This window comes from Salvia miltiorrhiza, chromosome 5 (assembly GCF_028751815.1).
Source record: "Salvia miltiorrhiza cultivar Shanhuang (shh) chromosome 5, IMPLAD_Smil_shh, whole genome shotgun sequence".
NCBI classification, from domain to species: domain Eukaryota; kingdom Viridiplantae; phylum Streptophyta; class Magnoliopsida; order Lamiales; family Lamiaceae; genus Salvia; species Salvia miltiorrhiza.
Genome location: NC_080391.1, coordinates 1,438,234 through 1,508,687, shown reverse-complemented (window position 1 = coordinate 1,508,687; position 70,454 = coordinate 1,438,234). Strand labels below are relative to the sequence as shown.

Below are 70,454 nucleotides of genomic sequence, written 5' to 3'. Positions count from 1 at the left end.
CTTCGGATGTCTGTTCATAAGTTACACTATTCACCAGCTTCAACTTTTCCAGTTGATGAAGGTTTTCTAGGAACTTATTTTCAAAAACAATGGCCACTTTACCAGAAATCCCCAAGGCCTTGAGGTTTTTAGCCCTTTTGGAGACGGCCTCCGTGCAACATTCGGGTGCCAATCTATTCAACGTATGAAGGTTCTGCCCTGCATCACCTTTCCATTTATTGTCGAGGACAATGGCTGCTCTTGTCTTGAGATACCTCAACCGCACCATTCTCCACATATTTGCTTTCATTGTAATGGAACGAGACTTGGTCTCGACTACAAGAGATTGTAGGTTCCATAGCTGGGTGATTGGTTCTGGAAGAATTTTCAGAGATTCAATATATAGGGTGAGGTACCTAAGATGAATTAGTTTGGTAATCTTTGCTGGAAATTGGTTGAATATGATGCACTTGGACTCCAGAATCCTAAGCTTTCTGAAGCCATCTGGTATAACTGTTATGTATTGTGGCTCCAACTCCACAGGCCGCTCGTAGAAACACAAAAATGAACGAACGTGTGGACCACGCGGGCTTTCCTGCAGGAACTTTGAGAGATTGGAGCGGAAACAAAGACGATGAGAGTCTTTTACCTCAGAAACTGGAGGTTCAAGTGCGCCTGTCTTGGATATTTTAATCTCGTGACATAAATTCTCGTCCTTGGATATTTTTATGCAGAACGCACGTATCATATCATGAACCTGGCACGTTTTAACTTTGCCCATGTGATTAGTTTTCTCGACCTTTAACAAGTTCCTGCAAATGAGATCATTCATATTATCTTCAGCGCTTTCCTCCAAGCTTTTCCCGTTTCTCGGAAGTACATACCCTTCTGAAATCCACAGACCGCACAACATCTTAGCTGGAATCTCATAATCTTCTGGAAATACACCCAAGAAAACAAAACATTCTCTCAAGTCATCTGGCAACCTTTGGTAGCTCAACTCTACAGCTTCTGTTATGCGCTGCGTTTTGTCATCTTGTAGGGCACCACTCACATTTGTAGACACCGTCTCCCATTCACTCGCAGCCGTGGATCGAGATTTCGTGAGTTGGTCGAAGAGGATACCTCCGATCACAACTATAGTCAGTGGCACTCCATCACACTTCTTGGCTATAACGTAACCAACGGTGCTCAGTTCTGGCGGGCAGTCTTCCAAACCAAACACCTCGTATTGGAGGAGCTCCCAACTTTCATCATCATCTAGGAACTTTAGATTGTGGGGAGCTTTGTAGACTCTGGATTTCTCTCCCACGTCTGTTTCTCGGGTGGTGATGAGGACTTTAGCCTCCCCATTGTCTACTGGAAGCACCTCCTTGATCTTGTCCCACGCAACGACACTCCACACGTCGTCTAAGACTAACAAGAATTTCTCTTTCTCCAAACACGCGCGAACTGTTTGAGCCAAGTCGTTGAAATTGAGACTGGACGTGTCTTGGCTGGGGAAGAATCTTTTCAGGATTTCGAGGAACACATCCCTGCTGTTGAACACTTGAGAGATGTTAACCCAAATACGAATGGGGAAATGATAACCGATTTGATCGCTCTGATAAATCTTCCATGCCAATGTTGTCTTCCCCTGTCCAGGTATGCCCACGATCGAGATAACATCGAGCTTATCTGTTTTTTCCTTGAGATAGGCACTTATGGTAGCTTCTTCCTTGTCAAATCCTACTACTCTGTTTTGTCTGATTGGTGTATCCTGTGTGAATGTTACAGAAAGTAAGAATGGCCGCCAACACCAATTTAAACAAGGGAGGATAAGGTGTATGATGTCAAGTTGAATCCTCCGTCATAAGACTTTGTGCATGCATAGAAAATATTTTTCATAAGCAAAGTTTGTACAACCTATTTATTTTCAAAAAACAAAGATCAAATATAGGCTATATAGCCAGCAAACTAAAAATGATGTAGTAATAGAAAGTGTGTTGGGACCACACGAAAAGAAATACGACTCAACTTTGTTGAGATGAAGAGAGTAATAGAATCCATTCAATTTTATTTACATTTAAAATGAGTCTTACATCACTAAAAAAAACTTTACTTACATTTTTATTAAAATTTATGCAGTGTATAATGTGTCAATTTTGTTTGTGGACACAGGGAGTCATTCTCAACTTCTCATCGTTGCTCCATATTAATTTTAGAATTAAAATGATAATCTATACCTATTATAAAAGAGCCTTTTTTTACAAAATTTGATTTGTCTATTATGTCCCTCATATATATACTTAATGTAATGTCAATTGTGTAATTTAATATATTACACATATAATATATCTATAAATATATTATGGTTTATCCTTTATATTTTAATAATTATTTAAGTAGTAGCATCCATTAGGACTCTTCATCATATAAGTTACTAGTATTTTTTATTATATAATTTTAATAATTTAGAATTAATAAATACAAAGAATTATAATTTTAATTTTGCTAGAATCTTTGGAATTAAAATTAATGATGTAAAGATGAAACCTATAAAATAAATACGAAGACAAAATTAGGTGATGTTTATTTAAATAAAATTAATTTCTTTATTTTATTTTATGAGTTCAATAACATTATACTTTTAAAATATTAATCAATAATTGGGTCAAAAAATACATCAAAACGATAAATATTGCTATAAAATGAAATAAAATATAAATTTACACTCATAAAAATTTATTCATTAAAATAATTCTTTTTTACGAGCGAACGCACGTAATCTCTGCTAGTAAAAAGAAAATGGAAATAGGATGAGAATGAGTATGTACCCCTTTTGACACAGTCAATGAATCTTGGACGCCTGCAGATTTGAAATCGAATGTAGCAAACTTGTCAAGCAATGGTTTGACTTTGTCTTCTCTAATAGATCTCACCTCCTTGGCGAGGCTCACATTTTTCAAACCCACAGAGCGGTGGAAGGATTTCTTGGCGATGGCGTTGGTGAAGCATTTGTCTATGGTGTCCTCGACCGCGTACACCGCATCCCTCGTCTGCCTCTCCAGTATCCTCAACGGATCTTCCTTCTTCTTCTTCTCCGCCATCTGCTTGAGGAAACCTTTGAGTAAAGCCAGGTCGCTCTTCAGCTGCTCCAACTCATTCTCCGCTCCGAAGATCAGATCGGCGTAACCTATCACCACCTCCTTCACTTGCTCCAGCAAGAATGCCACTGCAGCCTCCCCCATCTCAATTCTCAAAGGGAGAGAGAGTGTGTGTGTGTGTGAGAGAGAGAGAGAGAGTGGTTATTGTAGTTGAAAGTTCAAACTATGGCCTTATTGTGGGGCTGAGCATTCGGGCAGTTTGGGTTGAAAACGAACCGTAGTGGAAAAATCTGAACCCAAACCGCCCCTAAATTTTTAAACCGAACCAAACCGTTTCAATTGCTCAAACCGATTCAAAGGGAGAGTGTGTGGGTGTGAGAGAGGTTATTCTAGTAGGGAATATAGTAGGAATGAGCAACGAAGATAACTCACGTTCCACAAAAAAGTCCAATAATTGAGGAGAGAGAAAAAAAACATTTGCGCAAACTTGCACTGATATTGATATCGAGGTCAATTGTTTCACACTCTACGGATAAATTTCTTTGGCATTTTCTTGGGCGGAGGATGTTCGGCACTGGTATCTTTGCACAGAGTCTCGTGGGCGTTACATTACAGACTATCCATTCACAGCACGTTGATGCTCGATTTGAAGAGCAGCAGCAGCTTCAAGAGGAGCGTGAACATAAACTCCGATTGGAGGAATCACTTCGAGTAACTAATGAGATGTTTCAGCAGTTCATGAGGTCCCAGCAGGCAGCAGTCGAGGAATAGTGGCCCAGGAGGTTCAGACTTACCAGAAGACAATCCTTAGCCTTGATGTAGTTTATTTAGTACCTTTTTGATACATTATTATGATATTTAGCTTTGATGTAGTTTATTTCGTAACTTTTGATACATTATTATAATATTTACATATGGACATATTGTTGGACATTGAACAATGTTGAATGAAATTAAAAATTTAAAATTATGTTTAGATTATGAAAAGATGTTATTGTGGTTGGATTTATTGATAAAAAGATTGTCGTCACTAGGTACGTCAAAAATAAAAATTAAATATTAATAAAAAATAAAAAATTACCGAGGGATTACCGAGGGAAATCTCCCTCGATATTTTAATAAAAAGTGTCCGAAAATTACCGAGGAAAATGTTCCTCGGTGAATTTAGAAAAATTACCGAGTGATTTTCCCTCGGTAAAATTAATACTCAGCCGATACTTGACCCGACGTAAAAGTTAGCAAGGGATAATTCCCTCGGTAAAAAATTAATTTTTTGTTGTGATTTTACATAAGAAATTTTCCTATAGAAATTTTATACGTTGACTTTTTTATGAGTTCGTGCAAAAGTTGTTTCCATTGGTTGTCATTAAATAAAAAGTAATGTTAATTGTCGATAAGGCACTCTCTTTTGTTTTCATCTTTGTATGATGTAGAATTGTGAATTGCTTATTTAATTATATATTAGATACCTTTTGTAATTCTAAAAAAGTACTACTCCCTCTGTCCACAATTTAAAGCCCCACTTTGGTGTGGGTACGGAGACTAAGAAAACTGAAAAAGATTATGCAGATGAAATATAAGGATAGTTGACTAAAATGATAAAGGTAGTTGACTAAAGTGATAAAGGTGTTGTGAGTGGGTCCACTAGTGATAAAGTGTAGTAAATATAGAATATCAAAATGATAAATGTGTTTTAAGGTGAGTCCATTAGTGGCAAATGGTAGTAAATATAAGAAAAGAAGAGGAGTAAAAAAGTACAAAAGTCATAATAGGGCTTTAAATTGTGGACAAAAATTTAAGAGCAAGTAGGGCTTTAAATTGTGGACGGAGGGAGTATCATCTTTACAATCCAACTTTTAAAAAAAAAAAGTAATGTTATTGTAATTAAAAAAAAATATTACGAACGACAATGATGGAATTGTTTTTTTTTTTTTTGCAATTTTATTTTATTTTATTTAAATTATTGTAATTTTTTAAATTCATATATGGTTAATTTTTTTATTTTAATTAAAATTTTATTGTTAAAATTAAATACATACACACATGGAATTGATAAGCTTGGGCTAGGACCCAATATAATTATATATAGGATATTTTATTATTAGCTTTATTGGCGTGCGTTTTCTTTTACGAAAACTAGTGGAAGCCATGTGTTTTCACACTTCTTTCATAATTTTCAAGTGGTTGATTGCTCATTCTTAATAATTACAATCTTCGGTTGCTTTGTTTCTTGCTACAATTCTTCCACACAATTGCATTCAAAATCATCAATAGATCGATTTTACCATTACATTATACACATCTTTTCAAATCATTTACTAAAATTCTTGAATGTGGTTTTGAATGTTTATGAAATTGTATCAAAACCAGCTGCCGCCGCCTTCGAGAGGTAAGCAGAGAACTGAGATCTATCATTTATTTCGTCTGCGTTTGCTTATTATAATTCCTTCTTCTTCTTCTTCGTTTCTTTCTTAGGCGACTGAATTTTATTCTGGGCTGATTGCAGTTTAGTTCAAGCTTCATTTTGGAGGAAAATTGCAGAGCTAAGCAATTTCATTTCAACAATATATCGTATCTCAGCTGATAATTTGGGTATGGCGGCTTTTGGTGCGGCGGCTTCTCTCAAGAATACGATTCTGCGTATTCTACACTCGTCTCGCATTTCTCTCGTTTCCCACTCTCCACTAATCTTACAGCCTGTCTACGACGAGATGGATCGCTTGCAGAAAGTTCTGCTAAAATTGGACGAGACCAGCTGCAGCAAGATCAGGACAGAGGTGAATGCTTTGGATGAACTCATAAAAGAGGCAGTTTGGGAATTCGAAGATTTACTCGAATCCCATGTCTTACCTCAGATTCTTCCACAACTCCAAAGCGAGAGACACAACTTGTCATTCTCTGTAGATCTGCAAAGTCTGCAACACCATGTTGATTGCTTCGTCGAGATGGTGAAGATGATGGAGGAAGAGTACACTAATGAAATGGAGAATATGGCTGAAGAAGAAGGCGAGCCTATTTCCTCAAGAATCGATTTTGGTGGAATCAAGTCAAAGATGGTTGGAAGATCTTATGTATTTCAAAGAGCCAGAGATAATCTTCTTGAAGAAAAACACTATTCGATTATTGGGATGGCGGGCATTGGAAAGACAACTATTGCTAAACATATATTTGAAGATCCATCAATTCGGAGCCATTTTGAGTTTCGAGCATGGGTCAAAGTGGGTAGAATATGCGAACCCAATGAATTATTACGCTGCGTTCTAGCTCAAGTGGATCCCAACGCTTACCGAATGCTTGCCCAAGGAGACGATGATGGTGAGGAATTAGTTGGTCTATTGAAAGAAAAATTGCAGGGTAAGAAATGTCTCATCGTGTTGGATGATGTTTGGGAGACACAAGCAATACGTCGCATGATAAATTGCTTGAAAGAAGGGAATATTCGTGGAGGGATTGGATACTTGCTTACAAGTAGACAACAAATAACACACCCGCAGCTTACGGGCATAAGACTGAGATTGTTGAATGAAGAAGACAATAAGAAATTACTTGGTGAGAAGGTGTTCAGTGAAGACGGTTTCCCTCGCCAACTTAAGGAACTAGGAGAGAAGATTGCAAATAAATGTGAAGGCCTTCCTCTTATGACAGTCACGGTTGCAGAGCTTCTATTAAAAGCCGACAAGACCCCAGAATACTGGACTGAGGTAGCCTGCAAACAACACAACTCACTTTTTGAGGATGCATATAATCAAATATCAGAGGTACTTTTCCCAAGTTATGACTACTTACCCCAACATTTAAAAATGTTTTTCCTCTATATGGGAGCTTTCCCTCCATATGCTGATCAGAATTCAGGCTTTATCAATTCTCTGTTGAGTGTCGAGGGCTTTCTTGAATTGAATGTTGAAAAGAGTTTTCAAGGTTTTTGGGAAAAGCTTTCTAAGTCGTATCATCTTGTTCTCGACACAGAAAATTCTTGGTATTTGGAGAGACGGTATCGCGTGCATTCTTGTTGGCAGCACTTATGTAAGGTAGAAGCTAGTAGGATCAAGTTTCTACATGTCTTACGAGATTGTGATGATGTGACAAACGACCAGCGTCGCTTGTGTGCCCATTACAACAATTTATTTGCCTTCCAACAAGTGTATGATTCGATAAAAAGTGATTGTGCATCCATTGTCCGTTCTCTCCTATGTCATGGTCCTTATCACCCGTATCCAATCCCAATACATGCCATGGGTTTCAAGTTGCTTAGAGTACTATGTGCTCTTAGAGTTCGATTTTACCATATCCCAACTGAAATTTTGAAACTTGTTTGTCTGCGGTACCTTGCCCTAACTTGCAACGGGGAGCTCTCTCCTTCCATATCCAACCTTTTTCACCTTCAATTCTTGATTATCAGGCCACATATGTACATTAAAAAGCGTGGAGTTCAGTTTTATATGCCTGTGCAAATTTGGGACATGCAAGAACTAGAGCATCTTGAGATAATTGGAAGGGACCTACCAACCCCTAATACTGATGATGCTACCTTGAACAAACTCAGCGGACTTTATGGTGTGAGTGCAAACAGTTGTACAATGGAAGTTCTCAAAAGAATTCATAATTTAAAGGAATTAAGGATTGTAGTGGAGTTGAAGCCTTATGATGATGATGATGATGAAAGAAACCCATCGAGTTGCTTGGGTTATATCTCCCAACTCCAGAATTTGGTCTCACTTGAATATTGGGTTAGGAATCCCGAGATAAAGTATGAGTGTAATACGATTCCTCTTTCAATGTTTCCATCAAGTCTCAAGGTGTTATGGTTGTTTGGGTTAGGGGGATATCCTTGGAATTACATGAATGACATTGGTTCGCTGCTACCAAATCTCGAGATTCTCATATTAAAACACTATGCATTTCGAGGCCCCGAGTGGGACATAACACCAGGGAGTTTTTTGAAACTTATTGAACTTCGAATTGAAGACACCGATTTGGTGCGATGGAGACCTCAACGTGGAAGCTTCCCGATGCTTCGTAGACTAAGCATGTGGGATTGCTACAAATTACAACAGCTCGATTGGCCGTATGATCACTCTTGGATAGAGATCATGGGTTTAGTCAACTGCAATCCTTTAGTTGTCGCTTGTGCCAATGAATTAAAAGACAAGTATTCCTTTCAACTTGGAGTCAAATCTTCATTTTGAGGTCAAGTGAGTATGCAACTTGCCAAACTGCAGGTTAGTGTTACTACTTTGCAATATTACGTCTTAATGTTTCTATTATAGTCACAGTGTTTGAGATTGTCATCTATCGATTTTCAGGCAAATGAAAGAGCCGATGGAAGGATTTTGTCGATGGTTATGAAAACCTGAGTGCTGGATTGTGTTTGTAACCAATACTGTTTGAAAGTTGGATTAGTGTGAAAACATTAGTCCCTTGTTCAAGGATTTATGTGAAAACATGTTTTACAAGTGAAGGTACGTCGTCGTTTTGCAATTCAGAGTTGCTTCCCCTGTTGCCGGTGAGTCTCTACGTTGGATTTTTTAAGGCACAGAGTTGCTTCCCCTGCTTATTGTCATCTTATTTTTGAGAACACATGTTGTTATTGTTGTCTTCTTTCTTATTTTTATTTCTTTGAGGTTTAGTTTACATTTTCTTTGAAATTTAAAAGTTGTTGGCTGAAAAGCCATGATTTGGTGGGAGTTTGTATTAACAAAATTATTGTGGTAATTAAGTTTGTTCTTCTCTATTGTAAATAAATAACTGCAGAGATGTTGTTGATTTAGCTATGAAGAGAATCTGATTAAGAGCTCTTGTTGTCAAAGAAGAAAATAATTCATTAATTATCATTCATAAAATTTCTAAAGCATTTATCAGCTAACCTATTACCTATCAATTAACATAGACCAATTGGGCTTCTCGATATAGTAAGCAAAATTTCGGCCCAAAGCAAAATCAAGGCCCAACTCCATCATTTATCATTTAAATTCTGTCTCACTATAAATTAGGCATCAAATTCAACTCAATTTCTTTAAAAGACATTCAAAATCCATGGCACTTTAGATATTCCACCGGTTATCTTGTTATATGAAAAGTGATATATATTTTAACATAATATGGAATTTTAACTAAGAGAACGTGTGTGGAAAAAGGGGGGAAAAATATATGTATTTCATCATTTTCCATCAAAGAGAATGCATCTTAAGACTTTATTAAATTGGTTCAAAACGAGACAGATATAATACCGAGACACAAAAAAATTATAGAACGATCGACATCGTCTGAAACGCCATCACTATTCCCACATGCTTTGCATCGAGATCTGGCATTGAGAGCTGTTGGCTTTTGATCCCATTTGCCCAATTCCAACATTAATTTTCTCATATCCCATAATTGCAAACTATTATTTATTCCACCCATTCCCTCATGTTTTCTTACTACATATTACTCCCTCCGTTTATGATTTATGAAAACTATGATGATTTAGTTTGACATAAGTTTTAATGTAATATTTGATAAATTTTATGTAGTGAAAAGAAGAGTATATATATATTTTTAAAAAATGATTTTTAGTGATAAATATTAATTCTAATTTATTATAATATAACAATATTTTTATTTTTATAATAAATAGTTATAAACTAATAAATTTGATAATAAGACACAATGAGATAGAATAAAATGTGAGATAAAGGATCACATCAGAAAAATGAGAATTTATTAGTTACTAGAAGTTAGGGCATTGAAGTCTTGATATTTATCCATAGGAGGATAGGATTATATATATTTAGTTTACTATACCTGAATATTTTCCTAGTCATCTTGAATATAAGGATTAGAAATTTCACACTATTGACATTTTTGCCTTACTCAACCTATTGGGAGGGTTGGAAGTCTTCGCTTGAATCATGATATAACCTAAAGTTAGGATGTTATATTTATAAAATTGTTTTTAGCATGAAATTCAATAATTATGGACAAATTAAAATACATTGGTAGGTATAATTTTATATAATTACTCAAAAAATTAATTTTCATCTATTTTATCATCAGTCCTAATCAATTCGATCATTTATTGCTAAAACTAAGGCCATATTCGGAATAGCCATTTCTTGAGCTTAATTCAAAATCATCAAACTAATTTCACAATCTGACACATAAAAGTTCGCTTCGAATAGTTGACGATACCCTAATTCTGTAAATGTCAAATCGATGGCGTATTGGAAAGTACTCTCTCCGTCCCAAACGAAATATCCTATTTTTTTCGATACGGAGATTAAGAAATGTGTATAAAGTAGATAAAGTGGGTTGATGTAAATTATCTAAATATTAAGTATAGAGAGAGTGTGTATTGCCAAAAAATGAAACATGACATTTCGTTTGGAACAGCCCAAAAAGGAAAACAAGACATTTCGTTTGGAACGGAGGGAGTAATATTTTGGAGGTTCTATAGTTCAAATCATGGGAATTCTGATTGTGGTCTCTATCGATGATCAAATCGGCCTAACTTGACGCAACAATAAAATTAAGTTAATTTTTTTATCTGTTAAATTAAATTGTTAACAACAATAATATTTTATTTTGTACTAATTGAACACACTTGTAAAAATATTCAATAGAGTGTAAAATGCTATTTTGTCAAATACATTCCTATTGTTTAAAGGTTATAGAAAAGGATAATATTTTAGGAACAAAATGGGTTTTGTCCATTTCTAGCATACCTATACTATCTTTAAAATAAATGGTAGCAAATACATACAACAAACACCCCATCTTTTTTAAAATAAAATAAAAATATATGCATCTCATAATTATACACCTAACACCTTATACTCATACTTTTTTTTATAGAAAAATTAATTCAATTGATAAAACATCACTTTACTCGTTAAATCAAGGCTTCGAATAATCACTTTTAAAAAATGGAAAAAAATGATTATATAAATAAAAAATAAAAATAAAGAGTCAAGTCTCCTATTCAAGAATAAACAACCATGCTTATATTCATCTGAAAATCCCCAAATCCACAGTCAAAACATTACGATTTCGCACACGGCGACGGCGGCTCCTTGTTTTTGAAACAATTGACCAAAAACACTGAATCAAATCAAGAAAAGAAAAGTCAAATTGTTATCTTTTCTTTTCCATTTCTTTTTTCGCCCAAGAAAAGTAGGTTTGGGATGGAATCAATACCCAATGGTTGGTGACGCAGTATAAATCACCCGCCGCACCTCACCCAAATTACTGAAATTGCCTGAATCCAGCTCCTCTTCCTCAACTTGATTCGATAAATAACCAGAAAAATTTGCCTTCAGAAGGTGAAAACATTCAGAGCTGTTTAATTCTTCGGATTCATCAACTTTCTTCACAACCCTAGACGAAAACGATGGCTTCCATGAATTTTTCTTGCCCATCGACTTCGCTTTCTCGCTCTGGGTTAGTGTTTCTCTCTATTCTGATGCAGTATCTGCTGTTATTCTTTCTGGGCTCGTCTCGCTTCTGCTTCTTCTTTGGCTGCGTGATTGAAAGTTTCAATCTTTCTTGTTTTTGATTCATCCAATTGAACGCGTTTTCTTCGTTGTGTTTAGGGAAAAACCTTGGCTTTCTATTATGAGTGATATAAGTTGTTTTTTGTGGATGGCTTCTTAGTTAGTATTTTTTTTTACTATTCCTGTCTGTTATATTGTCTTCGTTTAGAGCTTTTTCTTATTTTGGACCTATTTTTTTTTTTTCTCAGCTTCATTATGATTTATCTATCCCATTGGAAATAATTTTTTCAGGGTGTTTACGTTTCATGATTGATGAGATATGATTTCTCTAATCCTATAAATTGTAGAAATTATCAAGGGCTTTGAGATATACCAAGTTCCAATCCATCTTATTGATTATACTACACTTCTTTTTAAAAAAATCTATAAAGGCTAATCCTCAATAGTAAATACCCCGTTAGGGGTTAATCGAGCTCAAAAAGCATCTTTAGTTGATCTTGAATGTTTGCAGTGTTTGGGTCCATTCTAATAACTGAAAATGGAATGTGACTATTGTTGTTGCTTTCCATTTGCAGAAGTAGTATAGGTTTATTGTCTCAAGTTGATAATTGTATGAATTGTTCATTTGCGTATCCGTATTGGTGGAATTGCATATTTTTAGGAATAATGTGAGGTTGGAATGGTAGATCGTCCTATTTGACAGAGCCAGAGTCATATCTTGCCTTTCTTTGCTGTGAGAGAAGATGTGCATCTGTCCAAGTTCTTTTCCCTGCTACGAATTTCTAGGCTAACTTTTATGTTCTGGGGTGTTCAGCAGTTCCAGACTGTACAGCGGTCTGCTATGCGGAAATATTCAGTATGCGAATGGTGTAGAAGTCTTCAAACGGCCCAGTGCCAAACTCGGTTTGAGTATCAAGGCCAGTGGGAAGATTAAGTCAGCCCTGTTCTCAGCAGAAAATGGCTCTCTTCCACATTCTGCGGGTTCTGATGTTGCAAGTAACGCTCTCGTCAGTGATATATCTGGTGGAGTGGAGGTACAGTCCGATGCCGTAGTATTAGGAGCACTTGCAGCTGATATGGCTCCCACAGCTAGTGGGTTCCCTCTTGAAAGCGATGAGTTTGACTTGGACGTGCCGTCAGAAGGTTTCTCGAGTATTCCTGAGGCCATTAAAGACATCCGCGAAGGAAAGGTTAGATCTTCGCATGGATTCTGTTATCAGTGGATTTAATTGAATAGTTTCTTACAGATTCTTTGGACCGACAATGCAGATGGTCGTGGTTGTAGATGATGAGGATAGAGAGAATGAAGGAGATCTCATAATGGCTGCATCGAAAGTCACCCCAGAGGCTATGGCATTCTTTGTGAAGTACGGAACTGGAATAGTTTGCGTGAGCATGAAGGACGAAGACTTGGAGAGGCTGAAGCTCCCCTTGATGGTAAATCATAAGGAAAACGAGGAGAAGCTCTCTACTGCATTCACTGTTTCGGTGGTAAGATTTTTCTCTGCGATAATGTGATTGTTTGCAACTGTATTTTGTCCCTATTCACTTGCTTTAGCTTAGTATGTGATTCTTTCTAATATAAGTTTTTGGAGGAGAGTAGATAGCATAACTAACGACACTTTTGTAGGATGCGAAACATGGTACAACTACGGGTGTCTCAGCACGCGACCGCGCGACCACAATATTGGCTCTTGCATCAAAAGATTCAAAGCCTGAGGATTTCAATCGGCCAGGACACATATTCCCACTGAAGTACAGGGAGGGCGGTGTCCTAAAAAGAGCGGGGCACACAGAAGCAGCTGTGGACCTTGCCATGCTAGCTGGATCCGAACCTGCTGGAGTTTTATGTGAGATTGTAGACGATGATGGCTCCATGGCTCGATTACCTAGGCTGAGGGAATTCGTCAAGCAAGAAAACCTGAAAATCATATCTATCGCTGATTTAATAAGGTACTTGACGAGCTTCTTTTCGTAAATTTCGTGGTTCCTTTCTTTCTAAATGATGATGATGTTGTAGATATCTTTATTCTATTATGGCATTATCTCTACTGCATTCCCTCTTATTTCCATCATCGACTTATCTGAGTGGATAATTATGTTCAGAAACTTTATTAAGAAGTCCTGACACTCCGTACTTTTCAGGTATCGGAGAAAGAGGGATAGGTTAGTGGAGCACGCTTCCGCTGCTCGTATACCAACTATGTGGGGTCCATTTACCGCCCATTGTTACAGGTCGATTATAGATGGGATTGAACACATTGCAATGGTTAAGGTGAGTAATATGCGATAATGCATATTTTTCAGTCGCAGCACCCTGCTTTGAGCTTTAATAATTTAGAATGTTGCAATCTCACAACGTGATGATTTCAACAGGGTGAAATTGGTGACGGACAAGATATTCTTGTTAGAGTACACTCAGAATGTCTCACCGGTGACATATTTGGTTCAGCCAGATGTGATTGTGGAAGCCAGCTGTCACTTGCGATGCAACAGATTGAGGCAGCCGGCAGGGGTGTTCTAGTCTACCTCCGTGGTCATGAGGGGAGGGGAATCGGTTTAGGCCACAAACTCCGAGCTTACAATTTGCAAGATGCTGGGCGTGACACTGTGGAGGCAAATGAGGAGTTGGGTTTGCCCGTTGATTCAAGGGAGTACGGAATTGGTGCGCAGGTAATGTGTTATCGAAAATCATGCAGTACCTCTTAAATTACATGTGCTTAGTTCTGTCATTGGAAATGATTGATTTGTTCATGTCGGGTTCATGGATTTCATTGATTTGTTCATGTGGTTATTCATTCGTTACATTGTTTTACAGCGAATGCATAACATTTCATAACAAATTCATAGTGGACTCGTTTTATACGATAAATCTAGTTTGTATAATAACCGCTCCTTGTATATATACACACACTTTGAGATAAAAAAAAGTAACAAGTAACAACAAATACATACACACATATGTGTATGATATTAGTATTATTGTGTCATTGACAATTTGGGTTTGAGAGTTTAGGGTTTCACCGTCCCCTTACTTATGGTCGTGTAATTTTGTGCAGATACTGAGAGATCTCGGGGTCAGAACTATGAAGTTGATGACGAACAATCCTGCAAAGTACATCGGGCTCAAGGGCTATGGTTTGGCCGTTGCAGGCAGGGTGCCCCTCGTGACCCCAATCACCAAGGATAACATGAGATATCTAGAGACGAAACGTGCCAAAATGGGCCATGTTTATGGTTTAGACGGCAATGGTAATCCAGCGCTCATCACCAACAAGAACGGACGAGCAAGTGGTGAAACCCCAGCTACATCAGACTCATGAGTGCTCCACTTGAAGAGAAGGAATCGGAATCTGGTGCTTCTCGTTGCACCATTTGATGTGCGTACGAGAATAACAAGGTAATGACGCAGTTTCTGTTGATCGTTTTTTTTCACTCCCCGGAAGAGAAATTCTTGGCCATCATTCATTTATATCATTCTTATTCTTTTTGCTTCGTTGTACCACTACCTTATAAGTGGATCATAAGCTGTAATAGAAATTAGCAAATGTAATATATGCACCTAATAATCACTAGCTTCGATTTAGCAAGCTTCTTGTTTTGTTGTCTAACTTTGATTCACTCTAACATCACTCAAAAGAGTAGAGATTCTTATGGAATATATGGAATCTTGGGTAAGTTGCTATGTGATTTTGTTGGTGTTTTGATATATTTCTTCTACATGTGATGGTTGGCCTTCTTAGTTCTACAAAGTTGAAACTTGTCTAAAGATAACATCTACTATTACTTTTGTGAATCGATGTGTTATGACATGTCCCACATCGGATAGGAATCTCATGAACACTTACTTTTCAAATATGTATCCCAACAATGCTCCTTTCTTTTTTTTCTTTTTTTTTTCTCTTTTTTTTTGCTTTTTCTTTTTCTTTTTCTTTGTTAGGGTGATAAAACGACATGGTCTCCTGTGCGGGAGTTCGCCCCGTGCGAGCCGAGGCTCTTTGTGTCGCCTCGAGCCACCTCACCCCACCCCATCCTATCTAATTATATTACGTAAATGATACTTTTATCAATAATAAATGAAATTATACATATAAAGCATGATGTAGAATACTTTCTTCGTACATAAAGAACTTCATAATTTTCATTTTTGGGACGTCTACAAAAAGATTTCCTACATATTTTTAGACTGTATCCAACTACTTATAATACTTTATTTACTGCTTATTTTTTATCACTCTCAAATAAACTTAATAATATTTTCTTAAAACTCGTGTCACTTTCTCCTAGAAAATCCTTTCACTGACGAAAAAAAATAATACTTCCTCCGTCCGTGTTATCGTTTCCACATTTGTCATTCCGGTCCGTTCGTGATATCGTTTCCACTTCCATTTATAGAAGTAGGGTCCATAAACTTCCACTCATAGTAATAGTGAGACCCAAGCTCCAGTGACTACTATAAAATGATATTGTTGACTTATTACAAATAGTATCTTATTAAAAAATGTATTGAGTGATTTGAAATTTACAACTTTTTAGAGAATATTTGGAAACAAGTATATGGTGGTGGTTGGGTAGAATTTACTTTGCTTAGTGGGTTTCATGTTGGTTAGCAAGTCAGAAAGAGAGGAAGCCACTGCCATGACACCGCGTCGCCACTACTTTACTTTTTTTGGTCAATCCTATTCTTCAATAACAAATAAACCCATTCTTCCATTTCAATAAATAAAAAATATCCAAACATATTATTTTACAGCTTTCTCTTATTCAGAAAAATATATTTGTAAAAGTTGTACCTCATGTCCCATTTGAAACGTCATACTTATTAATTTAAAATGTCTCATTTCATTTTGAGATATTTAATACAAAACAAAATACCTATACAACATGTCACAAAAAATTCACTCTTTATATTCTCTTTTACCTAATTTGATAGAAATACACGGAAAGAGAATCCATTTTCACTTTTCAATTTATTATGAATAACCCATTTTATATTTAAATAACCTATATTTTAATACACTTGTATAAAAGAAATGAGATATTTCAAATGAGACTGAAGTAAGTACTTCATTCGTCTCACTTGTCTTGACACAATTTCCATTTTAATTTATCTCATATATAATGGCGTTTTTCAAAAATAATATATGGTATCTACCTTTTTTACACACATTAAATAAATGGTTCCTACCTACTTTACACTATTAGTACCTTATTCTTAATCTCCGTGACTAAAGTAAATGTTCTAAGATAAGTGGGACAAATGGAGTATTACTTAGGTGGTGTTCGATTTGATGGGCAAGATAAGTTTAATCTCATAATATGTTATGATATGTCGTTTGGTCAGATGGATACGGTACATGACTTAATCTCAGAACAATACTACATAGAAATAGTCATGACTCATGAGGGTGCTCTGCTTCGTAAACAAGACTCATTTCATACTTAACTTGAATAATTCTAAGCTTATTTAATTTTTAATAATTTCGGGCTAAACGTAATTGTATGCATCTTTATTTGAAGTACTAGCTTTGATAGATAAAAATTATAAGACTAATCTCTTATTTATTTTGATAAATTGAAACTTTGAAATATCTCAATGTCATATCAAGCTAGTTTTACTTGATTTTTATCTCATTAAATTAATGAAATTAAAGAAAAAAAATCTATTTTTAAAGATATAAATATTCAATTATACATTTTATCAATAATATTGAAGGCTCGCTTACTTAGTGTAGAAGCAAATTTACCCGATAAAGTGTATAAACACGTAACTTTCCTTTCCCACTTGAATATACAAACGCGTTTTCCCATCTGTAAAATACATTTAACCGCGTCCTTCAATTTAGGAAAACTCGCGGTAATTGTTAAAATTTCCCAAACAGAGCAAAACGAGTCAAATCCAGTCAACCATGAGCTGTCAGCTCCGATCCAACGGTCACTGCCATCAGCGGGCCCCACAGCCACGCCTCCTCCCTATAAATACCAAAGCCCTACCTCGTTTACCCTTCACATCCAAAAATCTCATTCCTCTCGAAATCTTCACAAATTCACCTTTTCTCTCTCTCTCTACCTTCTTCGAAAAATCTCGAGAGCAGCAATGGCGACTTCCAAAGTTTTCTCCGCACTGCTGATGTCTGCTCTGCTGCTAGCCTTCGCCGCGGCGCAGTCGCCTTCCGGCGCACCGTCGCCGTCGCCAGTCGTTAAATCACCGGCGCCTTCTCCGCTGGCGCAGCCGCCGAGTCACGCGAGCCCTAGCCCGGCCCCTACGACGGTCACCGCTCCTTCTCCTGCGTCCGCGTCGTCTTCTCCTTCTCCTACGGCGTTCTTCTCGCCGCCAGCTCCTCCTCCGTCGACTACCTCTCCCTCGCCGTCCGTCTCCGCGCCTCCGACCGCCGGTGGCGCTCCGTTGCCTTCAGCAAACGGCGCGGTAATCAATGGAGCAGGACTCGCTGCCGCCGCGGTCGGTTTCTTCGCCGTTATTTTGGTTGCTTGAACGCTCGGATTTATCTACCCTTCTATATGAGTATTTAATTTTTTTTTAGGTTTTTAAATTCTTTTGTTCGTTTTATGCCATTCGATATACTTATTGATTGTACGATACTAGTTATTGGCTGATCTATTGATTAATATTCATTTATTTACTATTTATTTTCACCTCTTCTATTTTTTTGTGAACTGTTTATCTTTGACATGCAAATACATATCATAACAGTCTACTAAGAGTTAGACTATAATCAAATAAATAAATAAACTTTAATAAATATATTCACAAGGTACTTTAAATTTAGAAATGGTCTAAAATAGGTTTGCAAATTAACTTTTAAACAAGGAGATTATGCTTTTAACAAGTACGAGATATCTCCCAATTAAGATTTCATGCTAGCTTTATACATGATTCGAATCTTATGTTAAATTTGCTTTTTGGCGGTGTAAATTTGAAATATTTGAGGCGCACAACCTTACCCTAATTTGACCAATTTATTTTTATGTGAGAATTGTCACTTTTAATCATTGTAACAAATTATAATTAAAAGTTCAAATGAATTTAGGTAATTAACGAGTATGAGTCATATATATTTAAGATTGATACGCGAGTATATATTTTAGATGGGTCAAGGTGGTGGATAAACAATATTAGCCTCATCCTTTTGGTCATTTTGGTTAATCATCGTATATCATCACGATCAACGATTTTAAATGGCTAAACTCTACGCAAGTATGATGTTATTTTTTTGTTTCTAATTATAAATTTACAATGTAAACTTTTTTCTGTTGGAATTCGACAGGATATACACTAGTTCTACTAAGGGTTAATTGCTCATAAAATACCAAACTTTTGTCTAATTCTGGTTTTGCATATAAACTTTAAATTGTGGTGTGATAATTACTAAACTTTTGATTTTATCTGATTTTGCTACTAATCTAAATTCCGGTCAAATTTCATCCAAATTCCGTGTCAATATTTGACGTGTCGTATTTATTCTTGCGTGCCACGTAGTTTGACTCATTTGCTTTCTTTAAATATTTAATTGCAAATAACATGTACAAATCAAATTAGTTGAATATTGGCACGAAATTTGGACGAAATTTGGTCGGAATTTAGATTAGTAGCAAAATCAGATAAAATCAAAAGTTTAGTAATTATGACGCTACAGTTTAAAGTTTGTATGCAAAATCAGAATTAGACAAAAGTTTGGTATTTTATGGGCAATTAACCCTTCTACTAAATACATATGTTAAAACGTCGTGGTTTAGTTGCACGTGACGTTCTATGTGTCAAATTATTATTGTTTCATTAAATGGAGAGTGTCACGTTGAATTTTGGCAATCGAAATAAAATTGAAGACATCTAATTTACTACAAATACAAAGGTAATGTCTTATTCGCAGCGATCCAAAAATTTAAATTGCAAATTAGGTGAAAGATAGTGTGATATTTGGCAATTAACCCTAATATTATATATCCAACAAAAAAAAAAGCCCTTAATATTAGTATATAGGTAAGAAATGGCCCAAATGATAGTATAATTTAATTTTCTAAAGGCCTCTGGGCTTTTATTCATTTACTGGATATAACGGCCCACAAAATTTTAGTTTCTGGCAGTTGAGGAATATTTTGTATATCAATTTTGCAGCACATTTTGTGCATTTATGATTCAATTATTACTCACAATTTTGATGTCCTATTAATGTTTCACTTTCAAATATTTCATTTTTTCCCCTTCAATTTCAATTTGTATCCTTTATTATTATAGGTTTAATTTTGTAACTATTATGATTCATTTCATTCAATTAAGGCATTTAATCATTTGATTTTACTTTTATAATTAGTTAAATAGTTCATTATTAGGGTATACATTTTTTTTAACTTTTTGTTTGAAATAAAAGTTAAGTATAATTCATAATATTATAAAAAACTTATTTGCATAAAAACATTATTAAAATAATAGATAAAATATAATAACGAAATGTAGTAACACGCTAGAAATTATGGGACGTTGAATCCCATCCAGTAACATCTACATGATTCTATCGCATCGGGTCTTCCAAGTTTTATTTCAATTTTGGCACCCTAAAAATAAAAACAGAAAAAAGGCTGTAAAATTTACAATTTTGATTTTTGTTCTTGACTAACTCTTTGTGTGCTTCCCATGCATAATCTTGTCAACAATTGGTTCAACAATGCTCTCCAACTCTTCTATATCTTGCTTCACATCACTAGCCTGTCTCAAATTAATACCAAACATATACTTGAGAAATAGTTAAGTTCAAATAAAATTGAGCATAACAAAAACTCCAAAAAAAAAACCTTGTTGATTAAATTTTCAATTAGTTGAGCATCCTTGGCAGCTACACTAGAGACATGTTCCAATGCTTGAGCTGCTTCCTTGAGCTTACTGTTGTCTGGGAGCTGATTCACCACCTCCTCCAGCGCCTTATCGGCGGCCGTCGCCACCTTTTCCACCACCTCCGCCACCACCTCCACCTCTCCCACGACTTTCGCCGCCTCTCCTGATCATAAATTTAAAATAAATTAAATAATAAAAAATAATTATATACTCTAATCGAATAGAATGAACCCTAGTTAATAATAATAAACTTGATTAAATTAAATCATAAAAAAATGAAATTGGAGAAAAAAAAATATACAAAAAAATTAAATTGAAAAGTGGGACACCAGATATGGTACACTGAACTTAAATGCTCAATTGACTAATACCCAAATTAACTGGAATTTTTGTTTCAATTATTAATCATATCCTTCTAATCTAATTAGTATTTGAATTTAATTCTTAATTATTATATGTAAATATAGTAGTTACATAGAGAAATTCATGGCATGTTATGCTACCTTCCAATGTCAGCAAATTGTCCCATTTATTCTTCCAAAATGGTAGCAGAAATGTTACTACATATCCCAGAAGCCATTTCACCCTGCAAAAGGTTCACCTCAACTTTGATCCAAATTAATTTAAAATAATACTTTTTCTTTGTTTTTGGACAAATTTTGAGATGTATTGATTTCATAAAATGGAAAATCAATATTTGCTTGATTTTGAAAGAAATTGTTACCAATTTGAAACACCAAACTTGGGCGGAGCTGGCAATTCCCGTTTCTCTTCACTTTGATTCCTCTCCCTTTAAGGAAATTAATTAATGCAAATTTATTAAACAATAAGCCATGAATAAAGCAATATAAATCCGAATTTATAAATATTACAAATATAGTCTGTATTTATTTATGTTTTTCAGTTTATAGTCCAAGTCAAAATTTCAGTCTCGTGGAAAGCTGATTGGAAAATTAAAAAAATAAAAATTAAATCAACATTTCACTCTCCACATCAGCTATCGTAATTCTGACTTAGTAGTTATTTTAATTGCCAAATCAGATTCCATGATACACGCCACCCTCAGTTGGTGGGAATTTTGACTCGAGCTATAAATTGAACAACGAAGACAAGTAGGGATTATGGTTCTAATATTTATAAATTGGAGATAAAAAGTTAACATGATAATACAACACAGTAATTTTAATTATAATTCAAGAATGAACTAACGTTGTTCTCAACTTGGAGCTGTCGCTTAGCAACCTGAGCCCAACACCTCCCACCTTATAAGGCGGCGGATCGCGGCGGCCAAACGGGTTGCTCCGCCACGAACCACCGGATACGGCTCCGTGCCGGCGGAGAAAAGTGGCCAAAGCCTGGAGTTTGTGAGAGGATGATGGGATTCTTGCAGCCATGCTTAAACAAGACTAAAAACTATACAAATTACTAAAATAAGAAAGCATTTGTAGGAAACTTAATAACATGTAATAAGAAATTTGATAAGCAAGATCAAGTAAACACTTTCCAATTACGCGCCAAGCAAAAATAAAAAAAAGTTGGCATTGCTAGGGAAAAAAAATGAAAAAGCTAAAGGAAAATATTCTTATACACCAAGAAATTACGTGGCGGAATTCGAATGGCTATTCTTTAAGCCAAATATTTGTTTTAATTATAACAAAAGGGCAAAATTGTCTTAGAAATTGGCAAACTTTTCGTCCAATTCTGATTTTGCGAACAAATTTTAATATTTAGTGTACGTGATCATTATCGAAATATTGATTTAATTTTATTTTACTTCCAATTAAAATTCCAGTCAAATTAATTGCTGACATGATCAGATAATTAATATAACATAATCGTTCTCGCTCGGTAGTCGATTGGCATAAACAACACGAGTTATTTAGTTATTTAACTAATCATGTCAATAATAAGTTCAATTGAAATTTTAAATAGTAGTAAAATCATATTAAATCAATACTTTGGTTTGTATCATGCCAAACTTTTGAAGTTGGCGTGCATAATTAGATTAAATTAAGAGTTCAATAATTTCCACCCCAAAAAAAGAAAGAATTTTTTGTGAATTAAAAAAAAGAAAAGAAAGAAAGAAAGTATGCTAAGACAAGCCACATGTTCCTTGCAAGTTTAAACTGCAAAAATTTCGCGTTTCTGACTTTTTCCTAAATTTAACGTGAATTTCATGCTTTGATTTATTTGTGAAATGGTTTGGGAAATAAAAAAGCAACCCAAACTCAAACTATTTTTAATTATTCTTTAATTAGGCTACCTAATTTTGATTTGTCGAAGCTAGCTTTTTCTTGTGGTGTGAGTGAGATGCTCCAAGAGTATTATGGCTAAAATATGTATAATAATATGATTATGATCCTAATACAATCTCATTTATTTCATGCTTTTTGTATTTTTGGTAAATAGGTTTGAGTTAAAATGTAATTGAATAATCCAATTCCCACTAGTATTTAATAATTAGTTTTGTATGGAATTTACGTATTGTAATAAATTATTACATTAGCTTATTTTTTTTGGTGACCAACTACACCTGCTTTCATGAGCCACACCTAATAGATAAACATAAAAAATGACATTTTTTTGCGGTTTAGTATATTTCATTATTTCTTCCAAATTTCTTTCTATTCGGATTTCCTTTTTTTATTTAATTAGAAATACTAATTTAAAAAAACCATTGACTCAATAAGTCAATATATATATATACATCCGAGTCAATATAGCTTAATATATATACACAATTTATAAAATATTGGGTTAACGATGTTTTATTTTCCGAAGTTTCAGCGTTTTCCATAAAATGTCTTGAACTTTTATTTTTCCCAAAAAAGTCCCATACTTTTATTTTTTTCATAAAATATCCCGCTATGTGTTTATTTAATTTAATAAATTATCTATGCTATCATATGATTTTAAGAGACACTTGGTCTTTGCTATGCAAAAAACAAGAATACTTTGCGAAATTCCATCTAAAGAAAATATACAAATTTCTCAGACATGTCTAATTCCGTGGGCACCAATCCATTAGGGAGCTCCCAATCAAAGCAATGAACCAATTGCGCCACCATCAATTGAACCACGGTTAACCCTAATTGCAACCCGGGGCAGCCCCGTCTACCCGATCCGAAGGGTATGAGTTGAAAATCTCGACCCCGGAGATCCACTTTGCTCCCGAGAAATCTCTCGGGAGCAAATGTCTCGGGGTCAGTCCAGGCATCGGGGTCCCTCCCGATGGCCCAGACATTCACGAGAACTCGGGATTTGTTCGGTATGTGGAAGCCGTGGACCTCGCAGTCCTCCGTGGCCTGGTGGATGAGCAACGGGCCGACGGGGTGGAGCCTCATTGATTCTTTGATCACACAATCAAGGTATTTTAGGCTGGGGAGATGAGATTCATCCACCATTTGGTTTGGCCCCACGATTTCTTCTAGATCTTTCTGGAGTTTCTTCATTTCTGTTGGATGTCTGATTAGGTCAGAGAGTGTCCATTCTACAGCTGCTGACGAAGTGTCTATTCCCGCAATCAGCATATCCTATACCACAACATTTGATAGGGGGAAGAATTTAAAGTTTTAATTGGAGTTGAGTCATAGTTAGAGAGACAAAATCGAAAAGATATGAAATTAGAATGATATATGATGAAAATAAAAAATCATACTCCCTCTGTCCGTGATATCGTTTTTACATTGTGGACAGCGCGGGTTTTAAGAAAAGTGGTGGATAGTAGTGGATATGTAGTAAGTGGAGTTTGGGTCCCACTATTATTGTGAGTGGAAGTTTGTGGACCCTGCTTCTATAAATGAAAGTGGAAACGATATCGCGGACGGAGGACCGGAGTATATAGTTGAGTTACTTTTGTAAAATTAATATTGCTTATAAGATAATGAGAAAATAAGTTGGAGTAAATGAACTTATTTGAGTACATGAACTTATTTTTTGGGGAGATTATAAACTTTTAGAGCTTATTTTTTACAACTTATAAGCTCTTTAGTAGCTTATTTTGTCAAATACTTTTAAGGAGCTTATAAGTTCCTAAACAACTTATAAGCTCTTTTAAAGCCAAACACCCTCTAAGTGTTCTATTAGTGTGTATTCTCTTTAGTTGTAAGTTTAACATTAGAAAAGAAGAAGAAGAAAAAAATTTATCATATTTTAATGGTCCCCACACTTTTTAACTAATGTTCTCTTTGGTGAAAAAATTATTTACTTTCTTAAAATGTGTGTTTTGAAGGCATGCGACATTTTTTAAAATGGAGGGAGTATGCCATAATATAACAGTGGTGGATCGAATTCGATCCTCAATTACAACAAAAGTTTTTATTAGTGACATAAGGCTTTATACCTATTATGCGTGTCACAAAAATTAGTGATATTTAATGATGTAGCTAGTCACTAATAGTTACACTTTTAAATATCATTAATTCTTATGACACGAATATTAGTTACCAAGTCATTAATGGAAACTTTTGTTATAGTGAACATGAGTAGTAATTGTCGAATTTGTGCAAGTAGTTTATACATTCTATGCAAATATTCTCGCGTTATTGTGATAAGAAGGTTTTTATTTGAATTCCTTTATATATATATATATATATATATATAGAATATATACTCCCTCTATCTAGAAATTTATGCCACATTGTTTTTGGCACGATTTTTTAATAACATGTGAGTAAGTTGGTAGTGGAGTAAGGGTCCCACTGAATGGAGTGATATGGACCACATTATTAAAAATGGATATGGCATATTTTTTATGCACGGACGGAAAAAGAAATTGTGGCATAAATTTCGTGGACGAAGGGAGTAATATCTAACGGTGAACTGGAAATTAAGAGGTTAAATCAAATTACCAGCAACACGGCCTTGACATGCCGGCGGTCGAACTCGAACCCGGCCTTGCCGGAGTCGTGAATCGCCATGATCGTATCGACAAAATCGAGGCTCCTCTCCTCCTTCCGCTCGTGATCGTCGATGATCCTCTCGAGGAACGCATCGAAGATAGCGCTCAGCTTCTTCAGCCGCCGCGCCGAGCCCTGAAGATCCATCCACCTCAGCGACGGGAAGTAGTTGCCGAGGTTGAATGCCGCGCCCTCCGCCACCGCCACCGTCATCACCTCCTTAAACCTCGCGCCGTCCAATTCCCACTCCGCGAACCTGCCCCCGAACACCATCAAGCTGATCAAATCAGCGCTCGCCGACGCGATCCTGACGCCCATATCCACAGCCTCACGCGCCGCCGCCGCCTCCCTCAGCGAGGCCACCAGGATCCCGAGCTCCGTCGTCCTCACCAGCGCGAACTGCGCGATCTTAAGGGCGCTGAGGAGCTCGAGCGTGCAGAGCTTGCGCATGTTGCGCCAGTAGGGACCGTAGCCCGAAGACAATGTTGCGCTGCTCGTAGCCGAGGTAGTAGGCGGCCTCGTGGTGCGGGCGGTCGGCGAAGACGAGGTCGTGGGTCTTCAAGAAGAGCTCGGCGGCGGCGGGGAACGTGACGATGATGGTCGGGATGGAGCCGAAGCGCGTGTACATGATCGGGCCGTGCTTGCGGGCTAGACGGTGAAGATCTTGGTGAGGATTGCTGCTTAGTAGGTTGAAATGGCCGATGATTGGAAGGCCTTTCGGGCCGGGAGGGAGCTTCTTCTTCTTGTTCGAGAGGTTCCGCCATAGATGAAGGAGGTTGAGGAATAATGGGATCGCTGCTGCTGCTGCTGCCGCCGCCGCCGCCCAAATCCAGCTCATTTTCAATCCAAAGTTAAACAGTTAGTTAGAAATCAGGGTGATTTTTATCATCGACTGATGATTGGTACTTGTTCGTTGAAATGCACAAGTGAGGATTATTTTAATTCCCCAGATTTTGAGAGGTTTTTATTTTTTTTAAATTCAATTATGTGTATGGCGCCAATGTTCATGGCGGGTGACTAAGAGCATCCACAATGGTGAGCCAAGGTGGGTGCACAATTGTGGTCCCCACTTCTATTGCACCCACTCTCCACAATGGGAGAGCCCACCATTGACTCTCTAAATTTAATTTTTATTTTCTATTTACTTTTATTCTTGTTTTTAATTAAAAAATCGACAACTTTTAAATTTAATAACTTAAATTTCATTAATATTAAAAACCTAAACATTACAAATTTAAAAAAATGAAAAATATTAAAATATTACTCCCTCCGTCTCACAAAAACATGAACAAAGAGAAATGCATGGGTTTTAAGAAATGTTAGTTGAGAGTTAAACTAAGTGGAAAATGGGTCACACTTTAAAAGGTGTTGTGAGAGTAATGAATTAATTAAGGAAAAGTAGTTGTGGGCCATGATGTACTAAAATGGAAATGTTCATGTTTTTGTGAGACACCCCAAAATGAAAAAACGTTCATGTTTTTGTGAGACGAAGGGAGTACATTATTTTCGAAATAATTAAATCTACGAGCAAAATAATCACGATGGAGGCGCTCGGCTCCACCTTCACGATCACGGACAACAACTCTCCGCTTCTTCTTCGGTAGCGGAGGAGGCTCGAAACGATAAGAACTCGCCACTTGCATGAAATTCACAGCACATCTCATAAAAAATAAATCGGGATGTAGGGTCGGGAAGAGGAGGAAGTTGTGCAGGATCGACATGAATTTCTTCGTCTGATGAAGAATTTGAGGAATATTGATTTGAAGAATTAGTGGATGATGACATTTTTTTGAAGAAAAAGGGGAAGGAAAAGAGTGAATTGAGTAGGATATATGAATGAAGAATGAATTGGGGTTGGGGTATATATAGATGAATATTGAATTAAAAATAAAATAAAGGGGAGACAGCCGTTGAGCAACGGCTGTCCCCCAACGGCTCTCAAATTTTTAATTTTGCAAATTTTTTTTTTTACAGGCGTGAAGACACGCGCGGCATTGGGGAGGGGTGCAATAAATGGGGGCTCGCACCGTCTATTGAGCCCCCATTGTGGGTGCTCTAACTAACATTTTATATATATTATAATAGGCAAAATATAGCCGCCGGGCAAATATATTTTGATTAATTACTCTCTTTGTCTCATTATTATTGTCTCACTTATCATTTTGCGTTGTCTCATTTTCATAAAAGATACTTCTCCCGTCCCGCCAAGTTTGAGCAATTTCTTTTCGACACGAATTTTAAGGAATTAGTATTTTGTGTGTTAAGTGTGGTAGGTGAAAAAGTGAAAAAATGAATTATAAAAAAAATTATCATATAAGAAAAGTGCTCAAGCTTCACGAGACAACTCGAGAAGGAATACTGCTCAAGCTTCTCGGGATAGAGGAAGTAATAATTAATCATTTAAAAGGCGCGAATCCTATCACTTTTCCCCAATTTCCATTTTCTTCTTAATTGTCGTGCCTAAAAGTTTTGGAAACTGATGAGGAGTGAATCCTGCATCAGCCCGTCCTCTCCAAATCCTTAATATCTAATCTAACCTCATATGGGTTTTATGGTGCCAGAGAAGAAATATCAGGTTTAGGCGCTCTTGGCCTCATTACAGAAAAGAAGTGGAAAAAGATAAAAGGATATCTTATTGAACTTGAGGAGCAAAAACAGGTCATGAGACTTGCCACGGTGGCAAGATACCATAACTTTAAGGAAAGTAACAAACTTACAAGACCTGGACCACGGTGGTAACATTGATCTAGTGCCACGATGGCACTCTTATTTAAAAACCTTGAGAACGTCCGCTAAATGAAATAGGAGAATGGTCTAGGTGCCATGGTGGCACCCCGAGAGAATCCTGAATCAGAAGAGAGGACGGTTTTACCAAATGCCATAGTGGCACTTAAGTCCGAAAATTGAGAGGACCTACTCGGTCTCGGTCTCATAATGCTGCGGTCACATTCCAAATCTTATATATATTCTATCAAGATTTATATTGTTCTTCCACATGATACGAGGTCGTTGACTCGCTTCTCAGCCAAGACCACTAGAGGACCAGGAACAAGTTGATGTTATGCTTTGGGGCTTGTAGAATCAGTTGGAGGAGAAATGTGAAGGCCGATTAGAGTGCGGAAGCCAGGAATACATGCGGAGTGTGTGAAGATAGATTTTACTTTTATACCCTCCTTGTAATTTATCCTTATATATAGAGGAATCATCGTCATTTGTAACACATTATCTTTATCTGAAAAATCAATACAAGTTCAATTCTGGCTTTTCTGCTTTGTGATACTCAGGTCTTAGCTCCATTCTTCTTCTTCTTCATATCTTTTCTTTGATGTGTTGAGAGTTTACTCATCAGAAACAACAATAGTGGGACGGAGGGAATATCTCTTAAGTATAGCACTTTTTCATTTTTTTCGTGGACGGAGGACTAATAATTGAGATATTAATTAGGAGTAATTTAATTAATTCAAACATATAATGCATATATTATATTATATTATACTCTCTCCTATTCAAAATATAAGTCTTTCTAAGCTTTGACACACATATTAATAAATAAAAAAATTACCTAATTTAACCCTAATTAATAACAGCTAATTAAGGTTAAATACATCTCACGAGAAAACAAACGGTGGAATTTAAAATGGATGCACTTATTATTGACTTGTATCTTTCTATATCCAATTAATATCTACTTAATAAGCGAGGTTAATTGTGGTATATTATAACAAAACGACTTATATTATAAAATTAATGTAAATCACCAAAACGACATATAATTAGAATAGGAGGGAGTATATATTAAATTTATTTTTAAAAACACTAACTCAATAAATATTAAATTGTTTTTAAAATTATAAATTACGATTCATGTACGCATACTTTGTCAAACTATCATCCAAGTAATTTATTATTATAAATCTTTCTTAATTTTTTTTAGGCGTAAATCTTTCTTAAAATTGTAAAAAATTGTGCACACGTACATTTTCGATATTCTCATCCAAGTAATTGAGTACTAAATTTCTACATAATAATAGAAAAGTTTATATATTTTTTTAAAATATGGATGATATTATAAAAATCTACTAACATACTTCCTACGTCCAGATATCGTTTCCATTTTTATCATTTTAATCTGTCCACAATATCATTTCCATTTTTATTTATTGCTGTATGGTCCTTATAACACTTTATTTCCCTCCACACATTTATATGAGACCCAAACTCCAACTCATACAATATATACTATTATCTATTCCATCTGTCCCACGAATCTTGACACGTTTGGTTTCGGCACGGAAATTAAAAAGTTGTTGATTAGTGTTTTAAATGTGTAGTTATAATAAAATATAAAAGTGATAAAGTAAGAGAGAGAAGATAATAAAAGTGATAAAATAGGAGAGAGAAGATAATAATTATTAGCTTATTTAGAAATGTGTCAAGATTCGTGGGACGGCTTAAAAAGGAATACGTGTCAAGATTCGTGGGACGGATGGAGTATTATTAAAAAATAATTAAGCTGTCGGTCTTGGACAATCTGGAATAACTCATTACAAATCGAACGAAAGAGTATTTTTTTTCTTCTTAATTTTTGATAGTATTTTGTAGTTATTGAAATTATATATATAGGGAGAAGATTCATGGAGAATGACATCTTTTTTTAGAATAGAGAATAAATTCTAACCCTTAGATCTTAATAATCCTACGGTTCATACATAATTTGATTTTTAATTACTATAATTTCGAAAAGGTTAATTAGGTAAATCATCTTTTTATGTAACCGTTTATTAGTGTTTGGGTTTGACCGAATCTTTTTTAATTTTGGATAGTTTTAATCATATCTTTGTTATACCTTGTTTAAGTATTATATCTCGATTTGTTTTTTGTATGTACGTTTCTTAGAATGACAGAAAATTAATTCTTTAATTACTCTGCAATCGTTGGTATATGTGAAGATGGATAAAGGTAATTATTATTTTTATATAGTTTTAACATTTTTATTGTATTTTTTTATTATGCTTTTTTCTATTCATAATTATGTTTTTGTTATTGAAATATGTAGTTTTCTGAAACATTAATGTTCTTCGTTTTATATGTTTTTATTTTTTATGATTTTAATAAGCCTTGTTATTTATTTCATTTATTGTAAGTAAAATATATTATTTAAGTATCAAATTTTGTAGAATTTAGAAAAATTGTTCTCTTTTTTACGCTTATTTAAAATATTTTATGTCAATAAGAAAAATTCGAATATTTTGTTTAGATGTTCCTAATTTTGTTACGCTTATTCAAAAAGTTCTATATTTAATATTTTTTGTGAGAAAAAAAATCAAAAATTTTATTTAGATGTTCGGTATTTTTTTTTGCGTTTGTTGAAAATATTTTATGTTAAATATTTAACGTAAGCAAGTAAAATTCAAACATTTTATTTAGATATTCGTAACATTTTGCACGCTTGTTCGAAATGTTGTACGTTAAGTATTTTTACAATTCTCAATCAGATATTAATAAATTCAAATATTTTATTTAGATGTTCATAATTTTGTTAAGCTTATTCGAAAAGTTTTACATTAAATATAGGAAATTTTCAATCAAATATAATGAACAAAACATTATCAAGTAATATTTTATGTTATATAACTTGTAATTTTGGAACCCAGGTCATTTAACTCGTAAATAAATATATTATATATTCATCATAGTTTATTTTTTTAATTGTATGCATCATAGTTTATTTATTGTAATTTTTTTAGATACAAGAAATAAGTATATTATATCATGAAGTTGAATATATATTGCAATAAAATAAGCAAACCATTTATTGTAAAATTAAAATTAATGTAGTCATCCTGCTTTCTACAAATTAACTCAAAACTGATTTCAAAGAATTGGGCCGACGAAACCCCATTTCACTACCATTCCAAAGGTTTTGTGGGAACAGTGGAAGCGTCAAAGTCGAAGATGAAAGATGTTTTCAGATTTACCGTATTTACTAATGTATGTTAAATTCCCAATTACCCCCTATGATCTGTAAATTCTCGCTCTATTTAATCTTCACGCGTTTTGACAGTTTTATTTTTTAATTGTTTCGAATTACTTTGAGCCGTTTGATTTGTTTGATCTAACAGTAGAGATTAATTCTCTATTCTTTATTAACGTGGGATTCTCGATCGATCCCACATTAATAAAATCAGAGTAGTTTAGTTAGCTTTTTAGATAGTTGGAATATTTATTGTAATTAGGGGTTTTGGTAAATAAAATCATGAACTATTTCCGCACTTTTTTAATGTGATTTTTGAAGTGTAGCCAATTAAATCACTATCTTTTTAATTTTTGCAATTTCGTACCTCCCAATTATTCTTGATTGCCGGATTGTTGAATTGGAGCCTTACGTCACTACAGGAATTTTGCTAATTAATAGATGACGGGTCAAAACCGTCATCTATTAAAAAACCGCATGTCATAAAGAAATGTGTAGGGCGTTGATAGACGACGGTCGGGTTGATCGTCCTCTATACGCTGATAGACGAGAGACGCTCAACCGTCTTCTCTTCGCTGCAGTGGTGGAGCCAGGATTTTTTTTGGGGGGGGGCTGAACTGTTACGGGGGTTCGGGGGCGGTAGCCCCCGAAAATTTTTTTTTGGGGGCATTCAATACATTTTAGACATTTTTTACTAAAATACAAATATAATAATAATAATAACAACATTTTCATAGATAATATAGTTCAAAACATTTACTAAAAATTTTTTTGGGGGCATTCAATACATTTTAGACATTTTTTTACTAAAATACAAATATAATAATAATAATAATAACAACATTTTCATAGATAATATAGTTCAAAACATTTACTAAAATTTTTTTTGGGGGCATTCAATACATTTTAGACATTTTTTACTAAAATACAAATATAATAATAATAATAACAACATTTTCATAGATAATATAGTTCAACATTTACTAAAAAAAATTTTGGGGGCATTCAATACATTTTAGACATTTTTTACTAAAATACAAATATAATAATAATAATAATAATAACAACATTTTTAGACATATTATAATTTTTTTTTTTTTTTTTCAAAATTTGGGGGGGGGCTCTAGCCCCCCTAGCCCCCCCTGGCTCCGCCCCTGCTTCGCTGTATATTTCAAATATTATGGTTAAGGGAATTAATATTTGAATTGTGGCATGCAGTTTGTTAGTGTTTATTATTTATAGTGTTTTGCTCTTTCTTCACATTGTTTTTGTAGGTGTTTGACCTAGTCAAGACTTGAAATTTGAAGCTGCAAACAAGGTATTAAGTAGAAGAGTTTCGGTTGCTAAAAAGGAGGAAGTGGAGATAAAGAGAGAGAGAGAAAAGATAGGAGCTTGTTGGCAGCTCCTAAAATCAAGGGAGAAGTGGACTAAATCCAACAACTATCAAACGGCCACTTCATCCATGATCAAAGCCACGACTTCAAGCCTTGGGAAGCAAGATTGAGATGCCTATATATACCAAGGAGAAGTCTCAGTTCAGATCACGAAGTCTGAAGATCAAAATCGAGTCATTTGAGTGATCTGTGTACGAATGCTGTTTAGAGTGTTAGGATAACATTGTCTATAGCATTCATTGATTTCGTCGGATTTCGGAGTATAGCTCTTGAACCGAGTTTTGTTTTTTAATGAGAGTGTCTAGTGTTCAAATACCTAGAGTCTTGTAAAGGTATTGAACGTGAGTGTTCATTCTCCATTTAGTCTTTTTGCCATAAGGCGTCTTCAAGTTATAAATTATAACTTGAAGAATTTTTCCATCTATTTGTGTCTTCCATTTTTATTTCCGCTGCAATATTTCTCTGTGTGCACTGGTGTGTTGCCCTAACACAGTGCTTAACATCAAAGTATGAAGGAAGCAACACTTTCAATTGGCATCAGAGCCAACACTCGATACACTGAGTGTGATCCTCGTTGTTGTTGCAACAGTCACCGCAACAGTTGCTTCCACATGGAGCCTGGCAATCTGGGTTTTATGCGATCACCAATTCTTGATAATGAAGAGGACCCTATTTCCAACAGGTATGGTTCAGATTATTATTCAAATTTTATGTGTTTTAATGCATGTGTAGGTGACACTGAAGAAAGCACCGAAGAGGCCATACATGTCGTCATAGAGCTAAAAAAGCTTTACGATAAGCTTCTTGGAAAGTGGAAAAAGCAAGGGCAGGAGCTTGAAAGTACAAGGGACGAGAACACCAAGCTAAAAGCATCTTTGGCAAAGCTTGAAGCATTGGTTACTCAAAAGGAAGTCAAGCTCGAGCATATCACCAACCAGCTGGACGAAGCTCAAGCTACCATCGATAAATGGAGTTCGAGCCGACATAGGTATGATGATTTTGTGTCTGTAGGAAGCATGGAGACTACTGGATTAGGATTCAATGCTGTGCCCGCAGCCGCGCCCGCTGTTAACCCCACACCTGGGAAAACAAAAGTGAAATCAACCCGTGGGAAGAAGTTTGTGGTTGAAGGAACTCCCATAGAGCAGAAACAAAAACGGAGAAAAAGGTATGTATGCCATTATTGCTTTGAAATTGGTCACATACAACCGTTTTGTTTTAGGAAATTCAACGACGAGAAGAGGATCTTTGTTAACGCAAAGAAATCTAAAGCTGAGATGAAGAAAAAATCACAGAAGGTAAGGAGGAATGTGATGAGATGGGTAAGGAAGGATGAGATGAAATGTAATGTTGTGTTTACTGCTTTTAAGACTAACATTTCAGGCTCGTGGTACTTCGATAGCGGATGTTCCCGTCACATGACAGGTGATAATGCGTTCTTGAGTAAATATCAGGTATGTGACGGAGGATATGTCTCTTTTGGTGGAGGATCGAAAGGTAAGATCATCGGTAAAGGTATTTTAAATGTGCCTGGACTACCTACTCTCAAGAATGTGTTTCATGTTAAAGGGCTTATGGCAAATCTCATTAGTATAAGCCAATTATGTGATGATAATTTGCATGTTAAGTTCAACAAAGATTCTTGTGAAGTGTATGATAGTCAAAATTGTTGTATTATGAAGGGTCAAAGGTCAGTTGATAATTGTTATTTAGCTGATGAACCAAAATGCAACAAGGCACAAGTAGACGATATCATGTTGTGGCATCAACGATTAGGACATACTAACTTTAAAAATCTTGACAGGCTATCGAAGATAGAGGCAGTTCATGGACTTCCCAAAATCACACAAAAGGGAAAAATTATGTGTGAGAGCTGCCAAAAAGAAAAGCAAGTTCATGCTACTCACAGTGTGATCCAACATACCGAGCAACACTTCGGCACAACAAGGTGCTTCGAACTAATCCACATGGATCTTGTAGGTCCTGTAGAGGTAAAAAGCATAGGAGGGAAGAGGTATGTCTGTGTTATGGTAGATGACTACTCAAGGTACACTTGGACATTCTTTTTGCGTGAAAAATCCGAAGCTTTTAATGTGTTTAAGACCTTGTTTGCTCGTACGGTTAACTCGTTTGGTGTGAGTATATCAAGAATCAGGTCCGATCATGGACGTGAATTTGAGAATGCATCATTCTCAAAGTTTTGTGAAAAGAAGGGGATCTTCCAAGAGTTCTCAGCCCCCAAGAGACCACAACAAAACGGAGTGGTCGAGAGAAAGAATCGAACTCTGGTGGAAATGGCAAGAGTGATGTTAGCCTCGAAAAACTTAGCAAAACGCTTCTGGGCAGAGGCTGTGAACACGGCATGTCACATTAACAATCGGGTTAACATTCGACCAGGTACGTTCAAAACTCCGTATGAGATACTGCGAGGTAAGAAACCAAATCTCAAATACTTCCATGTTTTTGGTTGTGTATGTTACATACTGAATGACAGAAAATACCTTACAAAATTTGATGAAAAATGTGATAAAGGTATCTTTTTGGGGTATTCCTTGAATAGTCAAGCTTATCGAGTCTATAACTTGAGAAGCCAAACGATTCAAGAATCTGTCAATGTGGTATTTGAAGATTTGAGTAGTGTTACAGATGAGAAGGACATGGAATATCAGGTGGTAGAAGCACTAGTCCCTTCGACAGATGCAACAGAAGATGCTGAGGCAACAGAAACCACCACATCAAGGAATGCAACAGAAAATGCTGAGACAACAGAAGCCACCACATCACAGATCCCTGAAGATCAAAGTGACAACGAAAAAGATATGGTAGCAGATGTTCAAAAAGAGAGTGAGAAATATGAGCCTTCTCGAAGAATACGCAAAAATCATCCAGTCTCTCAAGTGATAGGTAATGTGAGTGATGGTGTGAAGACACGAGGTAGAGCACCATTAGATTACCGAAAAATGATTTGCTTATCTTCTATTTGCACGTCTTTGCTTGGTTTTATGTGTTTTGTCTCAAAACTTGAACCTAAAAATGTTAAAGAGGCTTTACGTGATGAGTTTTGGGTATTTTCCATGCAAGATGAGTTAAATCAATTTGTTCGGAGTGATGTTGGGTATTTGGTTCGTAGACCTACTGACAGGAATGTGATCGACACAAAGTGGATATTCAAGAACAAATTCAATGAATGTGGAACGATCGTGAGGAACAAAGCCCGATTGGTTGCTCAGGGCTATACTCAAGTTGAATGGGTGGATTTCGATGATACGTTCGCACCCGTGGCACGGATTGAGTCGATTAGATTGTTGTCGAATTATGGTGTGATGTGCGATGAGATGATGGTGTATTGTGATATCATCAGTGCAACTAATATCTTGAAAAATCTGGTTCAACACTCAAGAACCAAACACATTGAAATCCGACATCACTTTATTCACGATTTGGTGGAACAAGAGGTAATCAAGCTAGACTTTGTTCAAATCAAAAATCAAATTGTGGATATTTTTATAAAACCCTTGGATTTTGAGAGATTTACCACATTAAGAAGGTCTCTTGGCCTTTGCTTTCGTGATTAAATAAAGAGGGTTTATTTGTTGCATTCTGTGTAAAGTGACTATTCTTTTGGATGCAACGTGTTTTTGCCTGTGTGATGATCTCTGTTACTATAACATGTTCCTCTACACTAACTCAGTATATGTGTGTGTATAATTTATTTAAAGCACAGAAAAAACCAAAGTAGTTTGGGGGGCACGGCGTTCGCTGCGACGATGCTACCTTACAAAATGGTCATCCTCGATTGCTTTCACAAGTTTAGACTAGGGGCACGGCGTTCGCTGCGACGATGCACTCTATGTCACTACAAATGAGTGAATTTTACTTGGTACTGTGCTTGTATGTGTGAATTATGAAAAGCTGAGATTTGTGTTAGTGGATGTTATGGTAACATGGTAAATCACATTAGGCGTAAAATCTGTAACGTTTGGAAAGTTACCAGTGTTCGATTTTTGTGGGATCTCTCTCTCTATCCACGGTTTTTTGTGAATCTTGAAGCTTTCCATGATTTTTGATTTGTGCCTATCTCTATCTTGGTTTCCTTAAGTTCTAACCCTAAATTTCGAAATTGTGATGAAGATATATTTCAACGATTTTGTTTTTTGAGTGTTTGGATCTGTTTTTTCTCTATATTTATTGCCATGCAATCACATCATCTTCATCACTCTTCATCATCATCTTTGGTTGACGTAGAGAACCTTTGAACTTCTCAAGTTGTTTTTAGTGTTGCGGAAGATGCTATGGTCACAGTACCAGTGGCAGATCTTCGATCGATCTTGCAACGCGTCAACGATATGGAACTCTATCATTTGAAAGCAAAGAAAAACTTTGTCGAGTTTCTTTCTTCCCAAAAAGGGGGAGTAGATGATGCTGCAGCAGATGCAGAGGAAGCAAGAGAACAGGCAAAATGACCAAATCAAGAGATCTTTAGAGGAGACAGGGGGAGTTTATTGGCAGTTGGTTTTTGATGAACCTTCTGTTTGTTTTTGGTGACTTGATGTTGTTTTCTGAACTCTCTAATCGGTTTTGTCTTGTGTTCCCTGCATGTTTAGACAACTGCTGTGTTAATAATTGCTTGTGCAGGGGGAGCTCGAAGAAAGGGGGAGATCTTGTTTGGTTTTGTGAAGAAAGGCAAAAAGGGGGAGTTTGTTAGTGTGCGTTAACGTGTGTGTTATGCTCACATGTACTCCAACATTATCGTTTTTGTTTTGCGCTTTCTTCACCGTTGTTTTGCAGAGAGTATGTATGCAGGGGGAGTTTACAGCAAGGGGGAGCAGTGTGTTGTTTTGGTTTTGTGAAGAAAGGCAAAAAGGGGGAGTTTGTTAGTGTTTATTATTTATAGTGTTTTGCTCTTTCTTCACATTGTTTTTGTAGGTGTTTGACCTAGTCAAGACTTGAAATTTGAAGCTGCAAACAAGGTATTAAGTAGAAGAGTTTCGGTTGCTAAAAAGGAGGAAGTGGAGATAAAGAGAGAGAGAGAAAAGATAGGAGCTTGTTGGCAGCTCCTAAAATCAAGGGAGAAGTGGACTAAATCCAACAACTATCAAACGGCCACTTCATCCATGATCAAAGCCACGACTTCAAGCCTTGGGAAGCAAGATTGAGATGCCTATATATACCAAGGAGAAGTCTCAGTTCAGATCACGAAGTCTGAAGATCAAAATCGAGTCATTTGAGTGATCTGTGTACGAATGCTGTTTAGAGTGTTAGGATAACATTGTCTATAGCATTCATTGATTTCGTCGGATTTCGGAGTATAGCTCTTGAACCGAGTTTTGTTTTTTAATGAGAGTGTCTAGTGTTCAAATACCTAGAGTCTTGTAAAGGTATTGAACGTGAGTGTTCATTCTCCATTTAGTCTTTTTGCCATAAGGCGTCTTCAAGTTATAAATTATAACTTGAAGAATTTTTCCATCTATTTGTGTCTTCCATTTTTATTTCCGCTGCAATATTTCTCTGTGTGCACTGGTGTGTTGCCCTAACACAGTGCTTAACATCAAAGTATGAAGGAAGCAACACTTTCACAGTTGATGGAGTGGAGTATGCATTTGGAGCTCATGAATATCCGACAACTGGGCTATACCAATATGCTGATGGAGGATTTCTCTTCCAAATACAAAGGAAATGCATACAATCTCATCACCAAAAATTGCAACCATTTTTGCAACGACGCTTGTCTTAGGCTCACCGGCAGGGGCGGAGCCAGGATTTTTTGGGGGGGGGGGCTGAACTGTTACGGGGTTCGGGGGCGGTAGCCCCCGGTAAATTTTTTTTGGGGGCATTCAATATATTTTAGACATTTTTTTACTAAAATACAAATATAATAATAATAATAACAACATTTTCATAGATAATATAGTTCAAAACATTTACTAAATTTTTTTTGGGGGGCATTCAATACATTTTTTTACTAAAATACAGATATAATAATAATAATAACAACATTTTCATAGATCAAATAGTTCAAAACATTTACTAAATTTTTTTTGGGGGCATTCAATACATTTTAGACATTTTTTTACTAAAATACAAATATAATAATAATAATAACAACATTTTCATAGATCAAATAGTTCAAAACATTTACTAAAATTTTTTTGGGGGGCATTCAATACATTTTAGACATTTTTTACTAAAATACAAATATAATAATAATAATAATAATAATAATAATAATAATAACAACATTTTCATAGATAATATAGTTCAAAACATTTACTAAAATTTTTTTTGGGGGCATTCAATACATTTTAGACATTTTTTACTAAAATACAAATACTATAATAATAGTAATAACAACATTTTCATAGATAATATAGTTCAACATTTACTAAAAATATTTTTGGGGGCATTTAATACATTTTAGACATTTTTTTTACTAAAATACAAATATAATAATAATAACATTTTTAGACATATTAAAAAAAAAAAATTTCAAAATTTGGGGGGGGGGCTCTAGCCCCCCCTGGCTCCGCCCCTGCTCACCGGCTCGCCCATCCCCAGCTGGGTCAATCGCCTCGCCCGCATAGGTACGTAATTCATTCTCAAATTAATTCATGATTTTTGTAAATAAAAAATTAATTAATTACTTGTTTAGGTTCGCTTTGTCATTGCATCCGTTTCAAAAAAGTGTGCATTTATCATTTTTACACACCATCTCATCACTAACTCCATCACTTTCTCCACTCCTAAGACACTCATCTAACATTTTATTAAACATGTGCCACCAAAGGTGATGTACACTCTTGTGGGACGGAATGAGTATTATATAGTACCTCAAGTCTGAGATAATTAATACTCAATATTATTCGTTAATATTATAAAAAAATTTATTATTCATTAATATTGTTTATTCAATGATTTTCTTTTTTTTTTACGCTTTTTTATGTTTTAATTTATTTTAATAGTAAGAAGGGCACAAAAGTGTTTTTAATATTTAGGGTGTATTCACTATGGTTGAAATTTTATCATAAAAAAATGAGAAATAAGAAAATATGGATAAATTTTATAATACCTATCTTTTCTCACATGTTCTCTAAGATGGAAAATATGGGATATAGTATCATATCAAAATAATAAAAGTATATTCTCAAAAAAAAAAATAATAATAATAAAAGTATATGTTTTTCACTCATTTCATCGAAGAAAATGTACCTTTAAATACAAAAATGCACACTATTAAACATAAAATGCATAGTTTTAAACACAAAAATGTATTACTTAAATTCAAAAAATTTATAATTTTCTGATATTGATATCTTCCTATTTTTACCAGTTCATCGTACAATCAAAGTATATCATATGATTAATGTTAAGCACAATAATTACAAGTAAATTAAAAGATCTTACATTAAGAGTTTATGCATATTCTGCCTTTTTTTTCTTCATTTTTTAAAATTGGATGAGGTATTTATCGTAAAAAGGCATACTTTGTAAATTTACTTTATACTCCACTCCCTCCGTCTATGAAAGAACTTCCTAGGAGAGAGTGGCATGGGTTTTAAGAAAAAAAAAATTGTTGAGTGTATTGAGAGTGGATAAAAAGTAGTTGAGTGTATTGAGAGTGGTGAAAAGGTGTTATAATTAATATTGGGAGTTGTGAAAAGTGAAAAGTAAGAGGATTATAAGTGGTGAGGTATAGTCTAAAAATAGGTAGGAAGTTCTTTTGTGGACGTCCCAAAAAGAAAATATAGGAAGTTCTTTCGTGGACGGAGGGAGTATATTTTTGTGTTCAATATTAATCAATTTCCCGTTTGACATTCAAAATATAGATAAATACTATAGTTGCATGATGGAATCTCATTAAAATAAGAAGAAATGATGTGATAATATTATCCCTCATTTGTAGTGTAAATGAGGAATGAGTAAGGGACAAGTAGGAAATGTGGGAAAATAAATGAAGGATTTGAAGGGTGAAATTTTGTTTATCCTTCTTTTTCCAATGATAAATTTGCAATCAAAGAGAACGCACCCTCATTAGACTTAAAATTGTAAATCAAATTTTGAAAACTTTGTCGGATATAATTGGGAAAACATTTTAAAAAAAAAACATATACTAATAGTTTAATGTTTTTGCAACTATAAATAATTTTCTCTACATAATTTATATGTAATTTTATACTCCTAATTTTGCAACTATTTATTAAACTATCACCTAATTTTAATGATTTTCGTGCATATCAATTAGCACAGATGAGTGTAATAATAGATTACAGGAACGATCACATGCCCACCGTGGGCAAGCATAACGTGTCCACCAGTGATGTGGCAATTATAATTAGGAAAGAGAATTAACAAATCTTACTTTAATTACAATTGCCACATCACTGGTGGGCACGTTATGCTTGCCCACGGTGGGCATGTGATCGTTTCTGTAATTTTTTAATCTCTGTGCTGAAAAGAATGTGGCCAACAATAGCGGGACGGAGGGAGTATTAAAAAGATACCGTACAACTACCACAATAAATGTTGCATAATTTCACTACAACTGAGTTTTTCATATAACAGAGCAGCACATAACCTAACTGATAAAAAATTGAATGAATAAACAAAACTTTCTCAATCAGTCGACACACGTATAACTAATCAATCTAAATTAAATTGCAATAGAAGAACGAGAAAAAAAAAAAAAAGACTAGCTTCGATCAAAAGGTTCTTAGCTTCTTCTAACATGAAATGATGCTAATAAACAATTATGTGCAACAATTTCTCCATCTTCCAAACCCTCAATTTTATGACTTCTACAATGACAAGGCATCAGGGCATTTGTTACAGATACCAAAAAGAAACGACACTTTTTGTTATCTATTTCTTCTGAATATAAGTTTTCATGTTTTCCATCCAGCGTATGTACTCATTTTTATCCTTGTACCTCATATAGGCATGCAAAAACTCGGCCAGCTCGTTGTCTACACCCCTTGCCTCTAAGAAATCATAGAGAGAATCCTGAAGCTCATCGTCCAATTCCCTGCACATCGAAACTAAAAGGTTAAGAAACATGCTCACCACATTTTTATGGAACGTGATATATGGCTGAACGACATACTTGAATTGGGGACCCATGTACGGCCGACCTTTTAATCTGCCTAGCCCACGGGTAAATACATTACGTATCTCTATACCATCTGGCCACCCAGAGCAAACAAACTCTAATATGTCCCCGTCTTTCCCCTTCATGACATCAACTATCAAAGTAACATGAAGCTTCACATCCTCCTTATCATCATGCATTTTCATGGGAACAGATCCATCAAACATAGTCACCTCTATTTTTATCTCCTCATCCTCTACAAATTTCCTGCTTAGTCGAATCCACTGCTCCCCTTGTAGTTCATCAACTTTGAATGAATTGAATTCTGATATAGGCTGTATGCATGAAGATTGTCAGGGAATTCAATGCATTTTCTTAAATCTTTATTTTTTATTGGTACTAATATACCTATCATCCTCATTCAAGAAAAACAAGCTAGATGCTTCTAGAATTGTTCAAACAAGATGAAAAAAAGTAGATACTCCATAAATCACAATGAAATACATAGTCATTTTAAATAAGATGGAGACAAGACTTTTGTGATTATTATTGACATCCAAGGTAATAATACCATGAAGAAAGAATAATTTCATCAGCAAATGTTAGATAATTCACACAACATGAAGAATTTGATTATAGCATGAGACTAAAGCAAAAATGGCAATGCATAAATGCTTTTCCCAGTTTGAGAAGAAGACTAGCAAACCTTCGAATATGTAAATTTCATGCATAAATGCCTTTTAGCAATAATGTTCACTATATCCGAGTTAAGTGCACCTTTGATACATTGTACTCAAGATTTACGCTACTCCCAAATATTTGCATGACCATTGTAGCCAAAACTATCAGTAAATTAAAGCAAAAACATGACAAGTATAAAGAATACCTATGAACGGCCAAGGAATGATGAGGACAATGGAATTGGGATAGAGTTTTCCTTGAACAACCATTTGTAATAATTCACATGCAATGGTTTTAATCATTTTCCCATTTCTTTTACCTTCACGAATATTAATTAAGTTTTAGCCTCACAAGATAGGAAACACTAAGCTATGGGCATATGCTAACAGTCAAACCAATTCATGAGGGAACTTCATGAATTATCTTATGAGTCCATCTACTAGATTTCTGCCTGAGACAAGGTTTTGCCATACAAGAGAAAAGACAAGAACAAAAGAGAGAAAACTTTGAAGAAGAGAAAAAAATATATCCCAAGAAAATGTAAGAAATCATTTTCTCCAATTGAATGTGTCAAGATACACCTTTACATCACATCATATTATGTTATTAACATGCCGATGAAGAATAAAATGCTAACGCCTCAAACAATGGAAGTTTTGTCCCTTCTTGTGATTATAGTGTAGGATATTATATGTTTAACATAACAACTTCATAACAAAAACAACATAAAATGTAATAGACAGTTTTTAACATAACAAAGACAACTTAAATCATTCATCGACCCAAAGCAAGTTTATTCCATAAAGAATAACAAGATTGCCCGTATTAGAGCCAAAAAAATCCAAAAAATCAAACTTCCAAAACACCCAAATACTCATCATCATCAAAACATCACGCATCAGATAATTAATTCATATGAATAAAAAGTGTCTGTCGATGAAAATAAAACAAAGACAGTAATTTAATACCACAAACGGCGGGGAATGGTCGAGCTCGTACTGGATTTCGCTCCGAATGAGGCGAGCAATGTTGCCCTCGAAGGCTGTTTTTCGCATATCGTTGACGTAATTTCTAGTTTGAGTCAGAAACTGGGTGAGGGGTTTTGGGGGTTGGTGGAAGACAAGAGTTCTTGCGGCCCCTCGTAATCCTCGAACAAGACGATGAGCCATTTTCGTGTAGATTGATGCAGCAGATGTGATCTGCAACGTCTTCACAAAACCAAAAAATTCGACTATTTTTTAATTGGTGTAACTGTAATTATTTGTTTGAAATACATTTGTAAATTGTAATTCCATCCTTTCAACGAACAACAACGTTAATAAACAAAACAAAAACAAACAAGAGAAGTTGCGAGTGAATAAATGAAAAATGCACCTGCGGCATCAAGCGTTGAGCAGCAAACGTGAGTGAGGGCTGCTGAAACGATATTTATAGAGAGAGGGTAAAAAGAAGAAAACCCCAAAATCCTAGCTTCTATCGTTTTGTGGACTTAACCAATTTTAGTTCAGCCCAATATGCTTGGGCCTCCATGAGCTGCTATCAATTGAGTATTTCTTTGTTTGTTATTTCAAACAGTTTTTCGTAATTTGAATACTTTTTTTTTTCTAGAAAAAAATATTAATTCTATACTATATATTTAATATAATTTTAAATAAAAATTGTAATGTTAATTTTTTAAGAGATAATTTCCGCAATTAATATTAGTTAATTTAAAATGAACAAGTTATAGTCATTTAAAATAGTGAAAACAAATTTTATATTTTTTCACAAATGCATTGTTTCAGCAATTCTAGAAAATGCCCAACAGCTGAAACAGCTTCTTGGTATTTCAGCATTATGAAACAATGCAGTATCACATATTTCGACTGCATCTCTCATCAACTCAGATTACCAGCCTCAGAAAGAAAAAAAAAAAAAAAAGTGAAAAATGAATATCTTAAAATTTGGGTTTTGTTTCCCAGTTTCAAATCATCACGAATTGAGATCTTGTTAATTTCTCTTGCGCTTGAGCGTCTTCAATTGACTGAAAATGTACCCATTCTTTTTATCCCTATATTAACACGGCTGCTGCTCAGCATATCAGTTAAACCCTGAAAATCGATAAGAGAAAAATGCGTAAACTATGAGAGTAAAAAACCAGTTCCTTGAAACAGAGCCCAAAAGAGAAAGGTTATCTTTGCTGAGCATCAGCAGATCTTCAAAAGAGAATCTGTGACAATCTTTCTTTACTGCTTTAGCATTTTCTTGGAAGTTCTACTCTTCTGGATGATTATAAGTTTATCAACTTGGGGCAGCATATTAGTCACTACACTGAAAATGTCTAATCAGACATCATAAATTTCATACCGCAATTAGTTCCTTGCGAGCCTCTTGCAGCTCGTCATTGCTTTGGCGCTCTTTAGCAAGTAATTGCTGGTTTAGATCTTCTAGACCATCCAAATTCTCTTTCATCTCCTGCAGATGCTCATTCATCTGATTTATCTTCTGCTGAACAGCTGCATCGTCATCACCTCCCATGTGTTTCATTACCTCCAACTTTCCTTTGAGTTCTTCAATTTCCATTTCAAGCTTCTGCTTCTCGTCCAAATTTCTTTCTAACTCAACAACTTTTTTCAGTGCCTCTTCCTTCTCTCTCTGCCCATTGCAATAGATGTCATGAATATGATATACGAGAAGCAATAGAAACATTAACATAGAGTTTTCATGTGACTGTTATATAAGGAGGAGCAGTGATATCAAAAGTCATACTTTTTGTTCTTCAACCAGCCTCAGCACATTCTCGTCAGATTTCCTTTGCTCCTCAGAAGCCAATTGAAGTGCACTGTTTCTCATGTCATTCTGCCATAAAATATAAAAGCAGTACACCACCAATTTAGTTTCACTATAACACTGTAATCAAAGATGATCTGTACACATTACCACCAATTTAGTTTTTCATATCATTCTGACAGAAAATATGAAAGCAGTACATTACCACCAATTTAGTTTTGCTCCAACGTTATAATCAAAGATGAGTACTACTATAAGCAGAAGATTAGGAGGATTATAATTTGAGTTACAAAGTATGTCAGCAGGAAAAAGAAACACACACACACACACACTCCAGATAAGTGGAAAAAGAGTAGAAGCTGAAAATTCAACTGTAACATGAAGGGCATAAGAACTTATGCATAAATCATGACAAATTCATAGACCAGCGTGCATACCAATTAGCAAATTATATAGAATATGCTAAAATAATAGATTCTAGTTGGCTTTTAGAATGACACAAAATCTGTCAAATTAGTATCACCCATGGAAGGTCATGCTTAGACCTAAGAAGTCAAGGCAGAATTGCAACTTCATATTTGGGTATGCATTCATATAGACTGATACGTAGTATGGAAAAAGACTTGCCTTTTTCTTCTCTTCTTCAAGTTTTTGTCTCTCACGCTCAGTTAATGTCTCACGGCTTTTCAGCTCTTTGCTCCAGGAATCAAGCCTTTTCTTTTTACTCTCCAATTCTATGTTCAGCATTTCTTGTTCATCCAAAACCCTCTTTATGTGTTCACGAGCAATGCGTTGAAGTTTTCTAGTTTCTGAAAACGAACAAGAGTCAGCAAAATCATGCATATTCAGAGAGTTTCATGAGAAAAGATTTTTCTAAATGAACCCATAGAATATAATCATTTATATACTGCCACGATATATTGTAAACTAATCTTAGAGAGATCCAACTAAAGTTGTGAAGTCAAATCATGTTATGGAGTTGAATATCATAGCAAGAGCACGAGCAAGGTTTGGCAGGAAAGAAACTTTTGGAGCAGTGAGGTTTTGAACACAAGATTAAAACAAGTTCATAAGATTAGTTGATAAGAGACATGCATACAGACACTCATTAAGCAATCAGAACCTGGCACAATGACAATGTCTTCTCGTTAAAGTGCATCCAAGACAGCATACCTTCATAGAAGGATCGGTGAAGTTCATCTTTCTCTTCAAGCATCCTACTCAATGACAATGTCTTCTCATTGTACTCGGTCTGTAACTGATTCAAATTTTCATTCTTTAAATCGATTTCATTGACCAAATTCCCAACAATCGTGTCCCTATCCTGGGTTGCTTCTTGCACAAGGTCAGCAATCGTCTTCAGCTCCCCTTTCCTCCGAAGATAGTTTCCCACAGGTGGTCCTGAATTATAATCATCTTCACGAGCAAACCAGCCATACAGATCCCGGAGAAGTTCTCCGTTCATCCCATCCTTTCTTGCTTTGACCATCAGCTTCAAAGGACTTCTCAAACTCCATTGCATTCTTGAACCCAAACCAATCATGATCAAATCTTAGAACGGCTTGTGCATTGGGCTGATGGTCATCCCAGAACATCTCAATTTTGATAGGCTTATATCTGGAGAATTTCTTTAACCAGTAAGCATCATGATCAGCTGAACCACTACTCTTTGGCTCATCTTGTATATTAGCAACTATCCCCACCCAAGGCCAACAATACAGCTCACTCTTCTCAGGTTTAGGATCGGGTATAGAAATTGAAGGTTGGGGCATTGGTTCGGCCTCACTAGCCATGTCTTTTTCTAAGAAAGTAGCTAGCGCTAGGTGGTTAGCTTTCTGTTTTGCACTTCGGCTGGCAGCACCCTTAGCTACTCCAATGGCATGCTGAAGAAGATGGTTATACTGATAATCTTGTTTCTTCTTACCAGCACAGAAAGGACACCTAAGAGAACCTTCCCCCTTTACTTTGTAAGTACCCGCCTTAAGTAACTCGTAAGGTTTCTCTTTATATTCATTTATTTCTGAGTCACTGAAATCTGACTCTTCGCCACGGGTTTTAAGAAAGCTGAAAAAGGTGGTGTAAAGGTGGTGTAAAAGACTAAAAGGGTAGTGTTAATGTATTGTGGTTACTTTTGCTAATCTTGCACTAACTATTTGGCATTATTTTATTAGGTGAATTAAATGAAAGCATTTAAATGAGAAAACATTAAACAAAAGTGCCGATTCAATAAATACATAAACTTGAAATTCAGAAAATAAATACATAAATAAACTGGAAAATAAATAAATTAGAAATAAATTTTTCAAAAAATAATTAAACGTGAAATTCAGAAAATAAATAAATAAATAACCTGAAAATTCAGAAAATAAATAAATAAATACATAAATAAACTGGAAAATAAATAAATTAGAAATAAATTTTTCAAAAAATAAATAAACTGAAAATTCGAAAATAAATAAACTGAAAATTGAGAAAATAAATAAATAAACTAGAAATAAATAAATAAATAAATAAGTAAATAATTAAATTGGAAATAAATAAACTGAAAATTCAAAAATAAATAAATTTGAAATTCAGAAAATAAATAAATAAATAAACTGAAAATTCAGAAAATAAATAAATAAATAAACAGGAAATAAATTTTTCAGAAAATAAATAAACTGAAAATTCGAAAATAAATAAATAAATAAATAAACTGAAAATTCAGAAAATAAATAAATAAATAAACTGAAAAATAAATAAACTGGAAATAAATTTTTCAGAAAATAAATAAACTGAAAATTCGAAAATAAATAAATAAATAGACTGAAAATTCAGAAAATAAATAAATTAACTGGAAATAATTAAATAAATAAATAAATAAACTGGAAATAAATAGACTGAAAATTCAAAAATAAATAAATAAATAAACCGAAAAATAAATAAACTGGAAATAAATTTTTCAGAAAATAAATAAACTGAAAATTTGAAAATAAATAAATAAATAAACTGAAAATTCAGAAAATAAATAAATTAACTGGAAATAATTAAATAAATAAATTTACTGGAAATAATTAAATAAATAAATAAACTGGAAATAAATAGACTGGAAATAAATAAACTGAAAATTCAAAAATAAATAAATAAATAAACTTGAAATCCGGAAAATAAATAAATAAATAAACAAACTGGAAATAAATAAACTGAAAATACAAAAACAAATAAATAAATAAATAAACTTGAAATTCAGAAAATAAATAAATAAATAAAATATATAAACTGGAAAATAATTAAACTGAAAATTCGAAAATAAATAAATAAATAAACTGGAAAAAAATAAATAAATAAACTGGAAATAAAAATTTCAGAAAATAAATAAATTGAAAATTCAGAAAATAAATAAATAAACTGAAAAATTCGAAATATCCTACTTCATTGTACTCAAGATTAATGCTACTCCCAAATATTTGCATAACCATTGTAGCCAAAACTATCAGTAAGTTAAAGCAAAAACATGACAAGTATAAAGAATACCTATGAACGGCCAGGGAATGATGAGGACAATGGAATTGGGATAAAGTTTTCCTTGAACAATCATTTGCATGTAATTATTCATATGTAATGGTTTTAATCATTTTCCCATTTCTTTTACTTTCACGAATATCAATTGAGTTTTAGCCTCACAAGATAGAAAACACTAAGCTATGGGCATATGCTAACAGTCAAACCAATTCATGAGGAAACTTCATGAATTATCTCCATCTACCATATTTCTACCTGAGACAAGGTTTTGCCATATAAGAGAAAAGACGAGCACAAAAGAGAGAAACCTTTGAAGAAGATAAAAAAATATATCCCAAGAAAATGTAAGAAATCATTTTCTCCAATTGAACGTGTCACCTTTACCTCACATCATATTACGTTATTAACATGTCGATGAAGAATAAGATGCTAACGCCTAAAACAATGGAAGTTTTGTCCCTTCTTGTGATTACAGTGTAGAATATTATACGTTGATCTGCTTACACAAAATGCTATAGTGTCCTAAGTGGTATAAGGAATTAAATTAGTCAATAGAATAGTACAACAATTAGAAAGACTATTGGCATAAACTTTGGGTGCCTGATTAGCAAGATGATTTTCCTACCTAATTTACATTTATGTAAGTACCTATAAATCACACCTCTGCATGCAAAAATGGTAGCAATTTATAGCAGTATGGCTATCATCTTAGGCTGAGGGACAAAATTAGCATCTTGTTCGAATCATTCATGGATTTTGTACAACTCTCAAACTATTAAAAATAGCTCTATCAACCTATACCTACTTACAGATAAACAAGATTGAAAACGCGACTAGAGGCAGTAAAGAAGAGCCATCAAATCATGATAGGAGAATCAATGTATTGCAAAACAACATGCCCATAGTCAAATTAAGTAAAATGTTGACCATCTCACAACAGAGGAAACAATCATAGACAAGGCAAGTATTGGTTTCACAAAGGCAGACGTAGTCAAAACAAAAAAATACTAGTCAGCTACGACTTTTCCAACCCTCCCACAATGTCAATGGATAAAAAAAATAAAATTAACGAAATAAATAAAAAAACAAAACATTCTAGCTTTCATGGCACTCATGCCATCACAAGGCTTGCAAGGGCTGAGCATTTTTTCGCTACATAGAGACCATAGGAACATCTAAAGTACCAACATCCTTCACTACCATAGACAGAGCTTCTCCTGGTTGGTTCATTGGACAACTTAGCTAACAAAGAAATACAACTATGGAAGTCCCTTATAGTGCATCAGACTTTAGTGGAGTGGTGAGGACACCCAAATGAGATAATTGCTAGGGTTAGATTTTTCAAACTTCGAATGTCAATTTCATATTTTCTAGCCTTGTGGAAGCTAGTTTTCTGGTAGCTCACAAAGATAAAGGTACACAAGGCACCAAAAACCGACCAGTCTACTCATGCAGGAAGAATAAACTAAGGGGCATAAATGTATGATAAATACAATTAATAATTAGAAAATATTATTAGCACGATATTTGAATCTTTGATTAGCATAATATTTAGATATGTTTTTTTAAAGGTGAATATTTATATGTTCTAATTAGCAAGAATCATGGATCTATGATAAGGAAGATTATTTTCTATAGTTATTAACATATATGTACTTAACTATAAAATCACACCTTAATGCCCAAGGTGGCAGAGAGTTATTTGCATCTCTATGGTTATTAGCTTAGCCTGAGGGGCAAGAGTTACATCTTAGTGGAGAGTTTTATTCACGGCTCTAATTCAACTCCTTCAAATTAATACTCCCTCCGTCCCATTATTTAAGACATAGGTCTTTTGGGCACGGAGATTAAGGAGAGGTAGTTTAGCATCATTAGTGTATTTGATTAAGAAATTGATAAGGGCTTTTATTAACTTTCAATTCTCTCATCTTCTCTGATCACCACCGCCGACCACCGTCGCTGCCGACCACCACCGCCGATTCTCTCTGCTATGCCGCCGAAAAATCAAACCCAGAAAATTAAATGCACGCCTATTTCAACCGCCGACCACCACCGCCGATTCCCTCTGCTCTGCTACGCCACCCAATCACCACCTCCAACAACCACCACCGCCGCCTCCGACAACCACCATCGCCACCTCAGAAATTCAACCCCCAATTCATACCCAAAATCGACACCTCCGCCTACGACAACCACCACCACCTCAGAAATTCAACCCCCAAATCAAACCCAGAAATCAAACCCAAAATCAAACCCAAAATCGAACCTGCAAAATCGAACCCAAAAATCGAATCGCGGCAAACCCTAGCCCCTAACCCAAAAATCGAATCGCGGCAGACACAGTCTAGGGAGAGAGAGATGAGGGAGAACCGAGAGGGGAAGAGAGAGGAGTCGGACAGAGAGAGATGCGAGAGGAAGAAGAAAGGCGGTCGCGGCGCGGCCCCAGAGCCGCCGTCGGTCGGAGAAGGAGAAGCAGGCGGCGGTGGAGAAGGAGAAGAGAGGGGGAGGGGCGCCGCGCTGTTCAGCGGGGCTAGGGCTAGGTCTCGGCCCTCTGCCCCCGTCAGTGGTCGGAGAGGCGAGGGGTGCTCGGCGGTGGTCGGAGGCTCGCCGGAGAAGCTAGATTGAGAGAGAGAGAGAGAGACGAGAGAGTGCAAGAGGCGGAGAGGCGGATTGAGAGAGAGAGAGAGACGAGAGAGTGAGTCTTTATTAGTGTAATTAATTAGTGTATCTTATGCCCTAATTATTTCCTTTTTTGGAAGTGAGTCTTTATTATTGGGACACCCCAATAAGGAAAGTGGGTCTTCAATAATGGGACGGAGGGAGTATTATCTTTTTTCATTTACTCCATCTTGGCTCTTAACTCTACCAGCAGTAACACAATACCACTAACAAACCAAGTTAGCAGTCATTCTTTGTCATGTACACTTAAACATTAGACCCAAGTCCCACCAGATAATTACAGTAAACATTTTATGTCCATTTACAACAATACAGTGTTTCACAAAACGAAACACCAACTGTTACAGAACAAGAAATTCCAGACTTGTAAGAAGATGGAAATGAAGAAAATGCAGTGATGAATCCTCAACTTGGAAATGAATACACTTTTTTACTATTAATTCATGAAGGAATCGTAAACGAGAAGGCATTTCTAAACACTCCAACTCTCAAGGTGCAATTCACAAAAACAGATGAGTTATCACATAGAATCATATATCTGCTTTTTTTATTCGCCACAACCATGAAGCTACGAATAAAAAAGTTACAAACAGCTGAAATCATTGCCGCTCCACAAATTCATAGCCAAAAACAACATAAAATATGATGGACAGTCATTAATATAACAAAGTCAACTTAAATCATTCATCGATCCAAGGCAAGTTTATTCCAGAAAGAGTAACAAGATTGTCCATATCAGAGCAAAAAAAAAAACAAATCCAAAAAATCAAACTTCCAAAACACCCAAATACTCATCATCATCAAAACATCACGCATCAGTTAGTTAATTCATATGAATAAAACGTGTCCGTCGATGAAAATAAAACAAAGACAGTAATTTAATACCACAGAAATCGGGGAATGGTCGAGCTCGTACTGGATTTCGCTTCGAATGAGGCGAGCAATGTTGCCCTCGAAGACCGATTTTCGCATATTGTTGACGTAATTTCTAGTTGGAGTCAGAAACTGAGTGAAGGGTTTTGGGGGTTGGTGGAAGACGAGTTCTTGCGGCCCCTCGTAATCCTCAAACAAGACAATGAGCCATTTTCGTGTAGATTGATGCAGCAGATGTGAACTGCAACGTTCTCAAAGGTTTAAGGAAGGTTTTCCGGCTGGAGATCCTCTACTGCGACTTCACAAAACCAAAAAATTCGGCTATCTTTTTAATTGGTGTAGCTGTAATTATTTGTTTGAAATGCATTTGTAAATTGTAATTCCATCATTTCATGCTTTCATTTAGTTGATTTTGATGCATTACATTAGTTCCTCATTATTAGTTTCAAACAAATAATTACAGCTACACCAATTAAAAAATAATCGAATTTTTTGGTTTTGTGAAGTCGCAGTAGAGGATCTCCACTCGGAAAACCCTTGAGAACGTTGTCTACATGAAAATGACTCATCGTCTTGTTCGAGGATTACGAGGGACCGCAAGAACTCTTGTTTTCCACCAACCCCCAAAACCCCTCACCGAATTTTTGACTCCAACTAGAAATTACGTCAACAATATGCGAAAATCAGTCTTCGAGGGCAACATTGCTCGCCTCATTAGAAGCGAAATCCAATACGAGCTCGACCATTTCCCGCCGTCTGTGGTATTAAATTACTGTCTTTGTTTTATTTCCATCGACGAACACTTTTTATTCATATGAATTAACTAACTGATGCGTGATGTTTTGATGATGAGTATTTGGGTGTTTTGGAAGTTTGATTTTTTGGATTTTTTTTTTTTGCTCTGATATGGACAATCTTGTTACTCTTTATGGAATAAACTTGCCTTGGATCGATGAATGATTTAAGTTGCCTTTGTTATGTTAATGATTGTCCATCACATTTTATGTTGTTTTTGGCTATGAATTTGTGAAGCGGCAATGATTTGAGCTGTTTGTAACTTTTTTTATTCGTAGCTTCATGGTTATGGCTAATAGAAAAGACAGATATATGATTCTATGTGAGAACTCAACTGTATTTTGTGAATTGCACCTTGAGAGTTGGAGTGTTTAGAAATGTCTTCTTGTTTACGATTCCTTCATGAATTAACAGTAAACAAGTGTATTCATTTCCAAGTTGAGGATTCACCACTGCATTTTCTTCATTTCCATCTTCTTACAAGTCTGGAATTTCCTGTTCTGTGACAGCTGGTGTTTCGTTTTGTGAAACATTGTATTGTTGTAAATGGGCATAAAATGTTTACTGTAATTATCTGGTGGGGCTTGGGTCTAAGGTTTAAGTGTACATGACAAAGAATGACTGCTAACTTTGTTTGTTAGTGGTATTGTGTCACTGCTGGTAAAGTTAAGAGCCAAGAGGGAGTAAATGAAAAAAAGGTAATGCTAATTTGAAGGAGTTGAATTAGAGCCGTGAATGAAAGTCTCCACTAAGATGTAACTCTTGCCCCTCAGGCTAAGCTAATAACCATATAGATGCAAATAACTCTCTGCCACCTTGGACATTAAGGTGTGACTTTATAGTTAAGTACATATATGTTAATAATTAAATAAAATAATCTTCCTTATCATATATCCATGATTCTTGCTAATTAGAACATCTAAATATTCACCTTAAAAAAACATATCTAAATATTCTGCTAATCAAAGATCCAAATATCATGCTAATAATATCTCATAATTATTAATTGTATTTATCATACATTTATGCCCCTTAGTTTATTCTTCCTGCATGGGTAGACTGGTCGGTTTTTGGTGCCTTGTGTATCTTTATCTTTGTGAACTACCAGAAAACTAGCTTCCACAAGGCTAGAAAATATGAAATTGACCTTTGAAGTTTGAAAAATCTAACTTTGGCAATTATTTTATTTGGGTGTCCTCACCACTCCACTAAAGTCTGATGCTCTATAAGGGACTTCCATAGTTGTATTTCTTCGTTAGCTAAATTATCCAATGAACCAACCAGGAGAAGCTCTGTCCATAGTAGTGAAGGATGTTGGTACTTTAGATGTTCCTATGGTCTCTATGTAGCGAAAAAATGCTCAGCCCTTGTGATGGCATGAGTGCCATGAAAGCCTTAATGTTTCGTTTTTTTTTATTTATTTCGTTAATTTTATTTTTTTATCCATTGACATTGTGGGAGGGTTGGAAAAGTCGTAGCGGACTAGTGTTTTTTTGTTTTGACTACGTCTGCCTTTGTGAAACCAATACTTGCCTTGTCTATGATTGTTTCCCCTGTTGTGAGATGGTCAACATTTTACTTAATTTGACTATGGGCATGTTGTTTTGCAATACTTTGATTCTCCTATCATGATTTGATGGCTCTTCTTTACTACCTCTAGTCGCGTTTTCAATCTTGTTTATCTGTAGGTAGGTATAGGTTGATAGAGCTATTTTTAATAGTTTGAGAGTTGTACAAAATCCATGAATGATCTCGAACAAGATGCTAATTTTGTCCCTCAGCCTAAGATGATAGCCATACTGCTATAAATTGCTACCATTTTTGCATGCAGGGGTGTGATTTATAGGTACTTACATAAATGTAAATTAGGTAGGAAAATCATCTTGCTAATCAGGCACCCAAAGTTTATGCCAATAGTCTTTCTAATTGTTGTACTATTCTATTGGCTAATTTAATTCCTTATACCACTTAGGACACTATTGCATTTTGTGTAAGCAGATCAACATATAATATCCTACACTATAATCACAAGAAGGGACAAAACTTCCATTGTTTTAGGCGTTAGCATCTTATTCTTCATCGGCATGTTAATAACGTAATATGATGTGAGGTAAAGATGACACGTTCAATTGGAGAAAATGATTTCTTACATTTTCTTGGGATATATTTTTTTCTCATCTTCAAAGGTTTCTCTCTTTTGTGCTCGTCTTTTCTCTTATATGGCAAAACCTTGTCTCAGGCAGAAATCTAGTAGATGGACTCATAAGATAATTCATGAAGTTTCCTCATGAATTGGTTTGACTGTTAGCATATGCCCATAGCTTAGTGTTTCTTATCTTGTGAGGCTAAAACTCAATTAATATTCGTGAAGGTAAAAGAAATGGGAAAAGGATTAAAACCATTGCATGTGAATTATTACAAATGGTTGTTCAAGGAAAACTCTATCCCAATTCCATTGTCCTCATCATTCCCTGGCCGTTCATAGGTATTCTTTATACTTGTCATGTTTTTGCTTTAACTTACTGATAGTTTTGTCTACAATGGTCATGCAAATATTTGGGAGTAGCGTTAATCTTGAGTACAATGTATCAAAACTGCATATGAATGAACTCAACTCACTTAAAGCATTAAAAAAAATCCTCTTTGATGTTTCCAAGGTTCATAACAGGGTCACATTACTCACAGTAGATATATAGCATCGCCCATCTCCTTTAAGTTTCAGAGCAAATGTGTCGTACCCATCCAGATCAATGAAGCCATCAAACTGCAAAACATGTGAAAAGTTATTCAAACTTGCACGCTACAACAATCATTGGTTGGAAACAAAGATAAAAATCTGTATTTCTCCGGCGTAGTTTACCATTACCTTCTTAGATCTCATTCCGCAGAATCCACTTCTAGTTATATTCCATTTAGTACCTTCAACGACATCCAAAGAAAGGTTTCCAGAGAATACACCTGTGACGTTTAGGTAGTATTATCAGAAATACGAGATTTGGAAAGACAGTGCCCACCTAGTAATAACTTATAAATGCTGATGACATATAAGATATTTCATTGATACATGAAACAGGAACTATCACCTGATTAAGGGAATTTGAATGCATAAAGATAATATCTCACCAATTTCTGTGAAAAACAAGTGAAAATGTCAGATGAGCCAATTCGTATGAGAAAAGGGTTCTTTTACTAACTAGTACCACTTGATCCATTGGTAGACTCTTGTATTTGCAGAGACGCTGATGACAAACCTGAAAATGTAATTTTCGCCGCTTTAATAGTTTCACTTGGACCTTACATATTAAGATCTGACAAACAAAGATTTTTACGAGTATCAATACCAACAAAACTATCAGTTTTATCTGAATTTTATCGAAAGTTTCAATACTGATACCATTAAATTCAGAATCTGATACAACTACAAGACTTTCCCCAGTTGGGCCAAGGGAGCAGCAGGAGGAAGAAGCCCAAATCAACCATGATCCAGAGGAGAAGAGTCGACCCATTAGGGCTGTGAAGTTGCCAGCTCGCTTGGGAGATTATGTACTGAATTAGGGAACACGTGGAGTTTGGTCCCCACTTTTCTGTTAGAGACTAAGGACAGCTAGAGCAGAGTTAGTATGAGTTTTTGATGAATAAGTAGCAGGATGTTTGTATGAAAAAGGATATGCAATTAATGAAAAGAATTCTGCTTTCTCTTATCTTTCTTCTTTAGGAGTTTGGCTCGCTCGAAGTAGCCGTTGCATTCTTGTTATCTCTTAACAATTGGTGCGACTGCAACCTTACCGCCAGACCTCTCTCCGCAACCGTCAGCCCCCGAAGCTAGCCCAGAGATATTATGGTCCATTCACAGTTGCTGCAAGGGTTGGTCAAGTAGCTTATCGTTTGGACCTGCCTCAAGGAAGTCGCATACATCCTGTCTTCCATGTTTCGAAATTGCGCCACTTTAAAGGAGAAACCACGACCCCAATCTGCTCTCTCCCAGAAGATTCATCAGATTCTTGTCCGAGGCCGGCGCCACTCGCCATCTGCAGCCAGCGCGAAATTATTACTCCATCCGGTCCCCAGCAAGAAGTCTTGGTGCAATGGCAAGGCGAACCTCCTGAATGTGCAACATGGGAACCAGTCGATGAAATTAAGCGGGCCTATCCGAGCTTTGACCTTGAGGACAAGGTCTCTTTAGAAGGAGTGGAGAGTGATACAACTACAAGACTTTCCCCAGTTGGGCCAAGGGAGCAGCAGGAGGAAGAAGCCCAAATCAACCATGATCCAGAGGAGAAGAGTCGACCCATTAGGGCTGTGAAGTTGCCAGCTCGCTTGGGAGATTATGTACTGAATTAGGGAACACGTGGAGTTTGGTCCCCACTTTTCTGTTAGAGACTAAGGACAGCTAGAGCAGAGTTAGTATGAGTTTTTGATGAATAAGTAGCAGGATGTTTGTATGAAAAAGGATATGCAATTAATGAAAAGAATTCTGCTTTCTCTTATCTTTCTTCTTTAGGAGTTTGGCTCGCTCGAAGTAGCCGTTGCATTCTTGTTATCTCTTAACAGAATCTGTATACAAATGCCATCGCTTCAGCTCCTCTTTCGTGTCAAACTTAAAAATATACCGTTCGCTTGGAGGAAGCAAGTCTTCAGGCTTCCACAAAAGAGCTACAAGCCAAAAGAAAACAACAAACACAACACAATCCGATTCAACTCACTTCTTCGTATACTAACATACAACACGAGCAGCATTCTACCTAAACATGCATATAACTTCGATTATACATTTTCTATCCTATCTCTATCCTATCTGTCCTTATAACCCCATCATCAACGAGCCGTATTTTTATGTAATTAGTCCGAATGCTTATTAATTAGTCTGTCTTAACTCTATTTGTATATTCTTGAACCAGCTGTTTTCGGAACAGAAAAGTGTTCTTGTGCATGGTAGGACAAACAGATTGAGGTTGGTTTTCTTTTCGTTTAGCGAATATTCTTTTAGCTCAGACTTCGCTGCTAAACAAAACCTTCCCTTGAAATTGATGTTGAAATCTGTAAAATGCAATGTTTCTGCGTAATTTTGTTTCAAGTTATACATCTTGATTTTCTTGGCTGTTTGAAGATGTTTTGTTTGTTCACTTTTTATTCCATATATATGTTCCCTTTTTACTTCTTTTTTTCCTTTTTGTTTTCGAAATTCTTACCGAGCATCAAACTTTTCTATACCATAACTCTAAAAAATAAAAATAAAAACTAATCCAAATTTGATACTTACAACTGCAAAATTCACATGAGATTATTTTTAGAGCTAAGCAAACAAATTCATACAAACAACTCTATAATGCGAATAATTTGGCAAAAAAAAGGAACAGAACCCCCAATATCAAACACTTCAGCTGATGAAGCAAACAAAAATAAAAACTAAAAGGCAATTGGAAATTTTACCTCTTTTAGTTGCATTAACCGAAGCTTGCCATAATCCACGAAACCTCGACATCTACTCAATTGTTTTACGCGAATCGCTAAAATAGAAAAACAATTTATTTTACGCTTAACATGTATCGGCGTGATCTAAGCTGCGAAAACTGAGGGGAAAGGAAATTACCTGTAATCGAATTCGAAGCCAACAAGAAATTTTGATGATTTCTTCACGAATTTCAAGTGCAGTACTAGCTGAATTGAGGAATTGAAGAGGTGGGAGGGATTCGATGAAACGACGCCGTGCGCAGATGAGAGAAGCGTACCGCTTCTGATGATAACCGAACACGATTTTCTGAGGATCGATTTACCCTTATACGTGATGTGGCAATTGTAATTAAAGTAAGATTTGTTAATTCTCTTTCCTAATTATAATTGCCACATCACTGGTGGGCACGTTATGCTTGCCCACGGTGGGCATGTGATCGTTCCTGTAAAAAATTAAGTGTTATGTTTTAATTGAGTGTGCCCACCAAAATTAGTGAGTAATTTTGGCCTTTTAAGAAAGTGGCCAACAATTGTTGACTTAATTAGTGAGTAATTGTTGACTTAATTAAAGTAAATTTTGCCACTTTTAGAAAGTGGCCAACAATAGTGGGACAAACCAAAAAGGAAATGTGGCCAACAATATTGGGACGGAGGGAATATCTTGATATAGATTTGTCTACCTATAGCCTATATCGTTTATTCCATGACTAAGTATTAATAACATGTCCCCCATTTTATTTTGGTAAATTATAGGTTCTCGGGAAAAGAAAAAAAATAAGTAAATGTATATCTTTAACAATAAATATGTGCAGTCACATTGTGGCCACCCACATTAGTTTAATAGAAAAAATTTGAATTTATTTAATTTATTTTTTAAAATAAAAATAGTATTTATTTATTTTATTGTATTCTCTATATTGTAGTTATTTTGTTGTATTTTTTTTTAATTTATTTTTTAATAAAAATAAAAACTTACAAAAAATTATAAAAAAAATAACTAAAATGTAGATAATACAATAAAATAACTAAATCCTATTTTTATTTTAAAATATAAATTAAATAAATTTAAAATTTCTCTATTAAATTAGAATGTGGGTGGCCATAACGTGGCTATTTAGCACCACTCTTTCTTGAGTCAGGAGATTTTTTAGGACAGTAACTTAGATTGATTTGGAAATTAGGACAATAACTTTTGGACTTGTAAAAATAGGACACTAATTATTTTTTAGAGTAAAATAGGACACTAATTAATAAGCTTCGTAAAAATAGGACATTTTTTAGCCGATAATTGGCTCAAAAATGTCCTGCGAATGCAACACTTATTAATTAGTGTCCTATTTTACTCTAAAAAATAATTAGTGTCTTATTTTTACAAGTTCGAAAGTTATTGTCCTAATTTCCAAATCAATCTAAGTTACTGTCCTAAAAAACCCTCGAACTCATCTTTCTTTAAAGCGATTGTGACAGTATAGTACTAATGTGAGTGGAGGGGCAACAGCCCCCACGCCATTTATAAGATAAAGGGAGGCCAATGAAGAATGTTTAAATAGCCCCCGCCACTCTTCTTATACATAATTTTTTGTTTTTCTTCTTATTTTTTTTTTGTATAAGTAACATGAAAAGACAATGATATAGCTACATATGTATTTCATTCATTAACTTTTTATCTTTACTTCTAAAGAGGAAAAGAAACTCAACCATTTTATCCTCAACTAACAAACTATTTTATTTTTATATTTTAAATGACATGGCATAAAACGATATCTCAATAACATTTTTAAAAAAATATTATGCTCTAAATTTGTGTGTGCTTTCATCAAACAATGTTGTTGCTAGGTGGTCCACGACCCGATTCCCCTCCCGGTGGATATGAGAAGCCATTTCCAAAATGGTAACATAATTAAAATCTAATTAGTATTTGAATTTAATTCTTCCAAAATGGTAGCAGAAATGTTACTACATATCCCAGAAGCCATTTCACCCTGCAAAAGGTTCACCTCAACTTTGATCCAAATTAATTTAAAATAATATACTTTTTCTTTGTTTTTGGACAAATTTTGAGATGTATTGATTTCATAAAATGGAAAATCAATATTTGCTTGATTTTGAAAGAAATTGTTACCAATTTGAAACACCAAACTTGGGCGGAGCTGACAATTCCCGTTTCTCTTCACTTTGATTCCTCTCCCATTAAGAAATTAATTAATGCAAACTTATTAAACATCAAGCCAAGAATAAAGCATATAACCCGAATTTATAAATATTACACAAAGAAACAATGTAGTCAAATGGCCATAATGAAAATTGAAATCAATTTTTGGCCCCTAATCTTAAAACATCAAAATATGGTCATTAATTAGGTGATATGCCTAATTTGCCCCTTTTACTCGGCCGCTGGGGTGATTGCGTGACCGTTGGATGACTGCGCGGCCGCTGGCGCGCTCGTGGGGAAAAGCCAGCGCCCGCTGCGCGTATGGCACTAATAGTGCCATCAGTGCCATACGCATCATTTTATTACTTGGTTTTACTTTGAATTTCCATTGGCACTTATGGCACTATTAGTGCCATACGCGCCAAAACAACCATTTTAAACACTTCCCCGTAGGATTTAGATGTTCCATTTAGGGTTTAGATGTTCGATTTAGGGTTTAGATTATCCATTTAGGGTTTAGATGATCCATTTATGATTTCTTGATTCTATTACTGTTGTTTCTGTTGCACGTATGACACTTATGGCATTATTAGTGCCATAAGTGCCAATATTTTATTTTAGTTTTATTTTGGATTTCCGTTGGCACTTATGGCACTAAAATAGTGCCATAAGTGCCAACGGAAATCCAAAATAAAACTAAAGTAAAATCTTGGCACTTATGGCACTAATAATGTCATAAGTGTCTAACCTGACCCGCGCGCCTGATCCTACCCGGTCCGCATTATTAAGGGTAAAAACGTCCAAATCAATAGAAATGACCAAATTTTATGTTTTTTTCAATGTGTGGCCATAAATTGTGTTTTATGCTTCATTTTGGCTACTTCAAAATTTTACTCTATTACAAATATAGCCTGTATTTATTTCTGCTTTTTAATTTATATTCTAAGTCAAAATTCTGATCTCGTCGAAAGTTGATTTGGAAATTAAAAAAATTAAAAATTACATCAATATTTCACTCTCCACATCAGCTATCGAAATTCTGACTTAGTAGTTATTTTAATTGCCAAATCAGATTCCATGATACACGCCACTCTCAGTTGGTGGGAATTTTGACTCGAGCTATAAATTGAACAACAAAGACAAGTAGGGATTATGGTTCTAATATTTATAAATTCGAAATAAATTTTAATTATAATTCAAGAATTAACTAACGTTGTTCTCAACTTGGAGCTGTCGCTTAGCAACCTGAGCCCAACACCTCCCACCTTATAAGGCGGCGGATCGCGGTGGTGCTTTGGGTTGCTCCGCCATGGACCACCGGATGCGCGCGGCTCCGTGCCGGCGGAGAAAAGTGGCCAAAGCCTGAAGTTTGTACGAGGATGATGGGATTCTTGCAGCCATGCATAAACAAGACTAAAAACTAGTACAAATTACTAAAATAAGAAAGCCTTTGTAGGAAACTTAATAACATGTAATAAGAAATTTGATAAGCAAGATCAAGTAAACACTTTCCAATTACGCCAAGCAACAAAAAAAAAAGTTGGCATTGCTAGGGAAAAAAAATGAAAAAGCTAAAGGAAAATATTCTTACACACGAAGAAATTACGTGGCGGAATTTGAATGGCTATTCTTTAAGCCAAATATTTGTTTTAATTATAACAAAAGGGCAAAATTGTCTTAGAAATTGGCAAACTTTTCGTCCAATTCTGATTTTGCGAACAAATTTTAATATTTAGTGTACGTGATCATTATCGGAATATTGATTTAATTTTATTTTACTTCCAATTAAAATTCCAGTCAAATTTATTGCTGACATGATCAGATAATTAATATAACATAATCGTTCTCGCTCGGTAGTCGATTGGCATAAACAACACGAGTTATTTAGTTATTTAACTAATCATGTCAATAATAAGTTCAATTGAAATTTTAAATAGTAGTAAAATCATATTAAATCAATACTTTGGTTTGTATCATGCCAAACTTTTGAAGTTGGCGTGCATAATTAGATTAAATTAAGAGTTCAATAATTTCCACCCCAAAAAAAGAAAGAATTTTTTGTGCATTAAAAAAAGAAAAGAAAGAAAGAAAGTATGCTAAGACAAGCCACATGTTCCTTGCAAGTTTAAACTGCAAAAATTTCGCGTTTCTGACTTTTTCCTAAATTTAATGTGAATTTCATGCTTTGATTTGTTTGTGAAATGGTTTGGGAAATAAAAAAGCAACTCAAACTCAAACTATTTTTAATTATTCTTTAATTAGGCTACCTAATTTTTATTTGTTGAAGCTAGCTTTTTCTTGTGGTGTGAGTGAGATGCTCCAAGAGTATTACGGCTAAAATATGTATAATAATATGATTATGATCCTAATACAATCTCATTTATTTCATGCTTTTTGTATTTTTGGTAAATAGGTTTGAGTTAAAATGTAATTGAATAATCCAATTCCCACTAGTATTAGTAATTAGTTTTGTATGGAATTTACGTATTGTAATAAATTATACTAATATACATTAGCTTATTTTTTTTGGTGACCAACTACACCTGCTTTCATGAGCCACACCTAAATAAACATAAAAAAATAAATTTCTTTGCGGTTTAAATTTTAAAAAACCATTGACTCAACAAGTCAATATATATATACATCCGAGTCAATATAGCTTAATATATATACACAATTTATAAAATATTGGGTTAACCATGTTTTATTTTCCGAACTTTCAGCGTTTTCCATAAAATGTCTTGAACTTTTATTTTTCCCAAAAATACCCCATACTTTTAATTTTTTTCATAAAATATTCCGCTATACAAAATTTGGTGACGGAAATATGACTAATTATCTAGCCGAATGAAATATTTTGGGGACCGTCATTGTTGGAAAATCATATTAGGAACCACCAAAAACGTTGAAAATTCGGAGTTTTTTGTCATCTTTCCGTCATCGAATTTTATGTAGCGGGATATTTTATGAAAAAAACTGAAAATTTGAAAAAAGTTTTAGAAGGAAATGAAAATTCAGAGCATCTTATGAAAAATACTGAAAGTTGAGGACATAAAATACTATTAACCCTAAAATATTTTAAATTGTTGTGACATTTGTAAATTTCACTATACTTCTCCTAGTTTTAGATTCTTTATGCTACAATTTTCATTCCTTTGTGATTTCGACTTTATCCGATTTGTTTATTTAATTTAATAAATTATCTATGTTATCATATATGATTTTAAGAGACACTTGGTCTTTGCTATGCAAAAAACAAGAATACTTTGCGAAATTCCAACTAAAGAAAATACGTGTGAAAACAAATACCACAAACTTCTTTCTTTGACCAACTTCCATGACCCACTTCTAATTAAAGGCTTTTAATGGAATAGGTTGGAAATTTCTGCAATTTGTTAATTGTATTTTTCTTCCATTAAATCGTGCAAAAACCATATGTCGACAATTTTTGGCTGTTTTATTGTTTTATTGTTTTATTCCGATTTTAGTAAATACCAATGACTTGCCCCCAATTGCAAATCTAGGCATTGAGTAAGTTGGATGGCATATTTTTAAATTAAAATTAAATGTTAAAAATTAAACTGAGTAAGATTTGATTTTTATGAAATTTTGAGGAACTGATTAATTGCAACATATTTTGTTACCGATAGTTAAGCCCATGGGAACAACTAAAGATAGTGTATTAATTATTTTGCAATTATCCATAGTTTCTTTGCACCAAATTTTTTTAATAAAAAAGATTATGTTGCTAAGCACGCATTGACAAAAAGATTAGACTAGTCACCACACCACACCAGCAACATACATAAATGCACACATTATTTAATCATGAAACTAGTAAGAAGAGTGCAAAATATAAGACTTGATTTTGTCCCAACTCATTAAATAGAATCAAGATTCAAGACTAATAAAATAAAATAAATAACGATTGATGCACCGCATGCGACCCAAATAAAAAGATGAAAGTTTTGTAATACTAAAATAATACCACAACCATCCCACATTTTAGTATCCATCTATTCGATTTAGTTCGTCCCACAATTTTATATTCATTTACATATTTTTAGTAAAAATAAATGAGATTAATCCTATTAATCCAAAAAAGAAAATCACATTTTTCATAAAAAGTTGCAGGCTCTACCACTTTTTGTTATTTTTTTTAATCACTCTTTAAAAAAAAAATTAATTGTACCGAAAAATAATGGGTCATTATCAATGGGTCACTCCTTTTTAGAATGAGTATTTTACTAATCATGTGAAATAATACTATCATCGATCCCAGGAATGCTGCCGGTCTTGCAATGATGGCGGTCTCATCTCAACGTTAACGTTAGGGGGACTTCATGGATTCTGATCTCCATCCTGAGGATGTGCTTTGGACTTTTGACACGGTGTTGTTCCCCAGCATCATCGCCGGTAAAATTTTTCTTAATCCGTTAGTTTTCGTTTTGTGCCTTCAACAGATTATTTATTATTTTTTTTCTTTGAATTCTTCTTGTTTTTGTTTTTCGGTTTCGTTTCTCAATAAAAATTTCTAATTCAGCAGCTAATCATGTGAAATAAACGAACCAAAACCAATGGGATTAGACCTAGGGATGGCAGTGGATCTTGGACTCGGTCCAGATTCGTGGATCCAGATCCGTTTTTATGGATCTGGATCTCAATTTTTTGGACCCGACGGATCTGGATCTGGATCTGGATCTCAGTTTTGAAAACGGATCTAGATCTGGATCTTGAAATTTTAGATCCGGATCCGGCCCAGATCCGACCCGTGGATCCGTTTTATTTTATATATATTTTTTATATTTTATATTTAGTTTACTAATAATATTAACTAAATTAAAAATAATAAATAAATTATATTCAAAAGAATAAAAACTAAAAGTAATTAGATAAAAGTATTTTGTGTTATATTTTTCATGATGGAAATTAGATGTTGTTGATTTTGTGAAATTTTTTTAATTTAATTTAAAAATAATAGATCCATGGATCTGGACCCGTGGACCCGCGGATCTAACGGATCTGGATCTGGATCTAAAATTTTCAGATCCACGGATCTGGATCTGGATCTGGATCTAGTATATGAAAACGGATCTGGATCTAGTATTGGCCAGACCCGGTCCAGATCCGTCCCGTTGCCATCCCTAATTAGACCATATAAGCATCACTAAACTCTTTGTACTACTACTACTAGTCTAATACTACCTAAAACTCAGTCAAACACACACACACACACACACACAAAGATTTGGGAAGGCCTAGACAAGGCCGGGCCGGGCCCGACAGCATCCGCCGCCTAAGACTTTAACACCACACAGAAAAGTCAACAACAAATTACGAAAATCATCGCCCAATTAATTTTTAACTTCTCTCACAATAAACCTCTCTCTCTCTCTCTCTCTCTCATCCCCCTCTCATCTTCTTCCGATGATGGCCTTCCATCACAGGAAACTTCTCGACGAAGATCCATTTTGCAAGGGCTACTGCGACGAGCCACAGATTTTCAACTTCACCTGCCCACTATCCTGCTTCAGCATCTGCCCTCCCGATTCCTGCAAGCAATCATTCATTTCAATATTCCCGCCGCTGCCGCAGCCGCCGCCCCCTCCCCCGCCGCTCTCCGCCACCATCGATCCAGTCAAATCCAAGGGGCTCTCCCTCGCCCTCACCGCCTCCCTCGCCGTCCTCGCCACCGCCTTCTTCCTCTTCACCTGCTACACGATCTACAAATTCTACACCGTCTGGAAACAATCGCGCCGCCGCCGCCGTCGCCTCAGCCAACACGGCGGAGCCGCCGCTGGAAGCGGCGGCGCCGACGACGACGACGATTTCGTCGATGAAGACGCCGTTGACCACCCGATCTGGTACATCCGGACGGTGGGGCTGCAGCAGTCGGCGATCGACGCGATCGCGATCGTGAAGTACAAGAGCGGCGGCGGCGTGGTGGAAGGGACCGACTGCGCCGTGTGTCTGAGCGAATTCGAGGAGGATGAGACGCTGCGGTTGCTGCCTAAGTGCAGCCACGCCTTCCACCTACCCTGCATCGACACGTGGCTCGCGTCGCACACGAACTGCCCCATGTGTCGGGCCGGGATCGTGGCGCCGCTCGCCCGTAATTCGGGCCGGGCCGAGGAGGCGCCCGAGGAGGCCTCGGGCCGCGGCGACGCCGAGATTGAGGCCCGGCCTCAAATTAGGGTTGAGATGGATGAAAACGTTGAGTGCAAGATTGATGTGGGGGATGATGGGCTGCAGCCGGTGAGGAGGTCGGTGTCGATGGACTCCTTGTCGGCGTCGATGATCAGCGCCGCCGTGGCCGGGGCTTTTCCGCGGCCGTGTGATAAGAGTTCCGACGATCGGTTGGGGAAAGGGAATCGGAGATTGTCGGAGAGCCCTTCGATCGAGAGGTGCGTGCAAATGGGGTCGTCTTCGATCAAGAGGTCGGCTTCGTGCAGTGCTAATGTGTTTTTGTCGAGGCACAATAACAGTAGGAGATAAGAAATTTAGATCATAATAAAACGCAACTCAGCTGGTAAGACGCTTATTCTAATTAAAAAAAAAAAGTTGCAGGAGAGGCCTAGTCAAAGGGTAGGCCTCTCTAAAAATGTCAATCCATTATACAAATGTAAGTAACAATTTTTTTTTCTTTTTTTTTGAGTGATGGATGATTTGTTTATTTGGTAGTCTATCAATCTTTTGCAATGAGCAAGTTTATGAGCAACGAGAAATGTTGTTGAATGAACTTTCGATTTAGTGATAATCTATAGTTAAAATGTGTGCTCTCTTTGATTGATTATAGTGAAATTTTAGGTGTCAATTTTGCCAAGTTTTGTTTTGAACTAAAGCAATTGATTATGTCAATCTAGCTATATGTTGTGTTTTGTCGACAATTTCCATACAATTTCTTTCACGCACATAGGAGACATGGGAGAGTCCATCCTGCATGTAATGTAATGCATGAAGACCGTTGTGATGCTGCCATGTGTAAAGTTGTTTTGAATGTATTTTTACTTTTGTTTTAATGTTCTAAATTTATTTACCATAGTCAACTTAACAACTATGGTAGGACACGATTTTCAAGAATTACCTTCTTTCTATTTTATTGCTTTTTTTCTTTTCTTTTTTCAGATTTTGCTAATAATTTAATTTTTAATTTTTCAATTTACTTTGACAATATATTTTGAAATTATATATTTATACTATTTTGAGTTTCTGTTAGAAAAAAATTTTATTTATTAGGAAATGTTGTAATTTTTTTTTAACTATGCTTAATTAAGCACATGTAAATATAGTTGTGTAATAATAATATAAATAATTAAATGTGTGTATAAACATTATGATAAAATATTACTACTTTTTTTTTATATATATTTGAGGCTATTAAATATTACAACCATGGAGTCTCAAAATGATTGTCACTCTATTTTTTTTGGAGGGACTTTTTTCGTGTGGGGGGTAAGTTGAAAATTACTACTAATTAAATTTTTAATATTTTTAGGGGGCAAGTGATTTTTTTTTTATGTCATATTAATACTTTATTATGGATCTATTCCTCAAACATACATATATAATGAGTTTGTGTTCCTAAACTCTTAGCAAAAAAAATTACCGAAAATACTCATTATTGAAATAAAATACTAATAATAATAGTGAAAAATATTTTTGGATAATTTATTAATAAAAAATATAAGTGAAGAATATTAATGGTATGATATATTAAGATAATATATCAATTGAAAATATTGACGAAAAATATTTTTGCATAATATATTAATAAAAAAATATTAGTGGAAAATATTAAGACAATATATTAATACAAAATATTTTCAAATAATATTTTAATAAAAAATAGTGAAAAATATTAATGGTATTATATATTAAGAAAATATATTAATAAAGAATGATAGTGGAAAATATTTTCAGATAATATCCTAATAAAAAAATTGAGAAAAAATATTAATGGTATTACTAATAGTGTTGATCGTTCTTATGTTAAATTATGATTGTCATATTATAATTCTAAACTCTAAACTTATAACTATAAGTTTTAAACTTATATTTGAGATGTAAGTTTAAGTATGGTTAGTTGAAATTCAATTGGGGATTCTCAAATTCAATTATGGTTAGTGAAAATTCAATTTGGGATTCTCAAATTCAAGTATGATTATTGAAAATTCTCAAATTCAAGTATGATTAGTTGAAATTCAATTGGGGATTCTCGAATTCGAGAATGATTAGAAAATTTCAATTGAGGATTCTCAAATTCAAGTATGATTAGTAGAAATTCAATTGAGGATTCTCAAATACAAGTATGGCTAGTGGAAATTCTATTGGGGATTCTCAAAATCAAGTATAATTAGTGGAAATTCAATTGAAGATTCTCAAATTCGAGAATGATTAGTGAAAATTTAATTGGGAATTCTAAAATTCAAGTTGATTAGTGGAAATTCAATTGTGGATTCTCAAATTCAAGTATAATTAGTAGAAATTCAATTGCGGATTCTCAAATTCGAGTATATTTAGAAGAAATTCAATTGGGGATTCTCAAATTCAAGTATGATTAGTTGAAATTCAATTGGGGATTCTCAAATTCAAGTATAATTAGTGGAAATTCAATTGTGGATTCTCAAATTCGAGTATGATTAGTTGAAATTTAATTGGGGATTCTCAAATTCGAGAATGATTAGTGAAAAATTTAATTGGGAATTCTAAAATTCAAGTTGATTAGTGGAAATTCAATTGGGGATTCTCAAATTCAAGTATGGTTAGTGGAAATTCAATTGGGGATTCTCAAATTCAAGTATGATTAGAAGAATTTCAATTGGGGATTCTCAAATTCAAGTATGATTAGTTGAAATTCAATTGGGGATTCTCAAATTCAAGTATAATTAGTGGAAATTCAATTGTGGATTCTCAAATTCGAGTATGATTAGTTGAAATTTAATTGGGGATTCTCAAATTCGAGAATGATTAGTGAAAATTTAATTGGGAATTCTAAAATTCAAGTTGATTAGTCGAAATTCAATTGCGGATTCTCAAATTCAAGTATAATTAGTTGAAATTCAATTAGGGATTCTCAAATTCGAGTATGATTAGAAGAATTTCAATTGTGGATTCTCAAATTCAAGTATGATTAGTTGAAATTCAATTGAGGATTCTAAAATTCAAATATAATTAGTGGAAATTCAATTGTGTATTCTCAAATTCTAGAATGATTAGTTGAAATTCAATTGGGGATTCTGAAATTCAAGTATGACTAGTGGAATTTCAATTGGGGATTCTCAAATTCAAGTATGATTAGTAGAAATTCAATTGGGGATTCTAAAATTCAAGTTTGATTAGTGAAAATTCAATTGGGGATTCTCAAATTCAAGTATGATTAGTGGAAATTCAATTGAGGATTCTCAAATTCAAGTATGATTAGTGAAAATTCAATTGGGGATTCTCAAATTCAAGTATGATTAGTGGAAATTCAATTGGGGATTCTCAAATTCAAGTATGGTTAGTGGAAATTCAATTGAGGATTCTCAAATTCAAGTATGGTTAGTGGAAATTCAATTGGGGATTCTCAAATTCAAGTATGATTAGTTGAAATTCAATTGGGGATTCTAAAATTCAAGTATGATTAGTGGAAATTGAATTGTGGATTCTCAAATTTAAGTGATATTAGTTGAAATTCAATTGGAGATTCTCTAATTCAAGTATGATTAGTGAAAATTCAATTGGGGATTCTCAAATTCAAGTATGATTAGTGGAAATTCAATTGGGGATTCTCAAATTCAAGTATGATTAGTGGAAATTCAATTGGGGATTCTCAAATTCAA

General features: G+C 35.0%; 9 protein-coding genes and 2 pseudogenes across 13 annotated transcripts in view; 5 read left to right on the top strand and 6 right to left on the bottom strand.

Moving 5' to 3' along the window:
* The window catches only part of LOC131026587 (putative late blight resistance protein homolog R1A-10), a 4,917-nt gene extending 776 nt beyond the window's left edge, over positions 1 to 4,141 (bottom strand). The window contains exons 1-2 of the mRNA XM_057956484.1: positions 2,796 to 4,141; positions 1 to 1,738 (exon numbers count right to left, since the gene is read on the bottom strand). The exon at positions 1 to 1,738 is cut by the window's left edge and continues 499 nt beyond it. Coding sequence (XP_057812467.1) covers positions 1 to 1,738; positions 2,796 to 3,209 — 2,152 coding nt within the window. The 5' untranslated portion in view covers positions 3,210 to 4,141. The remainder of the gene's footprint in view (positions 1,739 to 2,795) is intronic.
* The window catches only part of LOC131026596 (putative late blight resistance protein homolog R1A-4), a 43,850-nt gene extending 35,562 nt beyond the window's left edge, over positions 1 to 8,288 (top strand). The window contains exons 1-3 of one of the 3 annotated variants that reach the window (XM_057956504.1): positions 5,125 to 5,454; positions 5,572 to 6,823; positions 7,032 to 7,238. In XM_057956504.1, coding sequence (XP_057812487.1) covers positions 5,660 to 6,823; positions 7,032 to 7,097 — 1,230 coding nt within the window. In that variant the 5' untranslated portion in view covers positions 5,125 to 5,454; positions 5,572 to 5,659 and the 3' untranslated portion in view covers positions 7,098 to 7,238. Of the gene's footprint in view, positions 1 to 5,124; positions 5,455 to 5,571 lie in introns of those variants that run through there. The other 2 variants (XM_057956502.1, XM_057956503.1) reach the window with 2 other exon arrangements.
* LOC131026599 (putative late blight resistance protein homolog R1A-10) overlaps positions 1 to 8,854 on the top strand; it is a 73,208-nt gene extending 64,354 nt beyond the window's left edge. The window contains exon 4 of the mRNA XM_057956509.1: positions 8,369 to 8,854. The gene's annotated coding sequence lies outside the window, so the exon portion shown is untranslated. The remainder of the gene's footprint in view (positions 1 to 8,368) is intronic.
* Positions 8,855 to 10,981: 2,127 nt separating this feature from the next.
* On the top strand, positions 10,982 to 15,221 carry LOC131026620 (bifunctional riboflavin biosynthesis protein RIBA 1, chloroplastic). 2 transcript variants are annotated; one of them, XM_057956534.1, is made up of 7 exons: positions 10,982 to 11,483; positions 12,354 to 12,726; positions 12,806 to 13,027; positions 13,167 to 13,489; positions 13,682 to 13,811; positions 13,913 to 14,209; positions 14,596 to 15,221. In XM_057956534.1, exons 1-7 carry the CDS (start codon positions 11,434 to 11,436, stop codon positions 14,857 to 14,859), a joined length of 1,659 nt encoding a protein of 552 aa, XP_057812517.1. In that variant the 5' UTR covers positions 10,982 to 11,433; the 3' UTR covers positions 14,860 to 15,221. The 2 variants fall into 2 exon arrangements, with proteins under 2 accessions (XP_057812517.1, XP_057812516.1); XM_057956533.1 differs by having other exon boundaries at positions 11,020 to 11,483; positions 12,351 to 12,726.
* A 2,412-nt stretch (positions 15,222 to 17,633) lies between these two features.
* Positions 17,634 to 18,029, top strand: LOC131024748 (vegetative cell wall protein gp1-like). The gene has a single exon (XM_057954285.1). The coding sequence runs from the start codon at positions 17,634 to 17,636 to the stop codon at positions 18,027 to 18,029; it is 396 nt and encodes a 131-aa protein (XP_057810268.1).
* A 1,927-nt stretch (positions 18,030 to 19,956) lies between these two features.
* Positions 19,957 to 21,900, bottom strand: LOC130984923 (uncharacterized). 2 transcript variants are annotated; one of them, XM_057907635.1, is made up of 5 exons: positions 21,594 to 21,900; positions 21,109 to 21,174; positions 20,888 to 20,970; positions 20,345 to 20,547; positions 19,957 to 20,258 (listed from the first exon to the last, which is right to left on the bottom strand). In XM_057907635.1, exons 1-5 carry the CDS (start codon positions 21,776 to 21,778, stop codon positions 20,166 to 20,168), a joined length of 630 nt encoding a protein of 209 aa, XP_057763618.1. In that variant the 5' UTR covers positions 21,779 to 21,900; the 3' UTR covers positions 19,957 to 20,165. The 2 variants fall into 2 exon arrangements, with proteins under 2 accessions (XP_057763618.1, XP_057763619.1); XM_057907636.1 differs by lacking the exon at positions 21,109 to 21,174 and having other exon boundaries at positions 21,594 to 21,891.
* A 1,453-nt stretch (positions 21,901 to 23,353) lies between these two features.
* On the bottom strand, positions 23,354 to 26,120 carry LOC131024746 (cytochrome P450 71AU50-like; annotated as a pseudogene).
* A 15,036-nt stretch (positions 26,121 to 41,156) lies between these two features.
* LOC130984918 (uncharacterized protein At2g39795, mitochondrial-like) lies at positions 41,157 to 43,884 on the bottom strand. Its single transcript, XM_057907618.1, has 4 exons — positions 43,788 to 43,884; positions 43,382 to 43,621; positions 41,748 to 42,067; positions 41,157 to 41,669 (listed from the first exon to the last, which is right to left on the bottom strand). The coding sequence occupies exons 1-4, from the start codon at positions 43,794 to 43,796 to the stop codon at positions 41,507 to 41,509; spliced, it is 732 nt and encodes a 243-aa protein (XP_057763601.1). The 5' UTR covers positions 43,797 to 43,884; the 3' UTR covers positions 41,157 to 41,506.
* A 544-nt stretch (positions 43,885 to 44,428) lies between these two features.
* Positions 44,429 to 49,913, bottom strand: LOC131024745 (factor of DNA methylation 1-like; annotated as a pseudogene).
* A 5,761-nt stretch (positions 49,914 to 55,674) lies between these two features.
* LOC131024744 (probable complex I intermediate-associated protein 30) lies at positions 55,675 to 58,783 on the bottom strand. Its single transcript, XM_057954284.1, has 6 exons — positions 58,621 to 58,783; positions 58,461 to 58,537; positions 57,580 to 57,683; positions 56,944 to 57,058; positions 55,897 to 55,988; positions 55,675 to 55,794 (listed from the first exon to the last, which is right to left on the bottom strand). Exons 2-6 carry the CDS (start codon positions 58,510 to 58,512, stop codon positions 55,690 to 55,692), a joined length of 468 nt encoding a protein of 155 aa, XP_057810267.1. The 5' UTR covers positions 58,513 to 58,537; positions 58,621 to 58,783; the 3' UTR covers positions 55,675 to 55,689.
* A 7,042-nt stretch (positions 58,784 to 65,825) lies between these two features.
* LOC131026647 (E3 ubiquitin-protein ligase RING1-like) lies at positions 65,826 to 67,456 on the top strand. The gene has a single exon (XM_057956563.1). The coding sequence runs from the start codon at positions 66,061 to 66,063 to the stop codon at positions 67,126 to 67,128; it is 1,068 nt and encodes a 355-aa protein (XP_057812546.1). The 5' UTR covers positions 65,826 to 66,060; the 3' UTR covers positions 67,129 to 67,456.
* The last annotated feature ends 2,998 nt before the right edge of the window (positions 67,457 to 70,454 follow it).

Bases quoted from the DNA above. Each gene is read 5' to 3' on its own strand.
- LOC131026620 (XM_057956533.1), top strand. From the start codon at position 11,434: ATGGCTTCCATGAATTTTTCTTGCCCATCGACTTCGCTTTCTCGCTCT. The intron at 13,812-13,912 runs GTGAGTAATATG...TGATTTCAACAG, and splicing joins AACACATTGCAATGGTTAAG to GGTGAAATTGGTGACGGACA. The intron at 14,210-14,595 runs GTAATGTGTTAT...AATTTTGTGCAG, and splicing joins AGTACGGAATTGGTGCGCAG to ATACTGAGAGATCTCGGGGT.
- LOC131024748 (XM_057954285.1), top strand. From the start codon at position 17,634: ATGGCGACTTCCAAAGTTTTCTCCGCACTGCTGATGTCTGCTCTGCTG.
- LOC130984923 (XM_057907635.1), bottom strand. From the start codon at position 21,778: ATGGCTGCAAGAATCCCATCATCCTCTCACAAACTCCAGGCTTTGGCC. The intron at 20,548-20,887 runs GTAGCATAACAT...ATTTATGATCAG, and splicing joins CAATTTGCTGACATTGGAAG to GAGAGGCGGCGAAAGTCGTG. The intron at 20,259-20,344 runs GTTTTTTTTTTG...AATTTGAGACAG, and splicing joins TTGAAAATTTAATCAACAAG to GCTAGTGATGTGAAGCAAGA.
- LOC130984918 (XM_057907618.1), bottom strand. The intron at 42,068-43,381 runs GTATTAAATTAC...TCATGCATACAG, and splicing joins ACCATTCCCCGCCGTTTGTG to CCTATATCAGAATTCAATTC. The intron at 41,670-41,747 runs GTATGTCGTTCA...TTCGATGTGCAG, and splicing joins TACATGGGTCCCCAATTCAA to GGAATTGGACGATGAGCTTC.
- LOC131024744 (XM_057954284.1), bottom strand. From the start codon at position 58,512: ATGTCGAGGTTTCGTGGATTATGGCAAGCTTCGGTTAATGCAACTAAA. The intron at 57,684-58,460 runs GTAAAATTTCCA...TTTGGCTTGTAG, and splicing joins GGTTAATGCAACTAAAAGAG to CTCTTTTGTGGAAGCCTGAA. The intron at 57,059-57,579 runs GTTAAGAGATAA...CGCTGGCTGCAG, and splicing joins GGCATTTGTATACAGATTCT to ATGGCGAGTGGCGCCGGCCT.
- LOC131026647 (XM_057956563.1), top strand. From the start codon at position 66,061: ATGATGGCCTTCCATCACAGGAAACTTCTCGACGAAGATCCATTTTGC.